We start from the raw sequence: 72,089 nt of genomic DNA, 5'->3' as shown, positions 1-72,089 counted from the left end.
GGCTCCAGTGCTTCATTGGATCCAGAAGGCAATGCAGCAATAAGCTGTCAACTGACTGCCCTTTATTCAACAGGCCCTGTCTCAAAAACAGATCTGAGTGGCATTTCACCATGACTGCTGCAGACACTTAGGACAAGAGAGAAGAGCTAGGAAGCTTCTTTATCCAAAGTCAATTCATCCTGGTGTGGTTTTATTATGCTATTGAAAATACCTTGGATTTCAAAAATTTCAGAGTAAGACATTCTGAAAGATGAATATATAAATATGCTCCTTAACTGAATATGTATTTATTGTTCTCAATTATGACTTCCAACCTCTTTAAAATAGAACATTAAGAGCTAGTTGCCTGCTACTCAATTGCCAGGCAGTTTCCCCACCCACATTGCACTGAAATCTACCCACTTATCTATCCCTTCTTTAATTTTTATGCATGGAAACTTCTCTTGGGTGTTCACTTTCTAAAAATGGAGATGCATAATTTACTTGAAGATCTTAAAGTTGAATATTTATGAAAATATGTCAGTGGAAAGCATGTATTATTAGCAGGATTTAAACTAGGAAGAATGATTCCATTTCTATTGAATAGATAACATCTCTTAAAGTCCCTAAACAAGGATAAAAAGAAGTCACGTAGCTTTTCCAAGGAAAGCATGTGGATAGTGCTTGTGATTTGTGAAATTTTATTTCTTCTATTTTAGCGCTTTTTACATTTCTATTTTTCTACCAGCCTCTCAAGTAATAGATGTAATTTATGACACATAACTACCTTAAAGCATTTTCTTCTAAATGTTTCAATGGCTGTCATGGAAACAGCTGACAACAATTTATTGTAAAGATCTGGTGTTAATGATCATATTTGAGGTTTATTGCCCTGGAACCTCATGACAGTATTTTCCAGTCATGTTATCATCTTTTATAGAATCCTTTGAATAGGATCATTTGGTTGAATCAGTTATATAATACAAGACTCTAGCTCATCATACAAACTCAACAATTGATTAAATTAGTCTAAGCTATTTATATTAATTGATTTCAAAATACATATTAAAAAGTAATTTTCTAGAATGACTTTCACAAAGTAATGAGAAAAATAAGCTCAAACTTTTATTCAAGCTGGTTGTATGCTAGTACCCACTCCTGTTTGCTTAATAGTTGTAAATAAAAGGCATCCTTGATTAAAATTCCTCAAGTAAATAGTAGTAATTATATGGAAGTTGTGTTTACTTATATCCCCCAAACTTGATTATCTTCTAATGCTTTCCCTCTCAGTAAATGACATGTTCATTTAGGAATACCAAGTTCTACTAATTTTATCTCCAACATATATATCTATGTTTGATAAGAAAGCCTTCTTAAGTGAATGGTGCAAAGAAATATAGGAAAGTAATAGAATAGGAAAGACTAGAGATCTCTTCAAGAAAAGTAAAGATACCAACAGAACATTTCATGCAAAGATAGGCAAAATAAAGGACAGAAATGGTAAGAACCTAACAAAAGTATAAGAGATTAGGAATATGTGACAAGAATACACAGAAGAACTATACAAAAAAGGTCTTAATGACCTAGATAACCACAATAGTGTGGTTACTCACCTGGAGCCAGATGTCTTGGAGTGTGAAGTTAAGTGGGCCTTAGGAAACGTTACTATGAACAAAGCTAGTGGAGGTGATGAATTCTGGCAGAGCTATTTAAAATCCTAAAAGATGATGTTGTTAAATGCTGCACTCAATATGCCAGCAAATTTGGAAAACTCAGCAGTGGCTACACAATTGGAAAAGGTCACTTTTCATTCCAGTCGCAATGAAGGGCAATGCCAAAGAATGTGTGAACTACCGCAAAATTGCACTCATTTCACATGCTAGCAAGGTAATGATCAAAATCCTTCAAGCTAGGCTTCGGCAGTACATGAACTGAGAACATGGTGTACAAACTGGATTTAGAAAAGGCAGAGGAACCAGAGATCAAATTACCAACATTCACTGGGTCATAGAAAAAGCAAGAGAATTCAAGGAAAACATCTACTTCTTCTTCATTGACTATGCTAAAGTCTTTGACTGTGTGGATTGCCACAAATAATGGAAAATTCATAAAGAGACAGGAATACCAGACCACCTTACCTGCCTCCTGAGAAATCGGTATGAAAGTCAAGAAGCAAAGGTTAGAACCAGACAAGGAATAAATGACTGTCTCAAAACTGGACAAGGAGTACGTCAAGGCTGTATATTGTCACCTTGCTTATTTAACTTCTATGCAGAGTACATCATGAGGAATGCTGGGCTGGAAGAAGCACAAGCTGGAATCAAGATTGCTGGGAGAAATATCAATAACCCCAGATATGTCGATGATACCACCTAATGGTAGAAAGTGAAGAGCCTAAAGACCTTTTGATGAAGGTGAAAGAGGAAAGTGAAAAAGCTGGCTTAAAACTCAACATTCAAAAAATAAAATCATGGCATCCAATTCCATCATTTCATGGCAAATAGATGGGGGGAAAAGTGTAAAGAGTGACAGACTTTATTTTCTTGGGCTCCAAAAATCACTGTAGATGGTTACTTCAGTCATGAAATTAAAAGATGTTTGCTTCTTGGGAGAAAAGCTGTGACAAACCTAGGCAGCATATTCAAAAACAGAGATATCACTTTGCCAACAAAGGCCAGTATAGTCAAAGCTGTAGTTTTTCCAGTAGTCATGTATGGATGTGAGAGTTGGACCATAAAGAAGGCTGAGTGCTGAAGAACTGAGGCTTTTGAACTGTGGTTCTGGAGAAGACTCTTGAGAGTCCCTTGGTCAAAAGAGATCAAACCAGTCAATCCTAAAGGAAATCAACCCTGAATATTCACAGGAAGGACTGATGCTGAAGCTCCAATACTTTGGCCACCTGATGTGAAGAGCTGACTCGTGAGAAAAGACCCTAATATTGGGAAAGATTGAAGGCGGGAGGCGGACAGAGGATGAGATGGTTGGACGGCATCACAGACTCAATGGACATGAGTTTGAGCAGGCTCCGGAATACGGTGAAAGACAGGGAGGCCTGGCATGTTGTGGTTCATTGGGTTGCAAAGAGTCAGACATGACTGAGTGACTGAACAACAACAGATGAAAGCTTGTGTTGAACGTCTTTCCATATGATTGCTTGTTATCTGCATATGTTCTTAGGTGAGATGTCTGTTCAGATCTTTTGTCCGGAGGGTTTTGGTTTTCTTATTGTTGAGTTTTAAGAGTCCGTTATACATTTTAGATGCAAGTCCTTTGTCAGATATCTGTTTTGCAAATAGTTTATCTCAATGTATTGCTTTTGTTCTCATTTTCTTAACAGTGTATTTAACAGTATTTAAATTAAATACTTTAATTTAAATAAAGTCTCACTTAATCTTTTTTTCTTTTAAGAATCATGATTTTGGTGTTGAATCTAAAATTTCATAACCAAGCCCAAAGAGATTTAGATTTTTTTTTTCCTATGCTATCTGCTAAAAAATTTATAGTTTTGCACTTTATATGAAAATGAAAAACTATGAATTAGAGTTAATTTTTGTGAATGGCATAAGGTTAGTGTAAATTCATTCATTTATTTTTACTTGTAGATTTTCATTTGTTCCAGCAACATTTGTTAAAAAGATTATCCTTTCTCCATTGAATGGTTTTTGCTCACTTGTTGGAAATTAGTCAATTATATACCCGTGTGGGTTTCTATCTGGGCTCTCTATTCTGTTCCATTGGGATTTTTGTCTATTTTTTTACCAATATCATGCAATTGGGGATTATTTTTAACTTTAAACTCCAGTATACCATACATTGAGAATAAGCAAATCATAAGTGCACAGCTCAATGAATTTCCACTAAATGAACACATCTGTGTAATCTGTTCCCAAATCAAAAAAACTATGTATTACTGGCATCTCAGAAGCTCTTTTCCTTTCCCTCAGGGAAGCCTGGCATGCCAGGGTTGCAAAGAGTTCATGAGGTTGCAAAGAGTCAGACTCAACTTAGTGACTGAACAACAAAAGAAACTCCTTAAGTTCCTCCTTCCAGCTAATACGCCTTCCTAGGAAAAGCACTATTCTTTTCCTATAAAGTTCTGATAGCATAGGTTTCAAATTTTATATAAGTAGGAGTCATATAGTATGTAGTTTTATGTGTGTCTGGCATCTTCGGCTCAGCATTATATTTGCAGGAGTCACCCATATCCATGTATATCGTTTCAAATCATTCTCATTGCTGTTGAGTATTATGGCAATGGTATCTGATTAGATTTCAGTTTTGACCTATTACAATAATGCGGCTATGAACATTCCTATGCATCTTGGTAAGTAGAGGTATGCATTTCTATTGAGTACCTACCTAGGAATGGAATTGCTGATTCATAAGGAAGGTGTATGTACAGCTCCAATGTGTGCATACATGCTCAGTTGTGTTCAACTTTTTGAGACTCTATGGAATGCAGCCCACCAGGCTCCTCTGTCCATGGGACTTTCCAGGCAAGAATATTGGAGTAGGTTGCCATTTCCTTCCCCAGGGCATCTTCCTGACCCAACAATTGAACCCACATCTCCAGTAGATACTGCCAAAAGTTTTTCAAAAGAAGTTGTACCAATTTACACTTGCCCCTTTAGGGTACAGTTGGCCATAAAGCTTCATGAAAACTTCCCAGACAGCTAATGTTCAGTCGACTTTGAGAAACACTGTTTTAGGAGCTTCTCAGAACCTCAACTTATTGATCCAGATTCTCCAGATTTATACCGTTTCTCAAAAAATTCCTGAAATCTTTTACATTAACTCTTGGCATTTCCAAGCCTGGTTTCCATATAGCCACTCTTTGACATTTGCCACACGCAAGCATACACTCCAATCACCATCACCACCACTACCAAATAGTGATATATTTTTAAAAGCAGAACAGTGTAATGTATTTCCTGATTTTAACATCTCTAAGGATTTCCACTTCCATTTATATTTTATTATATCCACCCTGTTTCATAGGTTTCCCCTCAAATCTTTTTAGACTTAGGTCCAGACACAGCGTAAATTTTCTAGTAAGTTCAAACAACCCCTTGGTCTGCCATCTAAAGTTACTCTCAGTTGTTCTAGAGTTTGGCAGTCAGGACCAACTGGCCCTCCTACAGATCCCAGTAGACCAGGATTTGTCTGTATTATATTTTAGAATGGCAGAGATACAAGACTGGATAAACAATAATTGATCTTTTGAAAACAGCATTAGGCTGTGCTCTCCCTGTGGCTTAGCAACCAGACTGTGCACACGTGCAAGGAGCATCACATGGAAACTGTGAATCCCGGAGCTTGGAGACTCAGCTCACAGAAATGAGGAGGAAGGCCGGATGCTGCTCAAACTCCATATAATAAAATTTTGTTTTAATGGTTACATTTCTAGGAATCACACCCTTGTTTTGAAACAGCTGGGGACCAATCTATTTCTTTGAAGTGAATTAGTGAGCCAAAAGGAGAATTCTTCCTATAGCAAGTAGAAAATGAAAATGATAAACAGAAGCCCCCATGCCTCAGCTTTCTTCCCCCTTAGCTTTTTGAAGGGGAGAACAGCTAGCTGTTATTACAGAGATAAATGACACACTGGGGCTGGAATGGGGTACATAAGACTACATGGAATTCTGCAGAACCAAGTAATACTGTTCCAGAGTCCAATCTATTGACATCAGTGCAAAAAAAAACATACAAAATGTATTTATATTCTCTAGAGCAAATCATAAGTGTAGTACAAACTCTTGCTCTGTTTAGTACAAACCCATAGCTTTCAAGATTGACCTGAATCTGTATCTGTCTGCCCTTTCGTGCTTCCACCCACTGTGTCATCCTCTCTACTTACTTTCTATAGATTTCTATAGATTTTATAACTTTATAACTTTTTCATTCCCTTCCACTTGAATTCTTCCCTGCTTCTTATGCTCCATTTTTATTTCCCCACCTCTCCTTTTAAAAACCAGCTCAAATGCCACCTCTTCCAAGAAGTCTTCCTTAAATTTTCCCAGCATTACAAGGCATATATTTCTTTTTGCCCCAATAGCATTGCTTTTAAACTTCTGCTTAAGTATTTATTGCATCTGGCCTCAGTTTATGTTTAGCACATTTATAAGTACCTCCACTGTATTCCATGGTAATCTTTATAGAGGCAAGGTTCTTTTTCTTTTATTTGAACTTTATATTCCTCACAGAACCTCCACAATGCCTTAATAAGTGCTATACAAACTTGAATTATATTTGCCCAAGAAAAAAGAGAAGGATTTATAGAGGTCAATTATCTTACAGAATGCCTTGCAAAAAACAGGAGAACATGAATCATCTGTTGGATTACAGGAACAGCTTCCTGTATAGTTACTTTCATAACCACCTCCTGTGGCCACAGGATTTCACCCATGCAGTACTTTTTCCTTCACCAGTTTCAGCTCCAGCTCTCATCTTCTCACCAAGATCACCAAGTAACTGGTAACCCGATTTTTCAAGAGAAAACTTTCCCCATAACCGAATAGAAACAGAGAAGAAGAACTGGCATGGATCCAGCAAGAGGTGATGGCAAGGGACTGAGATAATCTGCCTTCCCCGTGATCAGAGAACACAGAGGGGAGACTTGATCAAATGTATTTTAATGGGATTTAGACTGCTTTTGTCTTGATTAAGCCCTGGAGGAAATAGGTTTCCATTTCTGTAAAATAATGATTTTCTTTGCAGCAGCTGGTGCCAACCAGCAATCCACACGTGCAAGGACTCTCACGTGGAGAATAGCCCACACCTCCTTCACCAGTTCCCCCCACACACTCTCCATTTCCTGGTGAAAGAACAGGCACCCAAAGATTCCATGGCCTAAATCTGTGCTATTTTATTCTAAAGAAGGATGATCACAATAACCAGAAATTTTCCACTGTACCTGGATAAGTCTTAGCAAGAGAAAATCACAAGAGTATGAGTAACCATTCACTGGCTTATTTCCTTCAAGGTAGGTTTTATTGTCTGCTTCTCTTGCACCTGGGAGAGAACATTGCTTATGACAGGGGCTCCATAGAGTTGTTTTTTTTTTTTTTTAATTGATATTTTTGGTTTTTGAACATTTATTTCCCTACTGACTTGTTGATTTATAATACTCCCCTTCTTTTTCTGTGTAAATTGTACACATCATTCATATTACTCTTTCTTCATGAAATCCTTTTGCCTGATTCTTAAATCACTTAAGGAAGAAATTCTATAACTCAGTCCTTAACTGGGCAAATAGAATAAGGTTTGTGTTCTGTTTCATCTCTCTAACTGCCTCATGTATCTGTCTGTTGCATCCAAACTTTAAGAAGAAATGACTGATTTGGACCAGTGGTTCTCAAACTTGACTGCACATTGGAATCACCTGGAGAATATGCCAACCCCAGAGTTTCTGATTCAGCAAGTTTGGTGTGGGGCATGAAAATTTGCCTTTCTAAAAACCATAATTCAGCTCGGTGCTCTGTGACAACCTAGAGGGGTAGGATGGGGGTGGATGGGTGGGAGCTGGTTCCTGTTGCTGTACAGCAGAAACGAACAGAACATTGTAAAGCAATTATCCTCCAATTAAAAATAAATTTAAAAGGTAAAAAAATGAATAAATAAAAACCATAATTCAAAAAGACACATGTACCCTAATGTTCACTGCCACAATATTTAAAATAGCCAGGACGTGGAAGCAACCTAACTGTTCATCGACAGATGAATATGTGGTACATATGTGTGGTATGAAGATGTGACACATATATACAATGAAATATTATTCAACCGTAAAAAGAAACAAAATTGAGCCATTTGTAGAGACAGAAATGGACCTAGAGTCCGTTATACAGGGTGAAATAAGCCAGAAAGAGGAAAATGACTATTGTATATTAAAATATATATGTGGAATCTTAAAAAATGGTACAGAAACACCTATGTGTAAGGCGGCAATAGAGACACATATGCAAAGAATGGACATGTGCACGTGGTGGGGGAGGAGGGGATGAATGGGGAGACTAGGACTAACACATACCCACCACCATGTGTGAAACAGTGGGAAGCTGCTGTCTAGCACAGGGAGCTCAGCTCAGTGGTCTGTGATGACCTGGAAGAGTGGGATTGGGGTGGGGGTGGGAAGGAGGCCCAAGAGGGAGAGATCTATGTATACACAGAGCTATTTCTCTTCATTGTACAGCACAAATTAACATAACATTGTAAAGCAATTATACTCCAATAAAAATAAAGTTTTCAAATGATATTAATTTAGCTGATCTAGGGGACTAGTCCTTGAAAACCCCTGATTCAGAGGAAACTTGTTACAGCACTTAAATGTTTCAGCTCAATTCTACTTTCAAAATCTCTCTCTTTCTCCTGCTTATCAGACCCATAAGATCCTAGATATATTTAAATCTTCTTACCACAGCAACACATTCCTTCCCAGTATGGTTACTGCCTACCTTTGCATTTCTGGGCAGATGGTCTCCTACTACCCTATCCAATCCTACGCCAAACCCTACCCTCTAGCTCTGCTGTGCTTTTTGTGGTTTCCTGAACATCTGCAATGCTATTTCAACTTCTTTGCACATGCTGTTTCCTCTAACTGGAATGCTCTTTCCTTCCTGACAAGTTCTTTTTTAACCTTCAAAATTCAACTCTTACTCTGACTTTTCTAATGGTTTTCTCTAACTAGCATACACTCTGCCTCCCCCAAATCCGTTCTCTCTCCACTTTTGCACCAGGCAGTTGACTGATTTGTTTCTAGATGCTGCATAATAGTACCTACCTCCATTGCACTCACCACATTATTTTGTCAATTTTTAAATGTCAGCCTTCTCCAGCTGAGTGTGAGCTTTCTTTAGTGGGGGCAGAACTAGAGTGATGTCTTATTAATTTGGGAGAAACATGGCCAATAAGTATTAACATGAATGAACATCTGAGTTCGATATGTATTCCACTCTGCTCTCATAAAATAAGATGATGAGATGAGATCAAAAGAGTCATGACTGACTATTAATGGGCAAGGATACTGGAAAGCACGGTTATGAGGCTTAGGCAGAATGGTGACCAACTGCTTGAATACTCATGGCTGTAAAGTTTATGACTATAGAGTGTGAGACTGTGAGATTAATTCAGAAAAAGTATCATGCCTCTGGGGGCACTGGGAAAAGCAAGGTGCTGCTTGCTCTGTGGAACTCAGTGAGGCTCCATCCTAAGCCAGCCTGTGAACTGTATTGAATTCTCTGCAGAAGTCACCTTTCTAGCTTTACTGACGGACTTTCCATTGATGCAATTTTATTGAAGGGAGGCTTGCCAAGTGCTCAAAAAGAGTGCCCTCACCTTGGCTCCAAAAAGTTCACTCAGAGATGACACAAAAAGGGAATAAAGGTGGGCAGAGTGCACAACTTTGCAAGCCTGGATTTGGGTCAAGGGCTGTTTCTTCAAAGGCATGAATTCTTCAGGTTCTTCACATGTACATTTAATGATACTAAAAAGAAGAACATTTCCAGTCTTTGGAAAATGGAGAGCCTCCAAGTATGAAAAGTGCCAAAGAAAGAAGGTTTACCAGAGGTCCAAGAATTTTCCCTCAGCTTAAGAGAACTGCTCAAAAAGGCAATGTGGTCTTTCCATATCTTTAACAGACTCCTTGGTGAAAAATAACCCCCACATTGGACTCATGTTTGGTTGCATGGCTCATGGCAAGATAGAGTGGAGGGAAAAATGGCTGAAATGGGAAGGATTTAGCTAGAATGAGGAGGGTTTATATGAAAGTGCCCATGCCCAGTTTGCAGATCTATTCCTACAATTTAATTGAAACACAAATCACAAAGCCTGCTGCATGGAGTGATCTTTTAATCATACTTTAGTCTGAAGGAAAGATCTGTATAGGGAGAGATGAAGAGCAGATTTTAGATAGAGAACAAACAAATATAGCCCAGAGAAAAAGAAATACTATTTAGGCAAAAAGCTCAATCAAAGATTGGGGTTATCAGAGGAAAGTGTTGTAAGTGGTCCTAAGGGTACAAAGGGCCCATACTTTCCTCTAACATCCTCCAACTTCCTATTTGAAAACTGGCAGTGATAACCATTCCCTTACCTTTTTGATTTGGAAAGAATTTTTCTTTACATGGAAAATTATCTTCTCTACTATCATGACCGTTTTTCCTCCTGGCTCCCATTTTAACCATCAAGTTCTATAATTTATGATTCTTTTTTTTTTTTAATGATTCTTTAAGGTAAAAATTCTTTAAGGCATCACTGACTCGACGGACATAAGTCTGAGTGAACTCCAGGAGTTGGTGATGGACAGGGAAGCCTGGCATGCTGTGATTCACGGGGACGCAAAGAGTCGGACAGGACTGAGCGACTGAACTGAACTGAACTGAAGGTAAAAATAGGCTTCCCTGGTGGCTCAGTGGTAAAGAATCTGTCTGTCAATGGTGGAGACTCTGGCTTGATCCCTAGATTGGGGAGATCCTCTGGAGTAGGAAATGGCAACCCACTCCAGTATTCTTGCCTATAAAATTCCAGGACAGAGGAGCCTGGAGGGCTACAGCGCATGGGATCACAAAGTGATGGACACAACTGAGTGACTGGGCATGGCAGAGCAGGATAAAAAAGCAAAGGAGGAAGAAATATTAAGTATGGGCCAATTCCTTCTGCCTAGTTGAATTCTGGGGGCAGTGGGAGTTTGTAGGGGGTTGCAAAAGGTACAAAGGATATTATAAGCGATAAAGGTCTTAGCTCTGTTCTGATTTTTCACCTTTACATTTTATAAATGGTTCCAGAAAAGTATATGACTTATCCAAGTTTACTGAGTAAATAGTAGCTGCGCTTATACCAGCCAGGAAATCTTTTCGATTCAGTGTCCTGTGAGATTTGCATTAGAACTTCAATTCATATTGACTTAGAGCATTCCACAGCAAGACAGCTTTGAGGAATGTGGAGAAGGGACCTATTCTAACCCATTTAAGTAGTTGTTTACAAAGCTAGACTTTGCATCCCTTTGTCACACTCTGCTACCTCTACTTCAGACTGGACTGCCCTGCGGATGCTAAAGAAAGATGTCATTACAAGTTCATCCCTTAGAGGGATGCTCTATTTTGGAAAAAGGCCCTCTAAAACCTTCCTCATGCACTTGGTTGGTGTTAGATCAGGAACTATGCTTCCCTAAATGTCTCCCATAAGAGTAGAGGAAATGCTCAATCTATTGCCCCTCTCATCTTCGGACTGTTGGAGTGAAGCTGTTTAAAGACTATTTAGTTTCCAAGCAGCTTGGGATTCCTGCTCATTTTTCTCCCTTTTACCTTCTGAGGGCACCTTGTCTTCCCTACCTGATTCACCAAAGCCCAATGCCATGACTGTGTCATCTGCCAAGTCTTCTGCACCCTGCTCCTGCTTGAAAACAGCAACCTGGCTTTTCAGATATCATAGCTCAGTGTGCTCACACGTGTACACAAAAGACATGGCTCCTCCAGCCTGCTCGACTTTCCAGGGCTCCTTTAGGAGTTTAGGAATGATAATTGTAGTTGTCCAGAGCTAATCTCAAAGATGGCTATAACTAGGAGCTGTGGCTGAGACCCAGGGGTGAACTATTTGGAGGATCTTGGGCTCTCTGCCCAGCAGCCAGGTACAGTTCTGTCATGCAGGAGTACAAGAAAGAAGGTGGTTAAGACACTTCATCATCCCTTTCCTTCTTCACCCACATAAGTCACTTAAGTTCTCTCATACAGGAAACTTTTCTCAAACTAGGGCTCTAAACTGGGCCAGTGGTATATTCTTAAGATATATAAAAAATATCAAGGGTTAGCAGATACTTCATTTGCAGTATCAGGAGAGAGATCACTGTCATTGGGGTGGTGCTGGTACATGTGAGAATTCGCTGCGGGAGAAGCTGGAGAAGCCATTCTCCATCCCACAGCTATTGAAAAGGTATCTTTTCCTTGCCTAAGACCGAGCAAAAGTTCTAAGCTCACTCCTGTGGCTGCCAGCTTATTTGCCTCTGACTCACAGGATGATTGTGATTAAATTTCATTATCTGTTCAGTTTCTAGCTCTGGAAGTTTGGGGCTTTAGGTTGACCATAAGCCTCAGCTCCACTAAAGGGTTTTTGACTAATGTGCACTGGTATTGAATCACAGTAGATTTTCACACATTCGTAATTTCTCTTCTGAAGCAGCACTGTACTCACTGTTATCTCTGGAGCAGGGAGAGCAACAATGTAATTTAAATCCTTTCTTCTAAAGAGATGGAAGCAATTTGTGACCTAGTTTTTTGAGTACCCTGAACTTCCTTGAGGCTGAAGAAAAGCATACAGCCTTGAAAGGCAGCCATAAGGATCAAATAAAGAAAGGAAATCTGGTTCTGGGGGGCTGTCTTCACAGCCTTCCCAATACCTGTGAGCAATATTTCAGGCAAGGGTCAGAGGCTGTCACTATCCAAGCCTAGTGGTATACACAAAACTACAAAGATTTATGCATATAGAAGATTCTACCGAAGCCTGTTATTATACTGGTTTACTTTGTTATGAAACAGGTAATTTTGGTTCTCAATGTGCCCTGAGTTCCTCGTTAGTGAAGCGAAACAGGATTCTATTGGGCTTTCCTCACCACCTGTCTGTAGAAAAGCTTTAGTCTCCTAGACCTTCTTCCAGACCCAAAGAGCAAATTTAGTCATAGAGATGACTAAATGCAGAAACAAAGAAAAACAGTCAAATAAAGCAAAATAATAATAGTTTAGCCATAAAACAAAGTCAAGGACTTTTCATTCTTCCTCAAGGGCTATGGATATTATCCTGATCCACTGTGAGGAGGAAAAAATTAACTGCTTGATGACCATCAGCATATAGAATGCACAATGGCTGGAATCAGAAGGTTGATAGTGTTAATTCCTGAAATGCCACCCAGTTACCCCACCACCTAGCAACGAGAAGAATGTCCATGGGCTGATCAGGCACAACCCTCCCTCCAGTGTTGCCTTAAAAGTCCTTTCCTGAAAGCCATGTAGGAGTTTGGGTCTTTTGAGCATGAGCTGTCTCTTCTCCTTGCTTAGTCCCACATTAAGCACCTTGCAATAAAAACTCTACTTTCCTTCACGACAGCCCAGTGTCAGCAGATTGACTTTGCTGGATTAGTGGACCTAAGCTTGGGTGGGTAACATTGGGAAGATGTCAGTTCATGTGTCAGTTTCAAATCATAGACCACAAATATGGGCTAAAAGGAAACTGAGTTTCCAGAGGAAGCACAAATCCATTTAAGATTTGAGGGAAAATGTTAAACAGTTCCTCCTAGATCCATGCCAAGCCAGGGATAAAACAGACAGGAAACCTACAGTTTTCATGAGTGACCAAGGAAGCCCAAATGCTGAGATCTATACCCCACACTCATGCCATTCAAGATCCCAAGCCACATTAGCATTTGAGTAATTGATCTTCCAAACATCTAAATGCAGAAGGGCATTTTCAGCTGGGGTCCATGTGCTCTTAGTTACCGCTCCCCCACACACATTTCCTTCTCCGTTAAATCTGTTTCTGTTGGTAGACCTGGGAGTTTTTGCTGTATAATTGGAATACAGGGAGAAATTTTGGTTAGAGAAAGAGAAGCAGAGGAAAACTAGAGATGGGGAATGGTGTGGAATCTTTCCTTCATTTCTTCATTCATAAGAATGAGTATTCTGACCTCATCATCTCAATTGCTAAGATTTGCTCTTTTATAGTCAAAGGATATTACTACCTGTAAGGAGGCACTTCAGCAAAATCTTATCTTTCTATCTTGTAGGAGGCCTAGAAAAAAGAGTGATTCCATGAAGGTCAGACAGCTTCTCAGTTGGAAACTAAAGTTAGAACCATCTTTCAGACTTCTATTTGTGAGCCATCTCTAAGGCAGCATCTTTCTTCTCAGGCACATTTACAACAGGAATAGGGACTCTTATTGGCCAGAAAGTCTAAGAGACTTGGAGATGTCAAGCTCCAAAGAAATGAAGTAAAAACTGTGAGAGTTCTACTAGTGACAGAATAAGACAGAGATATTTGTATTCTCTCTACACTGATGCAATTTAGCAGCTTCCTACTGTTCTGGTGAAATGGCAGCAAAACTCTCTAGAACAGGTTGGTCTGTCTCTATGCATCTCCACTTTACCCCTCCTCCAGGTGTGTGATTGTAGGCATGTATGGACCCGCTGGGTGTGGATGGCTGTAGGTACGTGTTGCACGCTCACCACTCATTCTCTATTTAGTGTGATGAGAAATTTCTTTCTTTCATAGTCCCTATCCAACAGGGGAATTGAGGAAGGTGAACCCAATCACACCCATGTTTAACTGACTATGGATTACAAGATATGTATTTTTACAAAACCAGAATATATATGGCCTGAACTAGAAAACAGCATTTTTGACCTCCACAAACTCTAATAAATTTCCTACAAAGTGAGTAGGGGTGAAATAACAGAGTGTGCAGGCAGCTAGTTATTTCTTCTTGAGGATAGTCTCACCACTCCCTCTCCAAACCAAACCTGTTCAGTGTTGGTAAAGCTAATTTGATCTGAGTTGCTATGGGAACAGAGAAAGACGTTCCTGGAAATGCAACAATAATTGCTGTTGAAAGGGCAGCTCTCTACTTCAATATCTTTCCATATGTTTGCATTAAGCTGGGGTTAGCAAGTGGGTGTCAAAAGTCATTCTCAGGCAAATTGCTGAGAAGAAAGCTTGCAGTGTTGGGGGTTGCTCTACTGAGCAGTGTAAAAGGGAAAATTTTCCATAGATGTTTCTGGATTTGAATTCTTTTTTGCAGCCTTTTTTGGGCAACCTGGAGGATCCAAACATCACACCTCTCTCCAGACATTTCTCACAGTCTTGATGAGGCTAGGAACCACACGTTTGCACATGGTCAGAGTGTCTAGCCTGGTTTTGTGTGCTTGATAGGCAACTGACAGACACTGGAAACTCCAACTACAGGCATCTTTACTCAATGAAATGCTTATCGTTTAGAGGATATAGTGGAGGAAGTGGTGCCCATGGATACAGGGCTCAAAGAACCAACAGAATCAGAAGCACAAGGCTGAAAGATAGCCTTTGATCAACTGGTCCTTTGCTCTTCAAAAAATGGCTCATGTTCTGTGAAGCAACTATCCTTCCATTAAGAAAATAAATAAATTTTTAAAAAATGAATACTGGAAAATAAACAAAAGACCCATGAACCAGCAGCATTAGCATAACCTGGGAGGAGGTTAGAACTGTAGAATCTCAGACTCTGTCCCAGACTTTCTGAATCAAATAGTACATTTTAACAAGATTCCTAGGTGGCTCATTTGCATATTGAAATCTGAGAAGCACTGGTCTGCTCCAGCTTTTTAATTTTATGGATAGAGTTACTAAAGTCCTTAGAAGAGAAGCAATTTGCTCAAGGCCTTGCTGAGGACCAGCAACAGAACCAGAACAAAATTCCAGAGTCTCTAAGAGAGATTTTGCCACTTTTCCATATAGCTTCTCAGAGGCTGTGGACAGGGCAGGATGTTAGAAGTGGCGTCTACGAATTTCTGGTCTTTTCCTTAGATTTATACCATCCCAGGTACTGTCCCTTCCAATCTTAAATTCGTACATGTTGCTGGCCCTGATGTGCCCAAATTGGCCAGTCTGAACACCAATTTTAGGAGTACTTCATCAAACCAGTCAATCCTAAAGGAAATCATGTATTGGAAGAACTGATGCAAAAGCAGAAGCTCCAATACTTTAGGCACCTGCTGTGAAGAGCCAGCTCATTGGAAAAGACCCTGATGCTGGGAAAGATTGAAGGCAAAAGGAGAAGGGGGCAGCAGAGGCTGAGATGATTAGATAGCATCACAGACTCAATGGACATGAATCTGAGCAAACTCTGGGAGATGGTGAAGGACAGGGGAGCCTGGTGTGCTGCAATTTATGGGGTCACAGAGAATCGGACATGACTTAGCAACTGAATAACAACAACCATTGATTGTGAAAATAACTAGTAAAAGTCCTATTTGAGGGACTTCCCTAGCAGTCCAATGGTTAAGACTTCACCTTCCAATGTAGATGTGGGTTCAATACATGGTTGGGAAGCTAAGATCCCACATGCCTCATGGCCAAAAAACCAAAGCATAAAACAGAAACAGTATTGGAACAAATTCAATAAAGACTTTAAAAATGGTCCACATTAAAAAAAAAAAAAATCTTTCAAAGAATTAATTTAACACTGAAAGGAGAGGCTGTCCTCTAGTCTTTGCCCTTCTTCTCTCCACTCTCAAAGCCTGTATCAGGGGACAATCGATAAATCATTGTGAAGGACTCCAAACAGGAACACGTCTCTCATTTTCTGAAAGCTGGAAGCAAAGCTTTTTCCAGATAATAATACGAATAAACAAGTGAAAATGACAAGCACATAAAGAGATGTCAAATGCTTTCTGCCTTCTCAGAGCTCACAAAGAAATGCTCTCGCTAGGCTGGAGCCCATCTGGGCTGGTTTTCCATGTTTCCTGTATGAATCAGTTGGGCATTGGTGGGTACACACTGTCACTGTCCCACCCCTGCCCAAGCACCCCTACTCACCTCACCCAGAGATAAGCCTATTAGAAAGTGACATGTATCCTGATTCTATTTACAAGAAATGCCTGAGAAAATAATTTCCTGTAATTCTCAAAGCTTGGCTTCCTTATTTTTATTGCCCCATTTCTCACAGGTTTCTGCCTTGACTGTTCTAGCCTGGTTATTCATCATACTATTCCCTGCAAACAATTTATTAATTACCAGTTCCCTACTTTTCTTCTAGTCATTTGTTTCTGATACCTATTAATACATAACAAATCATCCCAAAACTTAGTGACTTAACACAAGAATGGTGTTATCGTCTCATGATTTTATGGGTTCATTGGGTTTGTAACTGGGCGTTTGTGCTTCACATCAAGTCTGAAGGGTCTGTGGTTCAGTTGTTAAGTCGTGTTCAACTCTTTGTGACCCCATGAACTACAGCACACCAGGCTTCCCTGTCCTTCACTATCTCCCATAATTTGCTTAAACTCAAGTTCATTGAGTCGGTGATGCCAACCAACCATCTCATCCTGTCATCCCCTTCTCCTCTTTCCTTCAATCTTTCCCAACATCAGGGTCTTTTCCAATGAGTCAGCTCTTTGCATCACGTGGTCAAAGTATTGCAGCTTCAGCATCAGTCCCTCCAATGAATATTCAGATTTGATTTCCTTTAGTATTGACTGGTTTGATTTCCATGCCAACTAAGGGACTCTCAAGAGTCGTCTCCAAACCACAATTTGAAAGCATCAGTTCTTTGGCATTCAGACTTCTTTATGGTCCAACTTTCACATTTGTATAATCTGTAGACATCTAGTATTTTGACTGGTAGGAACATTCAAGATTGGTCATTTTATATGCCTTGGCAAGGGTGGACAGAGAGCTGGACTTTTCCAGGGTGTTGGTAGAACTAACCACTTCTCTCTCTCTCTCCTTCTGGCCTCTTCAATTCTTCTTGCTAGAAAAGTAGGCTTTTTACCTGGTCACCCACAGCTCTCTAAACCATGAAATTAAAGACACCACATATTTTTAAGGCTCAGGTCCTGAACTGGCACAGCATTACTTCCACCATATTCTGTGGATTAAAGTGAGTCACAGAGCAAGTTCAGACTCTACCAAACACAGGGTTCTCATAAAGCCCTCTGGGAACACCAGTTTCCTTCTTTTTGCCAATGATTCTGTCTTCAGTTCAGTTGCTCAGTCGTGTCCAACTCTGCGACTCCATGAACCACAGCATGCCAGGCCTCCCTGTCCATCACCAACGCCTGGAGTCTACCCAAACCCATGTCCATTGAGTCGGTGATGCCATCCAGCCATCTCATCCTCTGTCATCCCCTTCTCCTCCTGCCCTCAATCTTTCCCAGCATCAGGATCTTTTCCAATGTCAATTCTTTGCATCAGGTGGCCAAAGTATTGGAGTTTCAGCTTCAACATCAGTCCTTTCAATGAACACCCAGGACTGATCTCCTTTAGTATGGACTGGTTGGATCTCCTCGCAGTCCAAGGGACTCTCAAGAGTCTTCTCCAACACCACAGTTCAAAAGCATCAATTCTTCTGTGTTCAGCTTTCTTTATAGTCCAACTCTCACATCCATACATGACGACTGGGAAAACCATAGCCTTGACTAGATGGACCTTTGTTGACTAAGTAATGTCTCTGCTTTTTAGTATGCTGTCTAGGTTGGTCATAACTTGTTTCTCTCTTACTTTCTTCAAAACTAGAAGATTTTATAGGTGAATTTCAAGAGAGCCTATCGATATCCAGAAATTATAGTTTTACACAAATGTTGAGTCTTGATTCATATGTACACTTCTCTGAGGTAGGATCCCATACTTACATCAGATTCTCAAAGGGAATCATGATTCATAGAAGGCTACATCACAGGAAATCCTATACATCCTTCCCAGAGTGAGTCACATCTAATTCCACATACCATCTGCTCAATATTTATGTCTTGATGTGAGCCTTTGGAAAATACACTGTATGTGTTCATAGTGTATCTCACTAACTAGTGTTGAAATTCTACCAGACAAGAGTTATATCTCTTATTCCAGAATCCCTAGATGTTAGCAAAGTCATTTAAAAAGATAGATACTATGTGAACAATGTAGGTTGATTTCCTATGAAGGAATCTGGAACAATCTTTCTAGATCTTGATGTAAGCAGAACATAAATGTAGCACCAACCACCAATAGCAGCTTTCTTATTGAATACTTGTGTAATTCTTTTCAGTGTAAAAAGCTTTCATTTTTTATTTTATACTACAGTTGGATTGTGAAGAAAGCTGATCGCCGAAGAATTGATGCTTTTGAACTGTGGTGTTGGAGAAGACTCTTGAGAGTCCCTTGGACTGCAAGGAGATCCAACCAGTCCATTCTAAAGGAGATCAATCATGGGTGTTCATTGGAAGGACTGATGCTAAAGCTGAAACTGCAATACTTTGGCCACCTCATGCAACGAGTTGACTCACTGGAAAAGACTCTGATGCTAGGAAAGGTTGGGGGAGGGAGGAGAAGGGGACGACAGAGAATGAGATGGCTGGATGGCATCACCGACTCTGTGGGCGTGAGTTTCAGTGAACTCCGGGAGTTGGTGATGGACAGGGAGGCCTGGCGTGCTGTGATTCATGGGGTCGCGGAGAGTCGGACACGACTGAGTGACTGAACTGAACTGAACTGAACTGAATTTGATTCTACAGGTTCAGTGGAGCAGATGTTATCATAATGCTATTTTGCATTATAATAAGGAAACTGAGGTTTGCATAATCTTTGTCAAGAATTTAGAATTGGTTAGAGAACTAGCAAGTGCTGAAATCCAATTTTCCTGATTTCCACTCTCCCAGGTTGTGGGGCATAAGCCTCTGTGATGAGGAGGAGAGGACAAGAGAGACAATGTGAAAAACTAGAAAAGGAAGAATTCAGGTGTTTGGAGCACAGAGGTAACTTTGAAAACTTACAAGTGGAATATGGTTCAGTCTTCCTTAAAAAAAAAAAAAACAGAGATGGCACATCGTGTGGACAGAGATGACTTCCCATCCCCTCTCCACTCCATCTTGGCTATGAAGTCTTGAGATGTCACTGCACCTCTTTGTGCCCCAATTTTCAAGCCAGTGGGGTGAAATAGATGAGTGGTTCCCATACTAACTGAGCAACAGAATCACCCAAGGAACTTCTTAAAATCATACTCATCCAGCTACCTCACATCTACATCAGATTTGCCTTTTCATTTTATTAACCATTTCTTTTATTTTAGGCCTACCAAACCTCCATAATTCTTTAATATGTATCTATCTATTTAACTCTTTATCCTCATATCCTGTTGATTTTGTTTCTCTGAGAATCCTGACTAATTCAGTATCCTTGATGTCTACTGTAGTGTGTGGCCCATGGTAGATACTCAATGAATATTTGTTTGATTTAATGAAATAGCTCTTAATTAACTGTAGGGAAGGGTGCCAGCATTAGAGTCCTAGAGAGGTAAGTAATACATGGAATGAAAGAATCATGGGTGAGACTATGAGGTGCCCTTGATGAAAATTTAGTGCCAAGATTCACAGTCCTCTACCCTGATTGTTTGGCCCAGGAAAGTTGCCACACCTCCTCTAAGCTTCACCTAAAAACGCCCTCCCTTAGTGTCCTGGGGTTAGTCTCTAGATTCCTGCACATCAGTTTACAACCGTGTCTCTAACTTTCACTACATGGTTGTGTCTACCTGAATGAACTTCTATGTCACTGTTTCCCACTTTAATTCATATAGGGCTGGAAACCTAACCAATCCTGTAATCTAGGCCCAAACACAGTGTCTAGGTCTTTCAGTCTTTTTCTTCAGTGGATTTCCCTCCTCCCAAGTCCCTTAGCCACTGATTGGGTTTCTGAATTAACCCCCATGGACACTCAATCAAAACCAAAACTCCTTATCTGCTAGAAGATAAGTAAAGAGATTGGATATCTCATGTCTTCTCACATTCATTGGATTTGGTATCAGAACACTTTTGAATTTGAGCAATGGTTACTAATGCATCCCATTCAGTTCAGTTCAGTTCAGTCGCTCAGTCGTGTCTGACTCTCCGCGACCCCATGAATCACAGCACGCCAGGCCTCCCTGGCCATCACCAACTCCCGGAGTTCACTCAAACTCATGTCCATAGAGTCGGTGATGCCATCCAGCCATCTCATTCTCTGTCGTCCCCGTCTCCTCCCGCCCCCAATCCCTCCCAGCATCAGACTCTTTTCCAGTGAGTCAACTCGTCACATGAAATAGCCAAAGTATTGGAGTTTCAGCTTCAGCATCAGTCCCTCCAATGAACACCCAGGATTAATCTCCTTTAGAATGGACTGGTTGGATCTCCTTGCAGTCCAAGGGACTCTCAAGAGTCTTCTCCAGCACCACAGTTCAAAAGCATCAATTCTTCAGCGATCAGCTTTCTTCACAGTCCAACTCTCACATTCATACATGACCACGGGAAAAACCATAGCCTTGACTAGACGGACCTTGGTTGGCAAAGTAATGTCTCTGCTTTTTAATATGCTATCTAGTTTGGTCACAACCTTCCTTCCAAGGAGTAAGCATCTTTTAATTTCCTGGCTGCAATCACCATCCACAGTGATTTTGAAGCCCAAAAAAATAAAGTCTGACACTGTTTCCACTGTTTCCCCATCTATTTCACATGAAGTGATGGGACCAGATGCCATGATCTTCGTTTTCTGAATGTTGAGCTTCAAGCCAACCTTTTCACTCTCCTCTTTCACTTTCATCAAGAGGCCTTTGAGTTCCTCTTCACTTTCTGCCATAAGGGTGGTGTCATCTGCATATCTGAGGTTATTGATATTTCTCCCGGCAATCTTGATTCCAGCTTGGGCTTCTTCCAGCCCAGCGTTCCTCATGATGTACTCTGCATATAAGTTAAATAAGCAGGGTGACAAGATACAACCTTGACATACTCCTTTTCCTATTTGGAACCAGTCTGTTGTTCCATGTCCAGTTGTAACTGTTGCTTCCTGACCTGCATACAGGTTTCTCAAGAGGCAGGTCAGGTGGTCTGGGATTCCCATCTCTTTCAGAATGTTCCACAGTTTATTGTGATCCACACAGTCAAAGGCTTTGGCATAGTCAATGAAGCAGAAATAGATGCTTTTCTGGAACTCTCTTGCTTTCTCCATGATCCAGCGGATGTTGGCAATTTGATCTCTGGTGCCTCTGCCTTTTCTAAAACCTGCTTGAACATCTGGAAGTTCACAGTTCACATATTGCTGAAGCCTGGCTTGGAGAATTTTGAGCATGACTTTACTAGCGTGTGAGATGAGTGCAATTGTGCGATAGTTTGAGCATTCTTTGGCATTGCCTTTCTTTGGGATTGGAATGAAGACTGACCTTTTCCAGTCCTGTGGCCACTGCTGAGTTTTCCAAATTTGCTGGCATATTGAGTGCAGCACTTTCACAGCATCATCTTTCAGGATTTGAAATAGCTCAATTGGAATTCCATCACCTCCACTAGCTTTGTTCGTCGTGATGCTCTCTAAGGCCCACTTGACTTCACATTCCAAGATGTCTGGTTCCAGGTGAGTAATCACGCCATCGTGATTATCTTGGTCGTGAAGCTCTTTTTTGTATAGTTCTTCTGTGTACTCTTGCCACCTCTTCTTAATATCTTCTGCTTCTGTTAGGTCCATACCATTTCTGTCCTTTATTGAGATCATCTTTGCATGAAATGTTCCTTTGATATCTCTAATTTTCTTGAAAAGATCTCTTGTTTTTCCTATTCTGTTGTTTTCCTCTATTTCTTTGCATTAATCGCTGAGGAAGGCTTTCTTATCTCTCCTAGCTATTCTTTGGAACTCAGGATTCAGATGCTTATATCTTTCCTTTTCTCCTTTGCTTTTCTCTTCTCCTTTTTACCGCTATTTGTAAAGCCTCCTCAGACAGCCATTTTGCTTTTTTGCATTTCTTTTTCATGGGAATGGTCTTGGTCCCTGTCTCCTGTTCAATGTCATCCCATTGGACCTTGTAATTTAAAACGTGGCCCTCTCTTTAGGATCTCAATTCCTCCACCATATAAGGAGTCTTCTCTCAGGGACTTGGAATTGATATAGTCTAAGTCAGTAGCTCTCAAGCTTTAGTAATGATGAGGATTACTTGGCAGGGTGGGGTTGTTAAACAACAGATTGTAGTTCAACAAACTACAAAAATGTCTGATTCAGCAAGTGGAGACTGTGGATTTGCATTTTTAGTAAGTTCATAGGATGTGCATATGCTGCTGCTGTGGTCTGGGGACTACATTTTGAGACCCTGGTCTAATCTTTGGACATATATGATCATAAATTTTATATGGGCCTACGGTTTCCATTTCCAATCTGTTCAGTAGTATCCAAGGTATGATGTCATCCATTTCTGTTCTGAACTTTTTACCCAGAAGAGAGAGGTTAGGAACTCCATTCCCCCATCCTAAACAAACAAGCACAACACCCTTATATATTCCTCTCTTTTCCAAAATGAATAGAATCCTGGCAGTTAAATGCCATATTAACCTTCCACTCTTCATGACTATTAGAAAATTATGATGGGAGAGTTAAGCAGAAGCCAATAGGGTGTACCTTCAAGGATTGGAAAACGAGTATAAACCTTAGGCCTGTCTCGGACAGGAAGTGATTGACTTCATCAGAATTGGAGAATTATGCTTATATCAGATTATTTGGATCTTAAAGATAATTTAACCAAATATATCAAGAGCTAATTTTCTTAAATATTACATCCAAACACACTTGTTCACCTGGAAACAATTTTATTACCAACTCTGGGGAAGAGATGGGTCTCTTTATTCCTTAGTAAGCATGCATGCTGCTGCTGCTGCTGCTGCTAAGTCACTTCAGTCGTGTCCGACTCTGTGTGATCCCATAGATGGAAGCCCACCAGGCTCCCCCATCCCTGGGATTCTCCAGGCAAGAACAGTGGAGTGCATTGCCATTTCCTTCTCCAATGTGTGAAAGTGAAAGTGAAGTCGCTCAGTCGTGTCCGACCCTTAGTGACCCCACAGACTGCAGCCTACCAGTCTCCTCCATCCATGGGATTTTCTAGTCAACAGTACTGGAGTGGCTTCCCATTGCCTTCGCCAGTAAGCATGCATAGTTGCTCTTATTCTTCTAAAACTAGGGCTTACAAATCCCTGTCTTTGAATTTTAAAATCTCCTGAAAGTTTTGTTAGAGGCTGTGGACTCTTCATGAACAAAAATGAGGGCGCAAAATGGGCCCAGTGACATGCCCATGATGGGACTTTTCAGGCTTAAGGTCATCTTGCAGTGCACAGAGTATGCTTTGGGGACACTTATTGTCCCTTGTCCCTTTAAGGGCTCAGACTATCACAAGATTGTTGAAAGTATTTATCATTTGCATTGGGAAAGGTTAATGTATTCCTTCCAAATATAATCTCCTGTTTATGCAAAAACATGTCTCTCCCATTAGCTCTGCCAGAGCTCTGGTCCAAGCTTGGATTTGAAATCTGATGAATTCGGGTAGATATTAAAGGGTTTCTGGGCAGAACATGCTCTTGTTAATGCAATAGGGAGGAGTCCTATGTAGTCAAAATCATCTGGAAGTGGATTGGTCTTTGTCAAATAGAACATTTAGATATCTATTAAATGTTCTTTTGTGTTTAGGGAATAGGGTTCTGCCAGATAGTTATTCAAACAGGGACTCTTCACCCTTTTATATAGGCATCTAGGACAAGGAAGTCTGCCAGACTTGAGTGATTGCTTGTTAACAGAGTTATTAGCTAGCTCAGGATGATATGTAGGTCTTCATCTTACAGGCCCCCTTCCAATAATCCAGGGATAAAGAGAGGGAGCCTGACACAAACTTTGCAGATGGGAAAACTGAGGCATGGTGGAGCAGACACAATTTCAAAGCATCAGTTATGAATTAAGAAAGAGCCATATTCCACAATCTTTATCAGTTGTCTCTGAAAATCAGGATTTCAGAATATGGTCAATTTAAAGGCATGTAATGAAATTCACTCTTTTGACAAATTAGAAAACTAAGGTTTACAGAAATTAATTCACAGTATTTAAAGCATATGGCTAGTTAGAAGTAGAATCTGAACTAGACCTAGCTATCTTGACTCCTATTTCAGTATATAATCAACACTTTTCTTTCTCAGGGCTTGAAAATGACCATGTGAAATGAGAAGGATTATTTTATCAATAAACAGATATCTTTACGATGTAACTTAAAGAAGGGCTGGGTGAAATCCTTGCTCCAAATATCTATCTTAATGCTTTTTTGGTTCATCACTGGAGTTTTATCCTTGGGATCTCAAGGCCTTTTGGCATATCTCTCTATGCCAAACCTCTGGGGAAGCTAAGTCTTATCAACTCTTACCTCAGTCTCTGTTAATCATCAGCTTAAAGAGCAAGACTCAGAAGGAATAAAATTGGGACCAAAGAGGGATGCCTAAGTGTCAGTCGCTCAGTCGTGTCTGTGTCATGGACTGTAGCCTGCCAGGTTCCTCTGTCTATGGGATTTCCCAGGCAAGAATACTGAAGTGGGTTGCCATTCCCTTCCCCAGAGGATCTTCCTGACCCAGGGATCAAGCCTGAGTCTCCTGCATTGCAGGTAGATTCTTTACCTTCTTTACTGTTTAAGCCACCGGGGAAGCCTCCTAGTGAGAGCCAGATAAAAAGATAAGTGGGGCTTGTTTCCCTGTTGGTGCTAGTGGTAAGGAATCTGCCTACCAATGCAGGAAACATAAGAGATAAGGCTTCAATCCCTGGGTCAGGAAGATCCCCTGGAAGAGGGTATGGCAACCTACTCCAGAATTCTTGCCTGGAGAATCCCATGGACAGAGAAGCCAGCAGGCTACTGTCTGTAGGGTCACAAAGAGTCAGACACAACTGAAGTGACTTCTAGTGACCCGAGTCAAAACAGGTCCTTCAATATCTATAGGGGTTCAATAGGTATTCCCTGGTTCAAGCCCAGGAACCTCACAGGATGGGAGAGCCACTGAGCAGAGCTTACTGTAACTAACTCTCTACTCCCATGTATTCACACTCATCCTAGGGTGAAAACTGGTTAAATTATTATCAGGGATATCAGAGGAAAACACTTGTTACTGAAGGGCAATATGAGCTGGGGAGATGGAAGAAGAAGGTCAGTCTGGGGGAGATGGCCAAGGTGTCTATAAACAATTCAATTCTATTTTACTACAAATTAGCTAACTCTTCTTTTCCCCGGCTGGATCCCTCTCAATCCAGTTACCAATAGCAAAAAGAATCCATCAAGAAACTTCACAGAGTGTCACCCCAAAAGGCTATGTGCTGTATTTGCTAGGTACATGAGTGCTCAGATATTTCTATATCATAGGAAGATAAACCTGTATTCAGGTCCAGAATTTTCAGCTTGTTAGCTGAGTGATCTCACTCATGAACTTCCTTCAGTTAATTCTTATAAGCACTTAAAATATGAGTCATTTTTCTTGGTGAAAATTGTTATTCACACTTGGTAAAAGTGTGAAAAGAGTTATGTCCAACTTTGCAACCCAATGGACTGTAACCCACCAGGCTCTTTTGTCCATGAAATTCTCCAGGCAAGAAGACTGGAGTGGGTTCCCCTTCCCTTCTCCAGGGAATCTGCCTGACCCAGGGATCAAACCCAGGTCTTCTGCATTCTGGGCAGATTCTTTACCGTGTGAACCACCAGGGCAGTCATTTTTTCTTGATACCAGTGCCCAAATCAGCATATCTGTTTTCTTGTGTAAAATGGAAACCATTTATCATGATATTACTACTTTGCAGTATCATCTAGGGTTAAATGAACTAACATGTGACGTCTTGATCTATGGTAGGCATACAATAAGTGATAGACATTATTTTGGTGGGGCACATATTTTCACCCTTAAAAGTATGCCTGTAGGGTATGTGTGTGTGTGTGTGATGAGGGATGAGACTATGTGGAATTGCCATCAAATTGTCTTATATGCCCAGGTAAATCAGTAAGTCACCACACAATTCTTTTAGTAAATCACTAAATACTTCTTTCTGTTTCTATTCTTTCCACTTTTCCCCCATGTGATTAATCAATCTAAAAGTCCAAATGAGGATTTCAATGGGATCTAAATAATGTCCAGATCCCTTGGTCTTTTGTTTGTTTGCTTGCTTTTTAGTTGTAGTATAGTTGCTTTACAATGTTGTGTTAAGTTTTGCTGTACAGCAGAGTGAATCAACTGTATGATTACATGTATTCTCTTCTTTTGGATTTCCTTTCCATTTAGGTCACCACAGAGCACTGAGTTCCTTGTGTTATACAGTAAGTTCTCATTAGTTATCTATATTTTTTTTGCATAGTATCAATAGTGTACATATGTCACTCCCAGTCTCCTAATTCACCCCTACTACCCCTCGGCATCCATACATGTGTTCTCTATGTCTGCGTCTCTATTTCTTCTTTACGAATGAGATCAGCTATACCATTTTTCTACAGTCTATACATAGGCGTTAATCTACAATGCTGTTTTTCTCTTTCGGACCTATTTCACTCCGTATGACAGTCTCTATGTCCACCCCACCCCCCCAAGTTCTTTTAATGTCTGTTTCTGAAAATGGGTACCCAGCCTGTTTGTTTCCCATCATGTGACTCTATGGCTCTTACTGTTAAGTAATGACACAACTTGGGAAAACACTTGTGATTCTGGTCACATGCAGAAGGCAGCTGATTGCTTCTTGTTTGGATCACCTTCTCAGCATCCAGTTTATTTCCAGGAGCACATCAGTTCCAGGATGTGCAGGACGCTGGGACAGAGTACTCTCTCTCATCGCCCCATTAATGAAATGAGTGCAGCAAGTTAAGAGGCAGCCACAGCAAAAACAACAAGCACTGTGGTGTGCATTTCCTCTAATTATCCATGATCGTGTTCTTGCCAGTTTGAGAGAGGTTTCTGTGATGAAGCAAGGTCCCATTACTTTTGCTCTCCTTCCCTAATTCCAACTTTCTAAGGAATATCTATAGCATTACCTTCTCCACTACCAGGTTTTTGCCACTAATTTAAGGATTTTTTACTGAAGGCACTGTGGGCTAACGTGGTCATCTGGATCCCCTCTGTTGTTCTTCCAGAGAACAAGAAGGCAGGGTGGGGGTTTATTCTTTGTGTATTCTTTCCCTTTACTCTGATACTATGCATCTCAGTAAGAAGGTCAAAGATAGAGAGGACACTATTAAAATATCACTTATTGGGTGGTAGAGTACTCCTTCTGGTATTTTTATATATAATCAATTAATATTAAGTTTTTACAATAGGTCTAACATCATGTAGATCCTGGCGTTAGGGAGTATAAAAGACGCATATGGTATGGGGACTGGCAGACAGAGAGAAAAGAGCAAGCACAAAGCCATCAAGAACAAGAAGATCTGTGTGTTTTTGTAGCTGTGCGCCTTATTGTGCACCTCATAGAATATCTTGTAACAAGAGTGACTCTTTATTATCACCTCTCAAATGCCAGGTACTTTTCATAGATTTCTCTAAGCCTGTAAACCTAAATGTCAGCCCCTGATTATCCTTCAGTTCTCCAGCTTGCTGAAAGCTTGTCTTAACATTTAAGAAAAAATGACATATCTAAGTCTATCAGGAAATTCAGAATCCTTGGTATCTCTAACAATTATTTTTCTAAGCCTTCCTGATTCTGAGTTCTTCCTTCCAAATAATTTATTTGCTATTGTCTTGCATTTTATTATGAAAATTAGCAAACATATGCAAAAGAAAAAAGTAACAAAATGTCAGGGATCAATCATCTAGCTTCAACAATAGCCAATTTGTTGATTAAATTGATTTAATCAATATCCCCTACTTCCTACCATAACTGAGTCATTTTAAAGCAAATCCAAGATGTAAGATTATTCTTAGAAAAAATATTATATATGTGCACATATAATATATACATGCATATAAATATATAATATATATATATATCAGTTTAGTTCAGTCGCTTAGTCGTGTCCGACTCTTTGCAACCCCATGGACTGAAGCAACCCCATGGACTCCATGTCCATCACCAACTCCCGGAGTTGACTCAAACTCATGTCCATTGAGTTGGTGATGCCATCCAACTATCTCATCCTCTGTCATCCCCTTCTCTTTCCGCCTTCTTTTATTCAGGATATATGGTGAACAGATTCTAAGGTGGCTCCTTTGATTCCTATTTCCTGGTGTTCACACCCTCATGCAATCCCCTTCCCTTGAGTATGGTCAGGATTCATATGACTTAGTTCTAATCAATGAAACATGGCAACAGTGAGACACTGTACATGAGTAAATAATTTAAGACTATAATATCCATCTTTCTAGGAGATTCCTTGCTGGCTTTGAAGAAGCAAACTGTCATGTCATGAGCCTTTTTGTAGAAAAGGCCATATGGCAAGGAACCAAAGGTGGTCTCCAGCTGACCACCAGTAAGACACTAAGACCCTCAGTCTTATTCCTTGTCAGGAACTGAATTTTGACAACAATTACATAAGCTTGGAAATAAGACCTTACCCCTGGAGAGACTGAAGTGAGACTCCAGCCCTGGTAAACACCCTCAGTGTAGCCTTTCAGAGAACACAGCAAAGCTGTATTCATATTTGACCCACAGAAACTGAGATCATAAGGGTGTATTGTTTTAAGCCACTAAGTGTGTGATGATTTGTTATATAGCACTAGTTAAGTAAAACAGTATGCATTTCTAAAATACAAAGACTTCTCTTTTATATATCACACTAACATTCCCTGGTGGCTCAGAGGTTAAAGCGTCTGCCTCCAATACGGGAGACCCGGGTTCGATCCCTGGGTCGGGAAGATCCCCTGGAGAAGGAAACGGTAACCCACTCCAGTATTCTTGCCTGGAGAATCCCATGGACGGAGAAGCCTGGTAGGCTGCAGTCCACGGGGTCGCAAAGAGTCGGACACGACTGAGCGACGGAACGGAACGGAACATTATCACATCAAAAGTTAATTCCTTAATGACATTTCTTGATGATGTAATTAAGTACCCAATGCTCTCCAGATTTCCCTAATCATAATTTTCTTATACAGTTGGTTTCTGACAATCAAGATTTAAATGGCCCACACATTACTTTTGATGGTATGTGTGTGCATACTCAGTCACTCAGCTGTGTCCAATTCTTTTGACTCCATGGACTGTAGCCCTCCAGGCTCTTCTGTCCATGAGCTTTCCACATAATGAAACTGGAATGGTTCATCCACCTCACTAGAGCCTGTTATACAGAGTGAAGTAATTCAGAAAGAGAAAAAGATATTGTATATTAACACACATATATGGAATCTAGAAAAATGATATTGACGAACCTATTTGCAGAGAAGGAATGGAGACACGGATATAGAGAATGGACTTGCGGACACAGTAGGGGAAGGAGAGAGTGGGACAAATGGAGAAAGCAGCACAGACATGTACATACAACCATGTGCAAAACAGACAGCTAGTGAGAGTTTGCTCTATAGCACAGAGAGCCCAGCCTGGCACTGTGATCATCTAGAGGGGAGGCAAAGGGGGAGGGGAAGGGCAGCATATGTATAATTCTGGCTGATGTGCATTGTTGTACGGCAGAGACCATCACAGCACGGTAAAGCAATTTTCCTCCAATTAAAAAAGAAATGAATAAGTAAGCTTTCAACTTGAAAAAATACTGGAGTTGGTTGCCATTTCCTCCTCCAGGGGATCTTCCCACCCAAGGGATTGAACACGCATCTCCTGCATTTCCTGCGTTGACAGGTGGATTCTTTGCCACTGAGCCACCTAGGTAGCCCCACTTTTGATGACAATGTTTCTTAAATCTCTTTTGTTTGGGGGGTTACCTTTCCCTCTTTTTTTTCTTTTTAGTGACATTATTTATTGAATAACTGGGTCATTTGTCCCATTACGGTTTTCCGCTTTTGGAATCTCTAAAGCTAATTGCTTCTCAGTGATGTTAACAAGGTCTTTTAGCCACTGTGTTTCCAGTAAGTTGAAAGATTCAGAGGAATAATCAGATTCTGATTATTTTTTGAAAGTGTAGGATCAGTTCTTTCATAATGCTGTGCATGTCTGACTGCATTATCCTGGGAACTCATAATGTCTAGAATCTACTTTTTTGTGATGCTAAGAAAAATCATTGGGTTTGGAGGTTGTGAACTGTTTCCATCCATTGTAAAATTTTTCACCAACCCTTTATGTAAGAAGTTTAGCTGCCATTGATAATCACTGCCTAGATTCATTATTTCACTATGATCACAAAATAGTAAAATAAATTATTGTTCTCCATCCACTGCTTTTTTTTTTTTTCTTGTACTTCTCTTTTCTGTGTCGCTTTGCCCTCTCTACCATCCCAGCGCTTTCATTTCCCATAATCCTATTAACTTAAAGTTGGGAGTATATAAAATTTCACTAAAAGTTTGGGGCAATATTGGTGGAAGAGGAGTTAAACTGCAGTTTAGCAAAGAGTTTACAATTAGAAATTAGGTGTCTCTGTTCTTAAAGGCTTCTGTGTTATCTTTTACACTCTTTAGTGATTGTCTAACCTATCAATAACCAGTGCTGTGGTTGGACCCACACTTGTGGTTCTGATAATGATTGAAAAATTCTGTTAAGCGATAAACATCAGGAAGCATTGAAAAAAGTTTATTGCTTATGAGACTTGGGGTCACACAAGGTCACGGGTAGAGAGAGAGAAAGCACATAGACTTGAGATTCCACTTCTGTTTGAGTTGACTGTGGAGACCTAAAGTTTCATTGATTCATTCCTTTTTCATTAATAACTGAAGTATACTTGAGTTACAATATTATATTAGTTTAGGTACACAACATAGCAATTCAGTGTTTTTATAGATTGTACTCTATTTAAAATTATTATAAAAGTTGACTATATTTTCTGTGCTGTACAATATATTTTTGTAGCTTATTTATTTTATGTATTGTAGTTTGTACCTCTTAATTTCTTACCCCTGTGATGCCTTTTCCCCTTCTCTCTATTTGGTAACCGCAAGTCTATTCTCTGTATCTGTGAATTTGTTTCTGTTTTGTTACAGTCATTCACTTGTTTTATTTTTCAGTTTCCACGTATAAGTGATACCGTACAGTATTTGTCTTTCTGTGTCTGATTTATTTTGCTAAGCATGATACCCTCCAGATCTGTCTTTGTAGTTGCAAATGGCAAAATTCCACTCTTTTTTTATCTTTGAGTAATAATCCATCGGGGTTTCCCTGGCATCTCAGATAATAAAGAACATGCCTGCAAAGCAGGAGACCCTGGAGAAGGGAATGGCTACCCACTCCAGTATTCTTTCCTGGAGAATTCCATGGATGGAGGACCCTGATGGGCTACATTCCAAGGGGTTGCAGAGTCAGATATGACTGAGTGACTGACACTTTCTCTTACAATAATCCATTGTATACATTTACCATATCTTCTATATCGATTCACTGGTCAGTGAACACAAGTTGCTTATATAACTTGCTATTGTAAATATAGCTGCTATGAACATTGGGGTACATAAATCTTTTCAATTTAGAGTTTTTGTTTTCTTTGGATATATGCCCTGGAGTGGAATTGCTGGATCAGGAAAGGACAGTCTCTTCAATTAGTGGTGCTGGGAAAACTGGATAACTACATGTTAAATAATGAAATTATAACATTTTTTCATGTCATATACAAATATAAACTCAGAATGGATTAAGATCTGAACATAAGGCCAGAAATCTTAAAAATCCTAGAAGCAAACATAAGCACAACACTCTTTGACATAAGTCATATCAAAATCTTTTTGGATCTGTCTCCTAAGGGCTTCCCAGTTGGTACTAGTGGTAAAGAAGCTGCCTGCCAAAGCAAGATATGCAAGAGACTCAGGTTTGATCCCTGGGTCAGGAAGATTTCCTGGAGGAGGGCATGGCAATCCACTCCAGTATTCTTACCTACAGAATCCCATGGATAGAGGAGCCTGGTGGGATACAGTCCAAAGAGTCAGACACAGCTGAAGTGACTTAGCATGCACGCCTAAGGCAAAGGAAACAAAAGCAAAAGTACATAAATGGAACCTAATTAAAATTAAAAGGTTTGCACAGCAAAGGAAGCCATCAACAAAATGAAAGGGCAACCTACTGAATGAGAGAAAATATTTGAAAATGATATGGCTGAGAAAGGGTTTATATCCAAAATATATAAACACCTCATACAAGTCAGTATAGAAAAACAAACAATCCAATTAACAAATGGGCAGAAGACCTGAATAGACATGTTTGCCAAAGAAGAGATACAGATGGCCAATAGCATATGAAAAGATGGTCAGCATTACTAATCATCTGATAAATGTAAATCAAAACCACACTGAGATATCACCTCACACCTGACAGAATGGCTATCACCCAAAAGACCACAGTTAACAATGCTGGTGAGGATGTGGAGAAAAGTGAGCCCCAGTACACTGTTGGTGGGATGTAAACTGGTGCAGCTACTATAGAAGGCAATATGGAAGTTCCTCAAAACATTAGAAACAGAACTACAGTATGACCCAGCTCACTCTTTACTGGTGAATTTAAAACATGCAAGTAGGAAATTAAAGCATGGGAGGAGAATAAACAAGTAGTTTAAACAGTTAATGAAATCAACCAAGATTTCTAACAAACAAAATCTCAGTGGCTGGCAAAGTGTTTATTCAAAGTAGTCTTTTTTTTAAGTGAATGCCTTTTTGAAATAAATGCCTACACAGTTAAAGCTTAATCAGAAACTTGCATTACACACGCATGCACACACACACACACACCTGTTAGGACTTAAACTACAATTCACCCTGTGATGCCAAAACACCAGGGTCAATGGTGAGGACACTAACTGCCTGGGTAGTTGATATGTTGAAAGTAAAGAAGAGTAAGGTATGCTATAACTCAGAAAATACACATATAAATAGATTACAATAACAAATTCCATAATCGTTATACAGGCAATAGCCTGAAATCCAGTCTGTTCCAAACTTGAAAATATTCAGCCATGAAAACTAACTTAGTGATTTTAGGGGCCCTAGGAATCTAATCAAAGATTTGAGTAGCTTTGTGGGCTATTTTAACATCTTGGGTCTTCTGGGGTAAGTAGTCCTGAGTTGGTGGATGACTCCTTATTTCAGTGAGCCAGTCTCTTAGTTCCAAGAATAAGTAGGTTCGGTAAGGTTGCGTCTCATTTCAGGAGGCAGTGATGCAGGTGGCCTTCCAAAATTAGACATACGAAGTATTTGCCTCAGGTTATTTTTAAATATGTATTTACTTGGTTGTGTCGGGTCTTAGCTGCAGCACACAGGATCTTCGATCTTCCTTGCTGCATGCAAGATCTTTAGTTGAGGCATGCGAACTCTTGATTGTGGCATGTGGGATCTAGTTCCCTGACCAGGGTCTGAACCCAGGCTCCCTGCATTGGGAGCTCAGAGTCTTAGCCACAGGATCACCAGGGAACTAGAAGAATTCAGGATCCAGTCTCATTTATCAGTAGACAACAAAACCTTAAGACAATGACCAGAAGTGGAATCTGATATTCACAAATATGCCTTATAGTTTCTACTGAAACATGTTTTGTCTCTAAATGTATTTCTATCAAAGATAGCCATAATAGGACAACTTTGTTCGCAAAATAAGTTTAGCTTCCAATAAAATTGGCCTGTTTATTTACATAAGTACAGCAAGCTGAAACTTTTCAATACTTTGGCCACCTGATGTGAAGAACTGACTCATGTGAAAGACCCTGATGCTGGAAAAGACTGAAGGCAAGAGGAGAAGGGGACGACAGAGGAAGAGATGGTTGGATGGCATCACCAACTCAATAGACATGAGTTTGAGTAAACTCTGGGAGTTGGTGATGGACAGGGAGTCCTGGCATGCTGCAGTCCATGGGGTCGCAAAGAGTCAGACACGACTGAGCGACTGAATCAAACTGAACTGAACTGAATAGCATGAATAGCTTTTGACCATATAGGCTCTTTTATTCTGCCTTGTTGAAATTTTTCAGATTAGATTTTTAAATGCCTCTTGAGACTAGAAAGCCAGTATAAGTACTGCTATCAGATTCATCCACAATACCCAGATAAATTTCTCTATTCTCAGGGCCCGAAATATCCTGAGTTTCTTGCACCTGCCAGGAAGTGACCTTCCTCATTCACCTGGTAAGGCTGCTGGGAACCCTGTAAGCAATGAACATGGCTGTTTTTCCAAGGGGCTTTATGACTCGATGAAGTCAACCTTAGATCCTAAAATCTGTCTGGTCATATCTTGGTCTATGCATGTCTCTCTGAAAAATGACAATCCAAACAAAGCCTTGGTAATATAATCAATGCTTTCAATGGTGTCCTGTTACTGGAAACAACTTTTAAGATTTGTTATCTGTTCTTGACCAATCTTAAGGAGACTGTGGCTTAGGATTTGGGCAAGAGAGCCCTTTCAGTAGTTTGCATTTTAAAAGACCTCATTCCCTGTTTCCCCCCCCCCCCCCCCCCGCTTCAATTTCAAGAGAATTTTAATTACTTCCTGGTGTGTTTACATCTCAAAGACATGATAAGATTTACATTCTCAAGGAACTGAGAAAAAAATGTAAGTTTTCTCTTAGGAGTTGTAGTGCTTTTGGGGTGGTTTTGACAGTCCCAATAAAATGTACTAGGGATTCTCTGTGATTCCAGGAGTAAAATGTAAAAATGATTCTCTGAACACAAGGTCAACTGGGACCTCTTCAGGTTTCGAAATGAAGAAGGGGTCACTATGAATATAGAAATGATAAACCAAATTGAAACAAACTGGTTCATGCCAATTTTGTGCAATAGAAGATGGGCTTCATCTTTAAGTTTTCCATTCCCTGTGAGCTTTAACAGTGATTATTGTTCTGAAAGGATCGGCACATGCCAGGCAGTTTTTAGGAGCCCTAACATCTGAGTAGCCAGGATAGGCCTGAGACCTTGCTTAGGCCTAAGTTTCGATTTCCTGGAGACAGGGTGGAGGCTAAGTTCACAGAAACTCCTCCCTAAGAAGATCCCACCAGCGCCAAAAATAAGAAACTCCTCCCTAGAAAATCGGGCCAATCAGAGGAAAAAGGGAAATCCACCAGAAAAACCCCGCGCACGTGCATGAACTGGCCAATGAGCTTCTGCGTGCACATGAACTGGCCAATGAGCAAAAATAGGTGCTTATGTAATCTGAGACTATAAAAACCGCTGTGACCTGGGCTCGGGGCTCTTGTCCACACTCCACTGCACTGGAGGAGGCATGAGCCCTTCCTCCAGCTAGAAATAAACCCCATTCTTGCTTTTGCATTGCTGCGAGTGTCTTATTCTACCAGTATGGGGGGACCGGACTCAGGGCATAACACAGTAAATATCCAGATGAGGAGAGGGAGGGCTCTGGTACAAATATTAGTGGCTCTTGTGGGCTTTGCTTTCGCATTTCCCTCCTCCCCTGATAGCTCACTTGGTAAAGAATCCTCCTGCATGCAGGAGACCCTGGTTTGATTCCTGGGTCAGGAAGATCTGCTGGAGAAGGGAAAGGCTACCCACTCTAGGATATTTGGGCTTCCCTTGTGGCTCAGATGGTAAAGAATCTGCCTGCAATGTGGGAGACCTGGTTTCAATCCCCGGGTTGGGAAGATCCCCTGGAGAAGGGGAAGGCTACCCACTCCGGTATCCTGGCCTGGAGAATTCCACGGATTCTTTTCATGTTACTTCCTCAGTGCCTCTCCCTCACTATTCTCCCTCTTGACTTTAGTTCCTCATTGCTTCTCTCTCTGAATCTATAAAAGAACCTGGCATCCAGATCCCAACAAGATGGTTACTTTGAGACATTAGTCTGCCGTCTTCTTGGTAAGTCAAGTTTCTAAATCAAGTCACATTCTTTGCGTCAACACCTCATCTCTCAGATTCATTGGCCTGTCGTGCAGTGAGCAGGGCAAGCTTGGACTCAGTAACACTAGGACATATGTGACTCAGTCATTGCAGGTGGAGTTCTCCCATCCTACTTACCTATGAGAATCTTTTCCTCATGCCTTTCGCCCAGATCCTCTCCATAGGCAGTGACAATAGCTTTCTAATCCAACCCACCCTCCTTAACTCCCTGTCCCTGAGGGGCAGAGGACACTTATGCACATTAATAGTCAATCAAAGGGTTTTAGACCATATGGTCTTGATCATGCTGATCTGAGGATATCTTTAGATTATTGTGGCAGCTGTCGCTTTTGTGGACCACAGGCAACACATGACAGAGAAAACATGTAAAAGCACAGAGGAACACAACAGACACCCAGTAAGCAGTGCTCTTCTCCTAGATGGAGTTACCTCCCTGGGTTCGTAGTTAGTAAGCAAGTTACAGGTAAAGGGCATCCTCCTCAGTTAACTGAAGGGCAATCATGCAATCCTGTCAACTACGCTAATTGTTTTGGGCTGGTCTCAGCCTATCAGTAATCAGTGATGTAATTGGACCAGCTGTGTAGTTCTTACTGTAGTTGTAAGATCCCCTCCCCAATAACCATCAGGAAACTTTTTTTTTTTTAGTGTAGTTTTATTACTTATAAACCTGAGTATTATAGAGCACATCTGAGGACACATAGAAAGGTCAAGGAGAAAGAGAGAGAGAATTTGAAATTGGGGTTGAAGGTGGGTTCACAGTGAGTGAATTTTAAACTTTGATTTTTCAAGCATGAGAAGGAAAAAAAAAAAAACTGAGTACCCCAGATGGTCAATTATTGAATCAATGTGCATGCATGCTCAGTCACATTTGGCTATTTTTGACCCCATGGACTGTAGCCCACCACACTCCTCTGTCCAAGGAATTTTCCAGGCAAGAACACTGGAGTGGGTTGCCATTTCCTACCCCAGGAGATCTTCCTGACCCAGCAATCCAACCCTCACCTCCTGGACATTGGCAGGCAGATTCTTTACCACTCTGCCACCTGGAAAACCCATTGAAATCAATCAAGATCTCTGAAACAAAGGAACTTCAGTGGGAAAAGACAGCCTAGCCCTTTATCTGGTTATGTGGTTGCCTCTTTCAAATGGGTGCCTCAGCAATCAAAGCAAATGTAAGACACTTGCATTACAAAACAACAATAACAGCAAAAAAGCCAACTGTGAGAGTTACACTACATTCTCTTTAGGTCCTAAATCCTGCCATGGCTCTAATGACCAACTTGTCCCGGTTGCCTGAAACTTTTCTGTATTGGTCAGTCAGTCAGTTCAGTCGCTCAGTTGTGTCTGGCTCTCTGCGACGCCATGAATCACAGCACGCCAGGCCGCCCTGTCATCACCAACTCCTGGAGTTCACTCAAACTCATGTCCATCGAGTCGGTGATGCCATCCAGCCATCTCATTCTCTGTCGTCCCCTTCTCCTCCTGCCCCCAATCCCTCCCAGCATCAGACTCTTTTCCAGGGAGCCAACTCTTCGCATGAGGTGGCCAAAGTATTGGAGTTTCAGCTTAACATTAGTCCTTCCAATGAACACACAGGACTGATCTCCTTTAGAATGGACTGATTGGATCTCCTTGCAGTACAAGGGACTCTCAAGAGTCTTCTCCAACACCACAGTTCAAAAGCATCAATTCTTCAGCGATCAGCCTTCTTCACAGTTCAACTCTCACATCCATACATGACCACGGGAAAAACCATAGCCTTGACTAGACGGACCTTGGTTGGCAAAGTAATATCTCTGCTTTTTAATACGCTATCTAGGTTGGGCATAACTTTCCTTCCAAGGAGCAAGCGTCTTTTAATTTCATGGCTGCAATCAGCATCCTCAGTGATTTTGGAACCCAAAAAAATAAAGGCTGACACAGTTTCCACAGTTTCTCCATCTATTTCCCATGAAGTGATGGTACCAGATGCCATGATCTTAATTTTCTGAATGTTGAGCCTTAAGCCAACTTTTTCACTCTCCTCTTTCACTTTCATCAAGAGGCTTTTCATTCCTCTTCACTTTCTGCCATAAGGTTGGTGTCATCTGCATATCTGAGGTTATTGATATTTCTCCCGGCAATCTTGATTCCAGCTTGTGCTTCTTCCAGCCCACCATTCCTCATGATGTACTCTGCATATAAGTTAAATAAGCAGGGTGACAATATACAGCCTTGATGTACTCCTTTTCCTATTTGGAACCAGTCCATCGTTCCATGTCCAGTTCTAACTGTTGCTTCCTGACCTGCATATAGGTTTCTCAAGAGGCAGGTAAGGGGATCTGGTATTTCCATCTCTTTAGGACAGAAGATCTGGGAAATTTCTGTGAAATCTGGAGAAAATCTGGGAAATCAGGGACAGGAAGCCTGGGAAATCCCTCAGTCCCAGGGCTGGTCTTCATACCTGCTATTGATACCTCTTCTCTCTCCTTTAATTCCTTTTTCTTCCTTTTTTTTATCCTCAATGCCTCAAAATAGTTTTCATTTCTTAAGGTTTAGCAATCCTTGTGTTCAGTTCAGTTCAGTTCAGTTCAGTCGCTCAGTCGTGTCCGAATCTCCGCGACCCCATGACCAACCTTTCCCAGCATCAGAGTCTTTTCCAGTGAGTCAAGTCGTCGCATGAGGTGGCCAAAGTATTGCAGCTTCAGCTTTAGCATCAGTCCCTCCAATGAACATCCAGGACTGATCTCCTCTAGAATGGACTGGTTGGATCTCCTTGCAGTATAAAGGACTCTCAAGAGTCTTCTCCAACACCACAGTTCAAAAGCTTCGATTCTTCGGCGATCAGCTTTCTTCACAGTCCAACTCTCACATCCATACATGACCATGGGAAAAACCATTGCCTTGACTACACGGACCTTGGTTGGCAAAGTAATGTCTCTGCTTTTTAATATACTATCAAGGTTGGTCATAACTTTCCTTCCAAGGAGCAAGCGTCTTTTAATTTCATGGCTGCAATCAGCATCTGCAGTGATTTTGGAGCCCCAAAAAATAAAGTCTGACACTGTTTCCACAGTTTCTCCATCTATTTCCCATGAAGTGATGGGACCAGATGCCATGATCTTCGTTTTCTGAATGTTGAGCTTCAAGCCAACCTTTTCACTCTCCTCTTTCACTTTCATCAAGAGGCTTTTGAGTTCCTCTTCACTTTCTGCCATAAGGGTAGTGTCATCTGCATATCTGAGGTTATTGATATTTCTCCCAGCAATCTTGATTCCAGCTTGTGCTACTTCCAGCCCAGCGTTCCTCATGATGTACTCTGCATATAAGTTAAATAAGCAAGGTGACAATATACAACCTTTACGTACTCCTTTTCCTATTTGGAACCAGTCTGTTGTTCCATGTCCAGTTCTAACTGTTGCTTCCTGACCTGCATACAGGTTTATCAAGAGGTCAGGTGGTCTGGGATTCCCATCTCTTTCAGAATGTTCCACAGTTTATTGTGATCCACACAGTCAAAGGCTTTGGCATAGTCAATGAAGCAGAAATAGATGTGTTTCTGAAACTCTCTTGCTTTCTCCATGATCCAGCGGATGTTGGCAATTTGATCTCTGGTTCCTCTGCCTTTTCTAAAACCTGCTTGAACGTCTGGGAGTTCACGGTTTACATACTGCTGAAGCCTGGCTTGGAGAATTTTGAGCATGACTTTACTAGTGTGTGAGATGAGTGCAATTGTGCGGTAGTTTGAGCATTCTTTGGCATTGCCTTTCTTTGGGATTGGAATGAAGACTGACCTCTTCCAGTCCTGTGGCCACTGCTGAGTTTTCCAAATCTGCTGGCATATTGAGTGCAGCACTTTCACAGCATCATCTTTCAAGACTTGAAATAGCTCAACTGGAATTCCATCACCACCACTAGCTTTGTTAGTAGTGATGCTTTCTAAGGCCCACTTGACTTCACATTCCAAGATGTCTGGCTCTAGGTCAGTGATCATGTTATTGTGACTATCTTGGTCGTGAAGATCTTTTTTGTACAGTTCTTCTGTGTATTCCTGCCACCTCTTCTTAATATCTTCTGCTTCTGTTAGGTCCATACCATTTCTGTCCTTTATTGAGCCCATCTTTGCATGAAATGTTCCCTTGGAATCTCTAATTTTCTTGAAGAGGTCTCTTGTTTTTCCTATTCTGTTGTTTTCCTCTATTTCTTTGCATTGATCGCTGAGGAAGTCTTTCTTATCTCTCCTTGCTATTCTTTGGAACTCTGCATTCAAATGCTTATACCTTTCCTTTTCTCCTTTGCTTTTCGCCTCTCTTCTTTCCACAGCTATTTGTAAGGCCTCCTCAGACAGCCATTTCGCTCTTTTGCATTTCTTTTCCATGGGGATGGTCTTGGTCCCTGTCTCCTGTACAATGTCACTAACCTCTGTCCAGAGTTCATCAGGTGCTCTATCAATCAGATCTAGTCCCTTAAATCTATTTCTCGCTCCCACTGTATAATCATAAGGGATTTGATTGAGGTCATATCTGAATGGTCTAGTGGTTTTCCCTACTTTCTTCAATTTAAGTCTGAAATTGGCAATAAGGAGTTCATGATCTGAGCCACAGTCAGCTCCTGGTCTTGTTTTTGCTAACTGTATACAGCTTCTCCATCTTTGGCTGCAAAGAATATAATCAATCTGATTTCAGTGTTGACCATCTGGTGATGTCCATGTGTAGAGTCTTCTCTTGTGTTGTTGGAAAAGGGTGTTTGCTATGACCAGTGCATTTTCTTGACAAAACTCTATTAGCCTTTGCCCTGCTTCATTCCATGCTCCAAGGCCAAATTTGCCTGTTACTCCAGGTGTTTCTTGACTTCCTACTTTTGCATTCCAGTCCCCTATAATGAAAAGGACATCTTTTTTGGGTGTTAGTTCTAAAACGTCTTCTAGGTCTTCATAGAACCGGTTAACTTAAGCTTCTTCAGCATTACTGGTTGGGGCATAGGCCTGGATTACTGTAATATTGAATGGTTTGCCTTGGAAACGAACAGAAATCATTCTGTCGTTTTTAAGATTGCATCCAAGTACTGCATTTTGGATTCTTTTGTTGACCATGATGGTCATGGTCAACAAAAGACGCGACGCAAGAGACGCCGGCCCCGGCGGCGCAGACGCGACACGAGAGACGCTGGCCCCGGCGCAACGAACCACGCAAAGAGGTGCGGCTGTGAGGAGCTACCCAACGCCTGAGGCCAGGGCCGGCGGCTGAAAGGAGCTACCCCACGTCCAACAGGCGGTGGCTGCGCCGGCGCAGGAGGGCCGAGAGGAGCTACTCTGCGTTCAAGGTCAGGAGGGGCGGCCTTGAGGAGATACCCCTCGTCCAAGGTAAGGTACAGCGGCTGCACTTTGCTGGAGCGGCTGTGAAGAGATTTTCCACGACCAAGGTAAGAGAAACCCAAATAAGATGGTAGGTATTGGGAGGGGGCATCAGAGGGCAGACACACTGAAACCATAATCACAGGAAAGTTGTCAATCTGATAACACGGACCACAGCCAAATGTGGTCCACTGGAGAAGGGAATGGCAAACCACTTCAGTATACTTGCCTTGAGAACCCCATGAACAGTAACAAAGGGCAAAATGATAGAATACTGAATGAGGAATTCCCCAGGTCGGTAGGTGCCCAGTATGCTACTGGAGATCAGTGGAGAAATAACTCTAGAAGGAATAAAGGGATGGAGCAAAAGCAAAACCAATACCCAGTTGTGGATGTGACCAGTGATAGAAGCAAGTTCTGGTGCTGTAAAGAGCAATATTGCATAGGAACCTGGAATGTTAGGTCCATGAATCAAGGCAAATTGGAAGTGGTCAAACAGGAGATGGCAAGAGTGAATGTCGACATTCTAGGAATCAGTGAATTAAAATGGACTGGAATGGGTGAATTTAACTCGGATGACCATTATATCTACTACTGTGGGCAGGAATCCCTTAGAAGAAATGGAGTAGCCATCAGGGTCAACAAAAGAATCCTTGTGTTAGGTAGTTAGAATAGGAAAAATGAGTCCAAAATGGCAGTGGCTAAAAGACAAAGAAAGGGAAATGCCTGCAGAAATGGAACAAAAGAAAACCTGCGAACTGGAGTGAGAATTTCAGGTGAAACAAGCACACCCCCTTCTTGGTTAGCACAATTTGCATAGTGCAGGCTCAGCCTAGAGGAGACAAAGGAATAAAAGGAGGAAGCCAAGACGGATTGAGGCCTCTCCTTTGGGGTCAACCCGTCCTCATAACTCGAGGGTGTACTATCCTTTACTTAATAAAACTGAGCTGTAACCGAGCTATAACAGTGGCCCGCCATTTCAAATCTTTGCTTCAATGAGACAGAACCGAGGAAATTACTCCCCCAACACTTGTTTCACAAGCCCATCCAAGTTATGTCTGGGGGCTCATCCTCAAAATAATTCCATCCATAATAATGTTGTTCTTAAGTTAGGTGAGCTCCTACTCTAAAAGGAACTTTAAACTCAGCTCTGAAAATTAGCAACTAACATTCCTGCTAAGTTTTTAACTATCAGGGAATGTGGGTATTTGGGTTCCCATTTTACAAATAAGAAAACTAATTTAAGTAACATGTACAGAGAAGTGACAAATAATAGTTGATTGCAAAAATGGTGAATATTTCAGTGCAAAAAAGGAAATGATAGGATATAAAGCTAAATTAAAGTGGATAGTTAAGGGTCTTTTTTTGAAGAAAAAGACCTCTTTTTTTGTTAAAGAATTTGAACCCTACTGCTGTGGACTGAATTATGTCTCCCCAAAATTTGTATGCTAAAGCTAAAGGTTTAACCTTGAATGTGGCTGTTATGACCATAAGGATTTTAGGGGCTGCTGTTCTGTGCCCAGTCACTCAGTTATGTCCATCTCTTTGTGACCCCATGGACTGTAGCCCTCCAGGCAAGAATACTGAAGGGAATTGCCATTTCCTCCTCTAGGGGATCCTCAGAGATCAAACCTGTGTCTCCTGTGTCTCTTAGATTGGCAGGAGAGCCACCTTGGAAGCCCTTTTAGGGGGTAATCAAGGTTAAATGAGGTCATGAAAGAGGACACTAATATAATAGTATTGTTGGCCTTACAAGAAAAGAAAGAGAGAAATCTGACCCCTGGCATGCACCAAGGAAAGGCATGAGGAGTACACAGCAAGAAAACCACCTATCTGAAAGCCAAGAAGAGGGCTCTCACCAGAAGCTGACCATGCGGGAACCCTGATCTAGGACTCCCAGTATCCAGAACTGTGAGAAAACAAATTTCTATTCCTTAAGCCACCCAGTTTATGGTATTTTGCTATGGCAGCCCAAGAAAATGAATACATCTACTTTACAGTGGTGGTGGTTTAGCCACTAAGCTGTGTCCAACTCTTGTATCCACATGGACTGTAGCCCACCAGTCTCCTATATCCATGGGATTGTCCAGGCAAGAAGACTGAAGTAGGTTGCCATTTCCTCCTCCAGGGGATCTTTTTGACCCAGAGATTGAATCTGGGTCTCCTGCATTTCAGGCAGTCTCTTTCATTGCAGGCAGATTCTTTACAGACTGAGACAGCAGGGAAGCCCAACTTAATGGTGAATTACTGGAAGTTTTTAATAATGAAAGTAACATGATCCAATTAGTATTTACAGAGGGAGTGTTGGTGGCAATGTAGAGGGTGAACACAAGTTGGAACGAGTTAAAAGCAAGAAGATAAGTGAGTAGCCTAAACAAACTGGCCACATACAAGGTAACAGGGCTCTAGAATGACTCATTATGCATCTTTTTCTGAAATGTATCCTTAGGTAATAGATCACTGACACCCCACATCCAAATATTGGGGTGGTTAACTAAGGTATCAGAACCCATCTCTTCAACACTTCTAAAGGGAAGATTTGTAATGACACATCTCATGCACCTCCTTGTACTGTTAATACAGGTTCAATTATCACAAGAGAAACTTTACAGAGTTCACAGTAGCATATGGTCAAACTTCTTATGTACAATTGAGAGGAAAAAGCCTTATTATAGGAATGGACTTACTCAAACTTAGAAATTGGAACCAAAATTCTCTTTTTAGTTCACTGCTCTCTTTATCAAAATTTTGAGAAGCAAATAGGTCCACACCAAAATCAACCAGCAGATGAGTGAGCCTGACCTACAAAGTACCAGGAAGGTACTTTAAAAGAGGCCAGGAGGAAAGATGGTTAAAAGGCTCAGTTTTTCAATCCTATCCTCACTCAAGATTAAGCACCCCATCATCTTTGTTGTAAGGGGGAGAGTGTCTAGAAGGAAAAAGGAGAGTGTTAGTCATAAAAAGGAACTTCCATTCCAGATAATTCCATTTTCTACTGAGGTTCAAAGAGAATTAACCTTGGTTATGTACACAACTTATAGCAGAGCTGAGAATTGTGCATAGGCCTCTAGAAGCCCATACCAGCATTTTATCTGCATGTGCATTCTATATTCCTTTTTCCCTTCTGATGCATGAGGAACAGAAGCACATTGGGCTACTCTGAACATGACTGGCATTCAATTTCCCCCAAAGAGCCTCAGTATCTCTTCCTTCTTCATGTTGCAACTCCTCATACAACATACACATACACACACACACACACACACACACATTCACACACACTCACACCGTGAAGACCGCCAGTTATTTTCTGTCCTGAAAAGATTTCTGGGGTAAGAGCTTTATGTTTGGGGAAAGCATTAATTCATACACAAAACACAAATCACTGGGCTCTTTGACTTCTTCAGAAGATTTCTGAATGCATTTAAAAATTATTCTCTATTGCTAAGTCACTCTTATACTATATCACACAGCAAGAAGGTGCCAAGGAGTATGAGTTCTTGGTAAATCACAGCTGAATTGAAAACCATCTTGCTGGGCATCTCCCTTCACCAAAGACAGTCCCATAGGTAGTTAAGTGCATGGGTTATGGTCAGTGGAAACAAAATGCCTGCTTTCAAATTCCAGCGTCACAAGTTACTAGATATGACTCTGGACATGTTACCTAAAATATCTGTACTTTAATTTTTTATCTACAAATAAGAATGACTTTTTAAAACAACCTATCTTCTAGGACTGTTGTAAGGATTAAATAAGATAACCCAAGTTATCTAGGCACTGTGCACAGATTCTGGCTCTCAAGTCAATCGCTTGTTTCACTTTAAATGTTAAAAAAAAAAAAAAAAGCAGAGAAAGCTTTCCTCCGATAAGGGCAAGAACCAAGACTGAATTTCTGTAAAATATATTGCTTAAAGAAAGATGTCATGGCAATAGGTTTAATACATTTGATTTTAAAGTAGAAAATTGTAGAAGAAAATCATTTATCTTCTAGTGTTTAGTCCCAAAGCTCAAATCTTCTTTGAATACTCTCCAACTCTTAGTACAGGGGTTATTGCCAGAGACTGGATTCAGTGATATCATCTCTCATTACCATGGTAACATCAAGGCCAATAACTTGAACTTGGGTCATAGCAACTAAAAACAAGAAAAATCAATTTGGAAATAATTAGACTGAAACCACAGCTACTTTAGACTTGACCAAGATTCTTGAGGATAGTTTGAAATCAAATTAAATCAAGATATATCTCCATAAAGAAGAGAGAGTTAAAAATGAAAATAAGAAAATAATTAAATTGCCCTATCTCTTTGGTTCATTTAATATTCTTTTGAGTCATAGGAAAATAGTACCCCAGAGCCCAAAGACATAGGCTAAAATCCTTTCATTTAATGAACTTGTGATGAGTTTCAAACCTTTTTTAATTTTTTTCAGTAAAACAAGACAAAGTCATCCATTTTTTATATTGAAAGCAAAATATTAATGCATTATATTTTCCTTTTATAATATTATAAATCTCAGAATTATAGAATGTTAAAATTAGAAATCTTCCAACTTAATTTTACCAATCAAGTGAAGGCCAGTTGATGTGACATGACCAAGGACACAGGTGAAATCAGAACTGAAGTAATTTTCAAGTCATTATTGTCTGCCTTTTCTATTACACTAACCTAACTTCACTGAAAATCTGACATTTCATCATGTTCTGCTTGAATAGAATTTTTCTATGTGATGAGCATGTAGAATTTATTATTGACTCGCTTTCAGCTGCCCCACATCCAGGGAAAAACAAATAGTGATGTGTGGGAGTTGAGAGCATCTCAGAAGTTTTCCAAGAAGCCTATGATCTGAGGGAGACTGTAATCCTTGTTATCTTTCACTCCGAAGTATATTTCCGTTCCCATTCCACAATTATTCTCCTCACTGTCTAACTTTTGTCCCTTTGTATATACCATTTTCTTTCCAAATTTTCTCTTTTCTCCCATTGCATTTTAGAGCATCTTACTCAGCAGAAATCCTGATTAAGAGAGTCCTGCCTGTTTCAAAGCAGTTGAAGTGTTCACGATTGATTCAGGCCTCTCTCCTCTTGAGCCACAAAGGATCCCTGGAGCTTACATTCTGATTCTTCATTATGTTGCTTACCTAGTGCTGCAAACCTCAGATTGGTTGACAGATACAAAGGAAACCTTTCTGGAAACCTCTATTTGCACAATATTCATGGAATGGAATTAAAACCAGCATAGGCCAGGAAGGTCAGTCTAACTCCCAATGACCAGTCCTGCTCCAAATCCAGCCAGGGTTCTGGATGCTTTATTTTCACAGTTTAGAACTGATGGCGGTATCTTCCCTTATCTACTGCTTGCAGTCTCTTATTGTTCATCATCCCTACAATTCTAATCCATCGTATAATCATTAAAATAGTTTTCATCAAGCCTGGTTTTTCATTGTCTCTCTCTCTTCCTATTTTCTCTATAACTACAATGTTGCCCAAGTCAGTTTAATAAAATCCAAACTTCTCCACCTTAGATACACTTCTCTCCAGGCAAGCTAACTGATTTGTTCGTCCCTCCTACATGGCTCACTGCAACACTCCCCTCTGATCTTACCATTCCTTCCAGCTACAAATATCTCCCTACCAGGCCCACTTCCTTGCCTCAGTCTCTCTCTTTGGTTGGGCCCACTTAGCTCCACACCAGAAGGGAGGGTGCTCAGAGTGAGGCAGACAATATTTAAACAGCTCTATTCCATTCCTCCCTCCCCACATAAATCCCAGAAGTGCACTCTCTGATCTGGGCTGGTGGGTCTGCCCACACATTACACCTTCTTATCTGCCATATTGACCCCATCCCTAGAATTGATCGTTTGTCTTGGTCCTTGCTCTTAGGAGCTGGCTGAGTCATCCTGCTCACAAGGTTTTGCCAACCCTCATTTTTCCCTATTCCTCAACTTCAACTAATACCTAAAGATCTGCTCTCTGTAGACTGATCTCCCAGGCACCAAGTTCCTGCTCAACCTGTGCATTGTCATCTACCCCAGCATACTTAGGCTGTTTGATGCTCATTATAAGGGCTCCCATGCATTGTGCTTCTTAATTTAATATTTTATTTGTACTACTTAATTTATGTGTAGATGTTATTTGTGCATTTGTGCTTTTAGTACATGCTCCTTACCAAGTATGTTACCAACATTATCCTCTTTAAACCTCATGATAACACTGATCAGAATATATTCATATTTTAATTTTTCATATGAAGAACTCAGTGCTCAGAGAAGTTGAGTAATTTGCCCTAGGTCACATAGCTTATGAGTTACAAGAACCTCTTTTCAAACTTAGCCTAAAGTCCACCTGTCAGGTTAGTAGTTTATTCCATGCCTCCTGTGCTCAGACTGTGCTGCAACTTTATGGCCCCAGTGTTTCATGTGCTTTTACTATTTGTGTCACAGTCCTTATGGATCCCATTCCCAAGGACAAGTACATTTTCAAAACAAAATAATGCTGATTCATACAAAAAACAGAGAATAGATTCATAGAAAATGATGTTGGTTAATTCATTCTACCCTGATACACACCTGGATGAATTGGGAAGCAGAATGATATGGTGTTCAGAAGGAAAGACTAATCCCCAGGGTGGCCTCTCTGATCAGTGACCCAAGCTTTATTATTTGATGGGCACAGTAATGCCCAAGGCCTTGCTACCTCATATGGACATAGGATATCTCACCAGAAAAAGCATGACATTTAGGAGAGAAGAGTGTTTCACAACCCCAAAGAGGGAAGCATTTGATCCTTAAAACAAATTTTTGTGAAGTGCAAACATGTCAATCACCACTTATGGAAGAGGAAATGGAATTTCATGGCATTTAAGTAATTTGTTTGAGTCATTCATTAAGAAAAAGGCAGAGGAACTTTCCTGATGGTCCAGTGCTGAAGACTTCACCTTCCAGTGCAGGGGATGTGGGTTTGATCCCTGGCCGGGGATCTGAGATCCCACATGCCTCATGGCCAAAAATCAAAACATAAATAGCAGAAGCAATATTGTAACAAATTCAATACAGACTTTTAAAATGGTCCACATTAAAAAAAAAAAAAATCCTTTAAAATGTTCTAAAAAAAAAAAAGAGAGAGAGAGAAAGAGGTAGAATTAGTTATCAAACCCAAGTCCCCTGACTCACACCCAGTGTTTTCTGTTACAGCATGTGTCTGCCTCATTGCACAAAAGAATTCAGTGATGCACAATCCAGATATAAGAGGAAATCAGCAAAAAAAGTTTCCATTTCTAAAGATAAATAGATGCCAACCACTTCCAAATTCCTAGCTAAAAACTTTGGAAAAACTGCAACTGGACCTCATTCTAACACAGTCTTCCTGGAAAACTCACGTTATTCTTCAGTTTTCTAAACCTTTTTGTCTCATCAAATGCTCATCTCCCTTTTCCTTACTTCCCCCAGTTCTCAGGAATTACACAGACAGTCATTTGACTGAGCCACCAGGGATCTATAGTAACTCAAATACGCAGATGCAAGGCGTAATTTTAGATTTTCCCAGGATAGTGGGCATTCTGAGGGTCTAAAGTGTTTTCCTGTTGGTTGCTGGGTCTTTGACTTTTTGCTAATTATCAGCATTGTCTTAAAGGTCACCCAGAGCAGTCAGTCCCATTATCTGGAATGTAACAAGGGCAGGGTAGTAAAAATAACTCAAGCTCAAATAATGAATTGTATTTGGAAATTGTATGTTTACTAACAGATGGAAACTCTCTATGTTTTGCTGTCCGAGCTCTGACAAAGATGTTTCATTTGTTGACCTTTTCAAGGACAAAGAAAACCTCTTTCTTAATTGCAAAAAGGGTAAATGAGTCTCTGCTGCCCTGCAAAGGGGCAGGCAGGCTATCACACTGAAAGTATCTTTCTTACCTTCACATTAGTCACTGGCATTCTACCTCTGGTCTTTGCGACCTTTGAAAACATTTCTCTATGGACCCAAGGACAACAATGACCTTCATGCATTTTGACGGGGCTGCTACAACATAAGAAGCCAGAATGTTAGTAGTGGGAAAGTCTCTACTAGAAGAAAAGAACCTATATATACTAAGATACCTCCAGATAAAGAGACTCTCCAGGGAGGGAACGTACAGTGAACAGAAGGGAGTATCCACAACAGTCATTACCAGCACAGCAAAATAAGTACCCTGGGGACAGCCAACTCAGGCCATAATAAGAATCCATTTAACACATTTTGTTAAACCTCCCTCCTATGGCAGAAACTGTAGTTGTTGTTCAGTTGCTACATCATGACTTTTTGCGTCCCCACGGACTACAGCACGCCAGGCTCATCTGTCTTTCATTATCTCCCGGAGTTTGTTCAAATTCATGTCCATTGAATTGGTGATGATATCTAACCATCTCATCCTCTGCCACCCCCTTCTCTTTTTGCCTTCAATATTTAACAGCATCAGGGTCTTTTCTAATGAGACAGCTCTTTCCATCAGGGGGCTAAAGAATTGGAGCTTCAGCATCAGACCTTCCAATGAATATTCAGGGTTGATTTACTTTAGGACTGACTCATTTGATCTCCTTGCAGTCCAAGGGAAACTGTAGTAGGGAGTGTGAAAGCAAAAACAATTGGTCACAGCCTCTATCTTCATAGGTGGCATGGTCTAAGGGAAAAATTAGATATATACTTCCAAAAATTATTTTAATGTTATTTATAAAATGCTCTGGGAGTACAAAGCCAAGAGCAATCAATTTCTATATGGGGTTGGATGGAGAAGTCAGAAAGTCTTCACAGTAAAGGGTCACTGGAACATGGCATTGAGTTCCAGGCACAGAAGAACAAGGCAAACTCATTCCAGGCACAGAAGAACATGGCAAACTCATTCCAGGGACAGAAGAACAAGGGGAAAAGCAGATCAAACAAAGGAAAAGTATGAACAAAGATGAAAAGGTGCAAAAGTACATATTTGGAAGATAATGAGCACTCTACAATAGCTTCAGCCAACAAAGACTCCTAAACTGAAGAAGGCATGAGGTCAGCCCTAGGTTTTAGAAAGGGGATTCTGATGGTAGTGTGGGAGGGAAGTGATTTAGAAGAAGTTAGTGTCTGAAGGATGTCTATTCAGAAAATTACTCCAATAGACTGGATGTGAGATGAAGATTGGACCAGGACAAAGGCCATGGGGATAAGAGGAGAGAACTGTCTGCTGTAGACACTGAATTCTTTGGATAGATTTTTTTTAATCATATTTTTAAAATGAACTAAATGTATATACGGTTTCAAAGTTTACAAAGCACTTCACCTTCATGATTGTGAAGCCAAACAAGAACCTGAAGGGCCCTTCAGATACAAAAGCTCCTCTGTGTCTCCTGTTTCTTTTTTTTATAGAAAAAGCCTTTGGTCTGCTAAGCCTTCTCTGAGTTACAAAGAGCAGACTAAAGTAGTCACTAATTAGGGAAGTGAGGGAAAGCAGAAACAAAGGGAAATATCAAAAAATAATTGTTCAGCAACCTACTTCCTCCTCAAAAGATATACATAACAATTGGCACATCTTTGACTTGTTCTGCAGGAACTAAGATCCTCTACCCAAGTGGAGGATAATGACTATGTGCTGAGTACAAGTGCTAGACCCCAGGCTGGTTGAAATCAGGAGACTGAAGATTAAGAGTCCGAAAACATCACCTCACTATCAACCAATCAGAAGAAAGTTATACACCCTGCAGCCCTCACCCCAAATGTTGCCTTTAAAAACCATTCCCTGAAAGCTATTGAGGAGAACAGGTCTTTTGAATGTAAACCACCCATTCTCCTTTCCGGATACTGCAATAAATGCTGTACTTTCCTTCATCAAAACCAAACAACAGTAAGCCAACTTTACTGCACATTGGGTGAGTGGACCCAAGTTTGGTTTGGAAAAAATTTGATGTCAGTCATTCTTAACCTTTTTGAGATAGGCAGAGAAATTATCTAATGATGCTAATTTAGAGAGAATGCTCAGAAGAAACTGAAAAAGCAAATAAAGGGAAGACGTAGTCTAAAGCATGGGCCATTTATCCAGATAGCCAACCTCAGAGATAAGGATAAAGCAAGGATGCCTCAGTAAGGGGATGTGGAAGCATCAGGAGAGCAAAGAGATAATCAGAAAAGGAGATGGGATAAACTTCTTCTGATCATTGCATCAATAGATAAAGATGATGCTATGTTTCTACCTATTTAAAAAAAAAAAAGAAGAAAGAAAACCTCTTTTGACCCCACTGTCCCCATGCGCTACTATTCCATTATCTATACTTGCTATCTCTACATACTCTTCCCATTTTTCTCTTGAATCTGTTCTAAAAAGGCTTTCTCCATCAGCACTCCATGGCAATTCTTGTCAAGGTCATGTCAACGCATGTTTCTAAACCTAATGGTCAATTCTCAGTCTCCATTTCACCTAAACTATCTGAAGCTTTTAAAACAATTGATCAATTTCCCCTACTTTACTCCACTTTCTTCACTTGGCTTCTAGGATCCCCCACTATTTTTTTTCTCCTACCTCACTTGTTATCCCTCTTTTTTCTTTTTTAAATTGGAGTATAATCTCTTTAAAATGTTTTGTTAGTTTCTGTTCTAAAGTGAAGTGAATCAGATATATGTATACATATATCACCTCCCTCTTTGACCTTCCTCCCAGCTTATCCCCATCTCACTCATCTAAGTCATCACAGAATACTGAGCGGAGCTACCTGTGCCATACAACAGCTTCCCAGTAGCGAGCTATTTCACCCATGGTAGTGTTTTTAATGTCAAACTTAATTTCCAGTTTCTGCTGATTCTTCTTCAAAATGTACCAAGACTCCAACATTCCTCACCAGCCCTCATAGTCTAAGCCTCCATCACTTTTTACCAATATCAATGCATATTATAGGTTGAGTTTTGTCCCCACTCTGAAAAAAAAAAAATTAAAGTCCTAACCCCTGTACCTCAGAACATGACCTTATTTAGAAATAAGCTCCTTGCAACTGCAATCAAATTAAGGTCATTTGAATGGGTCTTTAATTCAATACGACTGACATTCTCATGAAGAAGGGTAAATTTGGACACAGAGACTGATGCATACAGAAGGAAGATGATGTAGAGACACACACAGAAAGAATGGTCATGTGAAGACAATCAGAGATTGGAATTATGCTGCCATAAGCCAAGAAGCACACAGAGCTACTAGAAGCTGTAAGACACAAGAGAAGGATCTTGGATCCTATTCTTGAGGTCACAGAAAGAACATGGCCCAATGCCTTGCTTTCAGACCTCTAGTCTCTGGAACTGTCAGAGAATGCCTTTCTGTTTAAAGCCATGCCATCTGCGGTACTTTGTTACACTAGCTCTAGGAAATCAGCGCACTGCAATAGTAGCCTCCTCACCCACCTCCCTGATTGTTACCCTTTCCTTCAATTTATTCCCAGGATAATCCTTTAAATGTAAACCATACTCTGTCACTTCTCTATGAGAAACCCTTCCATGGTGCTCCATCTTTCTTTTATTGTTATTATTCTATTCTTTTTGGAGACCAATTTTGTCTATTTTTGTATCAATTTTATGCTATTTACATTCATATAGACTTATAGTATATCTTGATTTTGCTAGATCAAGGAGCCATTTATAATTTTTTTTCTTAAATAGTCTTATCTATTTTGGTACTACATCTTACTTAGAAGAATATTAAAGTCCTCATAATGTAGTGATCTCTGTGTCTCTTTATGTCTTCTGTTACCACTGACCTCATCTGCCTTCTGTCTTATGTACTCTGATCCAGACACCCTTCTGTTCTTCAAGTGTTTCAGGCATTTTTGTAGTTTACAACCAGGCTGTAGATGTTTCCTGTGCCTGAAATATTATTTTTTTCACATATTCACATCCTTCAAACCATATCCTAAATCTCTTAAGTGTCCTACCCTGACCATTGTACTTAATACTGAAATCTGTCCTGCCCTGGTGATCCTAATCCCCTTAATCTTAATCTAAATTTACCTCTCTCTTTATTCCATTGCACTTGCTATCTTCTAGCATATTTTACAATTTTGTTTTTTAAATTTATTTTTAATTTTTAGCCAATTAATTAATTGAATTATAAGATAAATAGTTTACAATATTGTGATGGGTTTTGCCATATTGGAGAAGATAAACAAAATAGACAAACCATTAACCAGACTGATCAAGATAAAAGGAAGATTCAAATCATTAAAATTAGAAATTAAAATGGAGAGATTACAGCAGACAACACAGAAATACAATCATAAGAGACCACTATGAGCAAATATATGCCAATAAAATGAACAACTTGGAAGAAATTAACAAATTCTTCAAAAAGTATAACCATCCAAAACTGAACCAGGAAAAAACAGAAATTTGAACAGACTGATCACAAGCATGGAAATCAAAAATGTAATCAAAAGTCTTCCAACAAAAAAAATCCCAGGACCGGATTGCTTCACAGGTGAATTTTACCAAAAATTCAGAGAAGAGCTAACCCCTATCCTACTCAAACTCTTTCAGAAAATTGCAGAGGAAGGAACACTTCCAAACTCATTCTATGAGGCCACCACCACCCTGATACCAAAATCAGACAAAGGGACACAGAGAAAGGAAACTACAGGCCGATATCACCGATGAACTTAGATGCAAAACTCCTCAACAAAATTCTAGCAAACAGAATCCAACAACATATTAAAAAGATCATATATCATATATAATCAACTGGACTTTATTCCAGGGATGCAAGGACTCAATATTCACAGATCAATCAGTGTGATACACCACACTAATAAATTGAAAGATAGAAACTAAATGAGTCTTCCAATAGATGCAGAGAAAGCCTTTGACAAAATTCAGCACCCATTTATGATAAAAACTCTCTAGAAAGTAGGCATAAAAGGAGCATACCTCAATATAATAATAAAAGTCATATACAACAAGTCCACAGCAAACATTATCTTCAATGGCAAAAAATTTAAAGCCTTTCCTCTAAAATCATGAACAAGACAATGGTGTCCACTCTCACCACTACTACTCAACATAGGTTAAGAAGTCCTAGCCACGGAAATCAGAGAAGAAAAAGAAACAAAGGATACAGATTGGAAAAGAAATAAAACTCTCACTGTTTGCAGATGACATGATCCTCTATACAGAAATCTCTAAAGATGCCACCAGAGAATTGTTAGAACTAATTGATTAATATAGTAAAGGCACAGGATATAAAGTTAATACACAGAAATCCCTTACTTTCCTATACACTAACAATGAAAATTCAGAAAGAGAAATTAAGGAAACAATCTCATTCACCACTGTAACAAAAAGAATAAAGTACTTAGGAATAAATTTACCTAAAGAGACAAAAGACCTGTACACAGAAAACTATAAACCACTGATGAAAGAAATTAAGGATGAGATATATAGACGGAGAAATATACCATGTTCTTGGATTGAAAGAATCAGTATAGCAAAAATGAGTATACTACCCAAAGCAATCTATAGATTCAATGCAATCTCTCTCAAATTACCACATTCTTAACAGAACTAGAATAAACAATTTCACAATTTATACGGAAACACAAAAGACCCTGAATAGAGTTTTGAGAACGAAGAATGGAACTGAAGGAATCAACCTTCCCAACTTCAGACTATACTACAAAGCCACAGTCATCAAAAGAATATGATGCTGGCACAAAGGCAGAAATATAGATCAATGAAACAAAATAGAAAGTCTGGAGATAAACCCATGCACCTATAGACACCTTATCTTTGACAAACGAGGCAAAAATATACAATGGAGAAAAGATACTCGTTTCAACAACTGGTGCTGGAAAAACCGGTCAACTACATGTAAAAGAATGAAACTAGAACACTTTCTAACACTATACACAAATATAAGCACAAAATGGATTAAAGACCTAAATGGAAGGCAAAAAACTATAAAACTCTTAGAGGAAAATATAGGCAGAACACTCTCCTACATAAATTATCATCTCTTTATTGCATTTATTTTTGCTATCTATCTTTACCCACTGGAATATAAGTTTCAGGAAGCAGAGATTTTTGTTTCTTTTGTTCACTCTTTTATCCCAAGCATCTAGAACAGTACATAGTACATAATGGAGTTCAATAAATATTGCTTGAAATCAAGTGAAATTTTGCCTCGTTATTTTTCCTAGAGATAGCTTTAAGTTAAACATTGATTAAAAACAGTGGTGTGAGTGTATATGTCTGTGTTTGTGTGTGTGTGTTGAGGAAGAGATGCAATTTAGAATTAGGTTTAAATCCCAATCCTGCCGATTTCTAGCTAGATAACTTAAAGTGAGTCATATCAAATGCTTCAATTCCATAATAGAAGGCATAGAATAATCCCTATGTCACAGGCATTGATATTGTTTAGTCTCTAAGTCATGTCTGACTCTTGCAACACCATGAACTATATAGCCCACCAGGCTCCTCTCCATGGGATTTCACAGGCAAGAATACTGGAGTGGGTTTCCATTTCCTTCTCAATATCACACAGCTACAAAGAGTAAACTAAATAATAATATATATGAAAATACATAAAAAATTAAAAATACTGTAATTAGTAACATTTTGTGTATTGATTTTTTTTTTCTTTATAGTTCTATTTGTAGTCAACATGCTCTGATTAACTTGGGAATTTAATTAGCCAAGAAGACATGATGTGCAAGAAATGGAATCTGGATTGGCATTAGGCCTGTTCTCGATAATAGACTTGAACTTGTGGACAGAGTATTTAAAGCCCCTTGACATAAACAAAGGCAGTGAGGAGCCTGTAGAACAAAGCTAAGTAACTAAGCAATGTAATATTGCTTCCTCCTACTTTACTGCTGACATGCATAGCACAATTATCTTTATCCTTCTATTTTTTATAGCACTTTTGACTAACTGGGAATGAACCTAAGCAAACTATTTCTATTTGTGTTTTTTACTTAGCTTCAAATTCAAACATTCAGTCTAAAGAAACCTGGGCTGAAGTCAAAGAGTCATTTAAAATCATGTGTTCTGAACATTATTTTGCTCAACTATATTCTTGCCAGACAAGGGAGAAAGTCAAACTGATAAGGAGGAGCAGTGCCAAAGAATTCCAAACTCAGAATTAAAATTCTGGTACTAGTCCTGTTTCCAATAAGTTGTCTTCAAATAATTTGCCCTCTGAGATTAGGTATGTTGAATCTCATTTTTATGGAGGGGAAAAAAAGTTATTTTCATTTTCTCTAAATCTTGAGATTGCCATGCTGGCAGTAAAGTCCCTTTTTGGATTTAGAATCTTGGCAAATTCTGCATGTATATATCTCAGGGATAAGGGTTGGATAAGAGGAAATGCAGGAGTAGGGTCTAGGCAACCAGCTTTGAGAGGCCATCCACATTTAGTTGATGGATGTCTGAGCTGGATGACTTCTTGCTCTAAAACATAGTTCATTCTTATGTAAAATAGAAAAATAACACACACCCCATGACAGAAGGATCAAACAATGTGGTATGTGTGACACATCCACTATAGGCCTTAACACATAGCTGGTTTCCCTAGAACAGTAACAATTATTGTAATTGAAATGACCTTGAGCTCATATTTGTTATCACCATTAATCAAATTCAGTTCACTTTAGTCACACAGTTGTGTCCAACTCTTGGCAACCCCATGGACTGCAGTACATCAGGCTTCCCTCTCCATCACCAACTCCCGGAGTTTATTCAAACTCATGTCCATCGAGTCAGTGAAGCCATCCAAACATCTCATCTTCTGTTGTCCTCTTCTTCTGCCTTCAATCTTTCCCAGCATCCGGGTCTTTTTCAATAAGTCAGTTCTTTGCAAAACAGGGCCAAAGTATTGTAACTTCAGCTGAAACATCAGTCCTTCCAATGAATATTCAGGACTTATTTCTTTTAGGATTGACAGGTTAAATCTTGCAGTAAAAGGAACTCTCAAGAGTCTTCTTCAACACCACAGTACTAGTACATCAATTCTTTGGTGCTCAGCTTTCTTTATAGTCCAGCTCTCACATCCATACATGACTACTGGAAAAACCATCATTTTGACTAGATGAAACTTTGTTGACAAAATAATGTCTCTGTTTTTCAAAATACTGTCTAGGTTGGTCATAGCTTTTCTTCCAAGGAGCAAGTGTCTTTTAATTTCATGGCTGCAGTCACCATCTCAAGTGATTTGGAGTCCAAGGAAATAAAATCTGTTACTTTTTCCATTGTTTCCCCATCTATCTGCCATGAAGTGATGGGACCAGATGCCATGATCTTAGTTTTTTGAATGTTGAATTTTAAACCAAATTTTTCACTATCCTGTCGCTTTCATCAAGAGGCTCTCTAGTTCTTCACTTTCTGCCATAAGGGTGGTGTCATCTGCATATTCAATGTTACTGATATTTCTCCCGGCAGTCTTGATTCCGACCTGTGCTTCATCCAGCCCAGCGTTTCTCATGATGTACTCTGCATATGAGTTAAATATGCAGGGTGACAATTTACAGCCTTGACGTTCTCCTCCTTGCCCAATTTGGAACTAGTCTGTTGTTCCATGTCCAGTTCTAATTGTTGCTTATTGACCTGCATAAAGATTTCTCAGGAGCAAGGTCTGGTTGTCTGGTATTCCCATCTCTTGAAGAATTTTCTGCAGTTTGTTCTGATCCACACAGTCAAAGGATTTGGTGTAGTCAATAAAGCAGAAGTAGATGTTTTTCTGGAACTCTCTTGCTTTTTCAGTGATCCAATGCATGCTGTCAATTTGATCTCTGATTCCTCTGCCTTTTCTCAATTCAACTTGAACATCTAAAATTTCTCTGTTTATGTACCATTGACCTGCCTTGGAGAATTTTGAGCATTACTTTGCTAGCATGTGAGATGGGTGCAATTGTGCAAAAGTATAAACATTCTTTGAATTGCCTTTATTTGGGATTGGAATGAGAACTGACCTTTTCCAGTCCTTTGGCCACTGCTGAGTTTTCCAAATTTGCTGGCATATTGAGTGCAGCACTTTCACAGTATCTTCTTTCAGGATTTGAAATAGCTCAACTGGAATTTCATCACCTCCACTAGCTGTGTTTGTAGTGATGTTTCCTAAGGCCCAGTTGACTTCCCATTCCAGGATGTCTGACTTTAGGTGAGCGATCACACCATCATGGTTATCTGGGTCAATAAGACCTCTTGTACAGTTCTTCTGTGTATTCTTGCCACCTCTTCTTAATATCTTCTGCTTCTGTTAGGTCCATGCCGTTGTTTCTGTCCTTTATTGAACCCATCTTTGGATGAAATGTTTCCTTAGTATCTTTAATTTTCTTGAAGAGATCTCTAGTCTTTCCCATTATATTGTTTTCCTCTATTTCATTGCAGCTTCCCTGGTGGCTCAGAAGTCAAAGCGTCTGCCTGCAATGTGGGAGACCCGGGTTCGATCCCGGGGTTGGGAAGATCCCCTGGAGAAGGAAATGGCAACCCACTCCAGTACTCTTGCCTGGGAAATCCCATGGATGGAGGAGCCTGGTGGGCTACAATTCATGGGGTCACAAAGAGTTGGACATGACTGAGCGACTTCACTTTCATTTCATTTCAATAATCACTGAGGAAGGCTTTCTTATCTCTCCTTGCTATTCTTTGGACTTCTGCATTCACATGGATATATCTTTCCTTTTCTCCTTTGCCTTTAGCTTCTCTTCTTTTCTCAGCTATTTTTAAGGTCCCCTCAGACAACCATTTTTCCTTTTGCATTTCTTTTTCCTGGGGATGGTCTTGATCACTGCCCCCTGTACAATGTCATGAACCTCCATCCATAGTTCTTCAGGCACTCTATCAGATCTAATCCCTTAAATCTATTTGCTGCTTCCACTCTATAATCATAAGGGATTTGATTTAGGTCATAGCTGAACGATAGAGAGTTTTTCCCTACTTTCTTCAATTTAAGCCTGAATTTTGCAATAAGGAGTTCATAATCTGAACCACAGTCAGCTCCTGGTCTTTTTTTTTTTTTTTTTTTTGCTGATTGTATATAGCTTCTTCATCTCCTGCTGCAAAGAAAATGATCAACCAGATTTCAGTATTGATCCCACATAATGATAGCAATTATTGTAATCAAAATGCCCTTGAGCTCATATTTGTTATCATCATTAACCATAATTAACCATCATTAACTGTGATGTTGGATAAGACTCTTGAGAATCCCTTGGACTACAAGGAGATCCAACCAGTCCATCCTAAAGGAAGTCAGTCCTAAATATTCATTGGAAGGATTGATGCTAAAGCTGAAACACTGATGCTAAACACTGAAATACTTTGGCCACCTGATGCGAAAAACTGACTCATTTGAAAAGACCCTGATGCTGGAAAAGATTGAAGACAAGAGGAGAAGGGGACGGCAGAGGTTGAGATGGTTGGATGGCATCACCGACTCAATGGACATGTGTTTGAGTAAACTCTGGGAGCAAATGAACTGATTAACCAAAATGAACCATATTAACTAAAAGAGATAAAATGGTTAGGAATATATATTTTTTAAAGAGATGAGTCTTGTGTTAGACCTGGAGGTTATATAGGACTTTTGCAGTCACAAAGAAGAAGAAATGACCTTTTAAGGTCAGAAAATCACCGTGAACAGTGCTGGGAAGCTAGAACGGATCACAAGGTCTTTTAGGGGAAAAAAGTAGAAAATTTGGAGAGTAATTAATAGAATCATTCAATTCAGTTCAGTCGCCCTGTCATGTATGACTCTTTGTGACCCCATGGACCACAGCATTCCAGGCCTCCCTATCCATCACCAACTCCTACCCAAATCCATGTCCATTGAGTCGGTGATGCCATCCAAACAACTCACCCTCTGTCATTCCCTTCTCCTCCTGCCCTCAATCTTTCCCAGCATCAGGGTCTTTTCAAATGAGTCAGCTCTTTGCATCAGGTGGCCAAAGTATTGGAGTTTCAGCTTCAACAACAGTCCTACCAATGAACACTCAGGACTGATCTCCTTTAGGATGGACTGGTTGGATCTTCTTGCAGGCCAAAGGACTCTCAAGTCTTCTCCAACACTACAGTTCGAAAGCATCAATTCTTTGGTGCGCAGCTTTCTTTATAGTTCAACTCTCACATTCATACATGACTACCGGAAAAACCATAGTCTTGAGTAGAGAACTTTTGTTGGCAAAGTAACGTCTTTGTTTTTTAATATGCTGTCTAAGTTGGTCATAACTTTCCTTCCAAGGAGTAAATGTCTTTTAATTTTATGGCTACAATCACCATCTGCAGTGATTTTGGAGCCCAAAAAATATAGTCTGCCACTGTTTCCACTATTTCCCCATTTCATTGCCATGAAGTGATGGGACCAGATGCCATGATCTTACTTTTCTGAATGTTGAGCCTTAAGTCAACTTTTTCACTCTCCTCTTTCACTTTTGTCAAGAGGTTCTTTACTTTTTCTTCACTTTCTGCCATAAGGGTAGTGTCATCTGCATATCCATGGTAATAGAATCATTAGAAGACAGTATCTGATATTGTGGTAGATATTTTCTTTTATTGTCTATCCAGCTCCCATCCTGACCAGTTAGTCAAGTAAAATAACACTGGTTTATTTGAGAAAAACCCATTTCATACTATTCAGGAAGGAATGACACCTCCCTCAAGTTAAAGAGAAATTATAAAATGCAAAAGTGAGCAATCAACTACCAGAAAACACTTGAAGAAACTAAAACCATTAAAGAAACAAAAAGTTCCCCACTCTGAAGAACTAAATACTTGAAAAGGCAGAATAAAAGCAAACTGAAGCAATCATTAGAATTAATACAAACATCTCCAGAGAAATTTGAAAGGGTTTACATTTATGCCAAATCAACTTCAGAGAAATCAGATATTACTAGTTAAAAATGAAAGAAAAATATCAGTAGAGAGTTAAAGAGAGAGTTAGATGATTAGAACATTAAATGAGAAATACCTTTTAAAAGACCACACAAGAAATGCTTATAAGAGGACATAAAAGTGGGAATGTTAAACAAACCAGGCAAATTAGAATCATCATCAGAATTTTTTTTTTTGGTGCTTAGAAGAGCGAATTTCTGATGAGTTTGGATTTGGGGGAGAATGAAATTCATAGCTTCCCACTGTCATTTGATCCATCACATGAAGATGAAGCCAAGTAAATAAACGCAGAAATATAAGCAATAAGAAAGGAAAACACTAGGGAGACAGTTCAAGATGGCATTATAGGAAGATCCTGAACTTCCTCCCACAAACACAACAAAGCTGAAACTATATGTGGGAAATTTTCCATGGAAATAAACCTGAAAAGTGGATGAACACAGCTTCCACAGCCACAGGCAAAAGGACAACATCAAGATGAGTAGGAGATGTGCTCGCCGAGGAAAAACTCTAGAGCTAGCAATCCACCAACAGGAGGGATCACAAGGATATGGATCATTTCCCTGAGGAGTGAGGAATTCAAGCTCCACGTAAGGCACCCCAACCCCTTAGATCCTGCATAGGAGAGATGAACCTCCAAAACACCTGACTTTGAAATCCAAAGAAGAATACACCCAGAAAAACTATAAACCTGCAGAGAGCACCAACAACAAAAACTACCCTTAAAGGGCTTGTGCATAGACTCACTCGACCTAAAATCAGAACAGAAACACTGTATTAAAAAGTGTATGGACCCTATGTGAAGGCAATCTGCTTATTAATCTGGAGGCATCTACCAGAGAGCCATGAATCAGTTAGGAATCTCCCTAGGGACTGAGTCACTGGTGGCAGTCTTTTATGCAGTCTCAGGCTACCTTGCTAGTATTGGCCCTGGTGGGCACTATTTTGGACTTCTCCACCTAAACTTTTAGCACAAGTTGGCATGCTGGGCTGAGAGCCCTGTCCACCCAAGCACTTTGGCTGGGCTTAAGAGCCAATCAGATGATAGCCTTACCCACCAGCACCCTGCAGTAGCCTTGGCGTACCTACAGTGAACGGTCACACGCAGTTTACATGGGGCATGGTCTTTGAGTGCCTGGCTCTTGTAATCAGGTGGGTTTGTGTTTCTGAGCCCCACAGAACATCTCTTAAACAAGTCCTCTCTTTCAGGACTGGGAGGGAAAGCTGATATACCTAATACACGGAAACAAATACAAAAAGCTAGGCAAAATAAGGATACAGAGGAATATATTCCAACGAAAAGAACAAGATAAAACCTCAGAAAAAGAACTAAACAATAGGGAGATAAGCAATCTACTTAATAAATGATCCAAAGTAAAAGCCATAAATGCTCACCAAACTAAGGAGAAGAACACAACAAAAATATCAACAAAGACATATAAAGTATGAGAGTATTAAATAAAAGTTGTTATCAATAAACAGAAAAACACACCAGATGAATTTTAAAAAATTATAAAGATTTTCAAAATGGCAGTAGCAGAGCATTCAACCAAGAGCAGGACCCTCTGAGTATTATGCCTTTTAAGACTTGCTTCCATACATTGCTTCTCTTTTAAATCACTGTGCTTAACAGGGAAACATTTGGTCAACAAGGATGTGACTGGAGGAGAAAAACAGGCCATCAGGGAAACTGACCCACAATTCTGGGTGACACTTTGCCAGTGTTTACTTCTGCTTCTATGTGTTTGTATCACACAGGGTCTTAGAAGAGACAGACAGAATCCTCCCAAAAGGGTGGTATAAGAAAATGTAATGAAGGGACTTTACGCATGAGTGGGGCAGAGTGAATAGAAAGTGGGGAACCACTACCCTTCCTGGGCCTGAAAGAGCAGATGGAAGGCATGGTTAGTAGAACTCAGGGATGCCTGTAGCTGTGAGTGAGGACCAAGGAAATGATCAACTGTATTAAGTAAAGGAAATCAAGTCTCTGTCAATCAAAGGCCCTGGGAAGGGAAGTCATGAGAAAAACATCCCAACTACTCTCTCCTCCTGCTCTCAGATCTCCTGCCAGGGCTTCCCACTGGTGGACTTAGAAGCTAGAGGGCAAGGGACCTGGACAATGCTGCTCATCACAGTCTGCCTTCAGGGCACAGAATACAGTAGAAAGGGGCTCTGGGAAGACAGATGGATCCGGTGAGACAGGAAGGGCAAAGCCCTCTGAAGCTTCTGAAAAGAGCTAGAAAAGAATACCAAAGTAACTTCTAGGCCTTCATAGGCATAAATACGCAACACATTCTCTTTCCTGTCTTAAATTATACCCAATATCCAACTTAGCTCACAATGAAGGTTATACACTGAGCACCAAATGGCACAAGAAATCAAATAATATAATGCCAGTCTTGTAAAAATGCCTCAGATTTAGACAATACAAGCTCCCTTCCTAAAATAAGGAATTCAGAGTCTAGAATATAAAAAGCATGGGGAGAGGGAGTAGTAGCATGGGGACATTCATCTGAGAAAAGGTGAATTTAAAGGATCTCTCAGTGAGCATGGCCTCTTTAAGAAATATTTAAGATGCAAGGATGGTAGAGATTCCCAGTAGGTGATTTCAGAGAAGAGCAGTCAATTAAGCAATTCCAGTGGCTTGGCATCATTCTGAATCCTATAAACACTGTCAATGTTCCCCTATGTGGTAACAATCTGTGCTTGAAAATCTAAAGCAATTACTTTTGTCCTCTTAACATTTGAACACTTATTTCAATCAGATGAAAAGGTTAAAACAAGGGCTGAATATGCCCCTTTGTCACCACGAGGGCAGTGTAGTACTTGAAGGAAGTATTCATGAAGTCAATTAATTCAAGTCTTTTTGGGGACAGGTGACATAGATGGTCAATTGGGATACTCAAAAACAGTAATTGCCCAAAGAACTGGGGACAGGAACATTTGCAATCAATATCCCTTGAAAAATAAAGTGCAGCTCATTGCGTTCCTTTTATAATTTTACTTTGCCTTTACTTTAGCCAGGAAACAGTAATGACAGTTGAAAAACATTTATTTACTCATTCTTTCCCTCATAATATTTTGTTTTGTTGCTTTTATTTTGCTGCCGTTTCATCTCTAGCTATATATGGGACATTTTTATTATAAAAGCCACGGGAAAACATTTCACTGTAATGTCATCCTTTAGCTGTGTGACCCTAGGCAAATCAATTCACAGAAAAGTAACCTTTCAAAGCTGAAATACACTTTTTAAATTAATTTTTATTGAAGTATATTTGCTTTATGATGTTGTTAGATTCTACTGTACAGCAAAGTATCAGCTATACATGTACATATCTCCTTTCTTTTTTTTAATTTCTTGCTTATTTAGTTCACCACAGAACACTGATTATAGTTCCCTGAGCTATACAGTAGGTTTTCATTAGTTATCTATTTTATGTATAGTATCAATAGTATATATATATATATATATATGTCAATCCCAATCTCCCAATTCATCCCACCTCCCCCTTTCTCTCTTTGTTGTCTATACATTTTTCTCTGCATTTCTGTCTCTATTTCTATTTCACGAATAAGACCATCTAGAAAAATGGTATAGATGAATTTATTTGAAATGAATTTTAGCATCATCTCCAAACACTCACTTTACCAATGGACATGGAGAGATAGAGAATATCAAGATCTTCAGGAAGAAGATAGAACTTTATCCCCTCTAGAACAACCCCTTCTTTAGTGATGGCTCAATTCAATTCATTTTGGTCCAACTCAATTCCATTTGTTTCAATGAAATTAACATCTGAGGAGTGTAAATCACACACAGGGTACTCTTTTAATTGACATAGAGATTTAACTAAGTGAAGCAATGCCTATCATAGTGGAGTAGAAGATATGTGGATTTTGACACTGGAATAATTTCTTTTCCCAACTCAGCTGTTTATGAACTGGGGGATTTTGGGAAAGTTACTGGGTCATTTTTAGTTCAGTTTTCACATTTGTAAAATGAGATTCAAACCACCTACCTCATAAGAGTTGCAGAAAATGACTGCAGCCAAGAAATTAAAAGAAACTTGCTCCTTGGAAGAAAAGCCATGACAAACCTAGACTGCATATTAAAAAAGCAGAGACATTACTTTGCTAACAAAGATCTGTATAGTCAAAACCATGATTTTTCCAGAAGTCATGTATGGATGTGAGAGTTGGACCATAAAGAAGGCTGAATGCTGAAGAATTGATGCTTTTGAACTGTGGTGCTGGAGAAGACTCTTGAGAGTCCCTTGGACTGCAAGGAGATCAAACCAGTCAATCCTAAAGGAAATCAGTCCTGAATATTCATTAGAAGAACTGAGGCTGAAGCTGAAGCTCTAATACTTTGGCCACATGATGTGAAGAGCCGACTCATTAGAAAAGACCCAGATGCTGGGAAAATTTGAAGGCAAGAGGAGAGGGAAAGACAGAGTACGAGATGGATGCATGGCATCACTGACTCAATGGACATGAGTTTGAGCAAGCTCAGAAAATGATGAAGGACAGGGAAGCCTGGAGTTCTGCAGTCCATGGGATCACAAAGAGTTGGACACGACTGAGCGATGGAACAACAACAACCTCATGGAGTTGTAAGAATTTAAAATCCCAGTGCCAGGCTAAAATGATTGTTTTGTGTTTAATCCCATTTTCTTCCCTACCAGTCTCCTGGCTGGTCCTTCTCTGTGTTCCCATAACACTTTGTAATAACTCTACGATAACATCAATGAAACCATCTGCCAATAAAGCTGCAGTGCTTTAAGAGGAAGACCATGTATCATTTATGACTGTTGATTGAAAGTGATAAGATAAAATTAAGTGCTTCATTATAAAACACCTGTGGTGGTAAATTTCACGTGACATGAAAACTTGGACTGGCAAATAGAAGCCTGATGTGGGGCTGGGGTGGGGGGTGCTCAGTGTACCTTAGTTTCCGCCTCAACAACAACTGAATATTTATAATGTCTGAAACCAGGGAGATATTTGATAGCAGAAATGTAGACTTTGTCTGCATCTCCAACTCCTGAAGAAAACAGGAAGAGGTAAGGCAGTACCTGGTAAGAAAGATGGTTTTTCTCTCCTCTCTCAGTCCCTTCTGGAAATCTAGGGCCTTCAGTGCTTGCAACAGTTCAGTTCAGTTCAGTCCAGTCACTCAGCCGTGTCCAACTCTTTGCAACCTCATGAAGCGCAGCACACCAGGTCTCTCTGTCCAACTCCCGGAGTTCACCCAAACCCATGTCCATTGAGTTGGTGATGCCATCCAGCCATCTCATCCTCTGTCGTCCCCTTCTACTCTTGCCCCCAATATTTCCCAGCATCAGGATCTTTTCAAATGAGTCAGCCCTTCACATCAGGGGGCGAAAGTATTGGAGTTTCAACTTCAAAATCAGTCCTTCCAATGAACACCCAGGACTGATCTCCTTTAGGATGGACTGGTTTGATCTCCTTGCAGTCCAAGGGACTCTCAAGAGTCTTCTCCAACACCACAGTTCAAAAGCATCAATTCTTTGGCACTCAGGTTCCTTCACAGTCCAACTCTGACATCCATACATGACCACTGGAAAAACCATAGCCTTGACTAGACGGAACTTTGTTGACAAAGTAATGTCTCTGCTTTTAATATGCTGTCTAGGTTGGTCATAACTTTCCTTCCAAGGAGTAAGAGTCTTTTAATTTCATGACTGCAGTCCCCATCTGCAGTGATTTTGGAGCCCAAAAAATAAAGTCTGTCATTGTTTCAATTATTTCCCCATCAATTTGCCCTGAAGTGATGGGACACAATGCCATGATCTTACTTTTCTGAATGTTGAGCTTTAAGCCAACTTTCTCACTCTCCTCTTTCACTTTTGTCAAGAGGTTCTTTACTTCTTCTTCACTTTCTGCCATAAGGGTGGTGTCATCTGCATATCTGAGGTTATTGATATTTCTCCCAGAAATCTTGATTCCAGCTTGCGCTTCCTCCAGCCCAGCGTTTCTCACAATGTACTCTGCATATAAGTTAAGTAAGCAGGGTGACAATATACAGCCTTGACGTACTCCTCTTCCTATTTGGAAATAGTCTGTTGTTCCATGTACAGTTCTTACTGTTGCTTCCTGACCTGCATACAGGTTTCTCAAGAGTCAGGTCAGGTGGTCAGGTATTCCCATCACTTTCAGAATTTTCCACAGTATATTGTGATCCACACAGTCAAAGGCTTTGGCATAGTCAATGAAGCAGAAATAGATGTTTTTCTGGAACTCCCTTGCTTTTTTGATGATCCAATGGATGTTGGCAATTTGATCTCTGGTTCCTCTGCCTTTTCTAAAACCAGCTTGACATTTGGAAGTTCATGGTTCACGTATAATTGAAGCCTGTCTTAGAGAATTTTGAGCATTACTTTGCTAGTGTGTGAGATGAGTGAAATTGTGCAGTAGTGTGAGCAATCTTTGGATTGCCTTTCTTTGGGACTGGAATGAAAACTGAACTTTTCTAGTCCTGTGGCCACTGCTGAGTTTTGTAAATTTGCTGGCATATTGCATGCAGCAATTTCACAGCATTATCTTTTAGGATTTGAAATAACTCAAATAATTCCATCACCTCCACTAGCTTTGTGCATAGTGATGCTTCCTAAGGCCCACTTGACTTCACATTCCAGGATGTCTGGTTCTAGGTGAATGATCACACCATCAAGATTATATGTGTCATGATGATCTTTTCTGTATAGTTCTTCTATGTATTCTTGACACCTCTTAATATCTTCTGCTTCTCTTAGGTCCATACCATTTCTGTCCTTTATTGATTCCATATTTGCATGAAATGTTTCCTTGGTGTCTCTAATTTTCTTGAAGAGATCTCTAGACTTTCCCATTCTATTGTTTTCCTCTATTTCTTTGCACTGATCGCTGAGAAAGGCTTTCTTATCTCTCCTTGCTATTCTTTGGAACTCTGCATTCAAATGGGTATATCTTTCCTTTTCCCCTTTGTGTTTCACTTCTCTTCTTTTCACAGCTATTTGTAAGGCCTCCTCAGACAGCCATTTTTCTTTTTTGCATTTATTTTTCTTGGGGATGGTCTTGATCCCTGTCTCCTGTACAATGTCACGAACCTCCATCCATAGTTCATCAGACACTCTCTCTATCCGATCTAGTCCCTTAAATTTATTTTTCATTTCCATGTATAGTCATAAGGCATTTGATTTAGGTCATACCTGAATGGACTAGTGGTTTTCCCCACTTTCTTCAACTTAAGTCTGTGTTTGGCAATAAGGAGTTCATGATCTGAGCCATAGTCAGTTCCAGGTCTTGTTTTTGCTGACTGTATAGAGCTTCTCTATCTTTGGCTGCAAAGAATATAAGCAATCTGATTTCAGTGTTGACCATCTGATGATGTTCATGTGTAGAGTCTTCTCTTGTGTTGATAGAAGAGGGTGTTTGCTATAACCAGTGTGTTTTCTTGTCAAAACTCTATTAGCCTTTGCCCTGCTTCATTCTGTAGTCCATGACCAAATTTGCCTGTTACTCTAGGTGTTTCTTGACTTCCTACTTTTGCATTCCAGTCCCCTTAAATGTAAAGGACATCTTTTTAGGCTGTTAGTTCTAGAAGGTCTTAAGGGTCTTCATAGAACCGTTCAACTTCAGTTTCTTCAGCAGTACTGGTCAGGGCATAGTCTTAGATTACCTTGATATTGAATGATTTGCCTTGGAAATGAACAGAGATCATTCTGTCATTTTTGAGATTGCATCCAAGTACTGCATTTCAGACTCTTTTGTCGACCATGATTCCTACTCATTTCCTCTAAGGGATTCTTGCCCACAGTAGTAGATATAATGGTCATCTGAGTTAAATTCACCCATTCAAGTCCATCTTAGTTCGCTGATTCCTAGAATGTCGACATTCACTCTTGCCATGTCCTGTTTGACCACTTCCAATTTGCCTTGATTCGTGGACTTAACAGTCCAGGTTCCTGTGCAATATTGTTCTTTACACCATCGTACCTTGCTTCTATCACCAGTCACATCCACAACTGGGTATTGGTTTTGCTTTTGCTCCATCCCTTCATTCTTTCTGGATTTATTTCTTCACTGATCTCCAGTAGCATCTTGGGCACCTACCGACCTGGGGAGTTCATCTTTCAGTGTCCTATCTTTTTGCCTTTCCACACTGTTCATGGGGTTCTCAAGGCAAGAGAACTGAAGTGGTTTGCCATTCCCTTCTCCAGTGGACCACATTCATCAGACCTCTCCACCATGACCCATCCGTCTTGGGTGGCCCCACACCGCATGGCTTAGTTTCACTGAGTTAAACAGGCTGTGGTCCATGTGATCAGATTGGCTAGTTGTCTGTGATTGTGGTTTCATTCTGTCTGCCCTCTGATGCCCTCTCTCAGCACCTACCATCTTACTGTCTTACTTGGGTTTCTCTTACCTTGGACATGGGGTATCTGCAACAGTTGGCTTTAAGCGAATAAAAGATGAAGTTGTTTACTAAAAACAAATACACTTTAAAAATACAATATATTGACGTAATTTAGTGTCAAAACAAGAGATACTGATAATAAAAGCCATAAAACTCGTAGAATAAGTAGAGAAATGAGGACGGGAATGTGTATTCACTCAAGTAACACATGTATTGAATACATTCTGTGTACTCAACAATGTGAGATAATTAATGCTGTGACTAACTGATGTTGGAACATTTGAGGGCAGAAGGAAAGTGGATGACAGAGGATGAGACAGTTAGATGGCATCACCGACTCAGTGGACATGAGTTTGGGTAATCTCCGGGAGTTGGTGATGGACACCGAGGCCTGGCGTGCTGCGGTTCATGGGGTCACAAAGAGTTGGACACGACTGAGCGACTGAACTGAATTGAACTAAACAAGTAAAGGCTTATATATGTGAAGGGTTTGAGGTGAATTTGTAAAGAGATGTTAGGCCAATGAAAGGACAGTGACTTTCTGAAGAAGTAAAGATTTTAAACAAGCAAGCTTATTATACATTAAAACACTTAAAATACATAAATCATCAGTTGGCTAGGTGATGATAGTACCCTGTTTTTTAATTAAACACTAATATAAACGTTGGTGTGAACATAGTTTTATAAATATGGTTAATATCTTAAGTCAGTTGCAGCTGACTTTAAGTAAAGAGACTTATCTTCCATCTGGATGGGCTTCATCCAATCAATTGAAAGAACTTAGGAGGAAAACTGAAGTTTCCCAGAAGTAGAAGAAATTCTTCCTTTGGAAGCAGTGTTGGCTCTTCCCTTTAGTTTGCAGTTGGAAACTACCATCTGCCCTACAGATTTAGGGTTATTCAGCCCCCACTATCATATAAGCCAATTTCCTGAAGTAAGTCTTTTGATATGGATAAGATATGAACATAAATACATATGGTATTTCAATACATATACATCCATACATGTGTACCTATTCATACACACATGTGCATATATATCCTACTAGTTTTGTTTCTTTATTAGAACCCTGACTGATATAGATTTACCCTGACTGCTAACAACATCATACAATTATTTGTTGTTACCTAAGGTCCTTGTCCTTATCCGTGACCTAATCCTCAGTTCAGTCTCTCTCCACTTCTCATTCAGTTCAGTTCAGTTCAGTTGCTCAGTCATGTCTGACTCTTTGCGACCCCATGAATCACAGCACACCAGGCCTCCCGTCCATCACCAACTCCCCGAGTTCACTCAAACGCACGTCCATTGAGTCAGTGATGCCATCCAGCCATCTCATCCTCTGTCGTCCCCTTCTCCTCCTGCCCACAACCCCTCCCAGCATCAGAGTCTTTTCCAGTGAGTCAACTCTTCGCATGAGGTGGCCAAAGTATTGGAGTTTCAGCTTTAGCATCAGTCCTTCCAATGAACACCCAGGACTGAGCTCCTTTAGAATGGACTGGTTGGATCTCCTTGCAGTCCAAGGGACTCTCAAGAGTCTTCTCCAGCACCACAGTTCAAAAGCAACAATTCTTTGGTGCTCAGCTTTCCTCACAGTCCAACTCTCACATCCATACATGACCACTGAGAGGCAGGTCAGATGGTCTGGTATTCCCATCTCTTTCAGAATTTTCCACAGTTTATTGTGATCCACACAGTCAAAGTCAATGAAGCATAATCAGTAAAGCAGAAATAGATGTTTTTCTGGGACTCTCTTGCTTTTTCTATGATACTCCTCAGTAAATCTTATTAAGACACTCACTTTGTCTAATTACCCTCATTGTGCCATAAACTGTATGTGTGACTTTTAGCAAATTATTCAAACTTTCAAATGCTTAGTTTATGTTGTAGTTTAGTCGCTTAGTCATGTCCAACACTTCTGCAATACTGTGGGCTGTAACTCACCAGGTTCCTCTGCCCATGGGATTTTCCAGGCAAGAGTACTGAAGTGGGTTGCCACTTCCTTCTCCAGGGGATTTCCCTGACATGGGGATCAAACCTGAGTCTCCTGCATTGGCAGGTGGATTCTTTACCACTGAGCCACCAGGGAAGCCATATGC

Source organism: Moschus berezovskii, chromosome 4 (assembly GCF_049115385.1).
Source record: "Moschus berezovskii isolate FMDL1 chromosome 4, NW_MosBer_1.0, whole genome shotgun sequence".
NCBI classification, from domain to species: domain Eukaryota; kingdom Metazoa; phylum Chordata; class Mammalia; order Artiodactyla; family Moschidae; genus Moschus; species Moschus berezovskii.
The sequence above is the reverse complement of the archived record's forward strand: the minus strand, read 5'-3'. Positions refer to the sequence as shown.